Genomic DNA, 68,635 nt, shown 5'->3' on the forward strand with positions numbered 1-68,635 from the left:
ACCTTTTGCCCGATTTAGAGGTTCTTACCGTATATGCGTTTGTCATGCCAGCGCTTGGTGCGCTTTTTATAAATCTTCGCATTTTCATATGTGTTATTCTTTCATTCTTCTAACTCGACCAGTTGCATTTTTCGCTATTCTTCTGCTTTCTTCAAATCAAAGTTCAGCTTCTTTACCGTCCACAGTGCCTTATATTCTAGCTTCAAAGGCAAATGATATGCCTTGCCAAATACCAACACATATGGGGACATACCTATTGGTGTTTTAAATGTAGTTCGGTATGCCCACAACGCATCGTCAACCTTTGTTGCCCAATCTTTCCATGAAGGCTTTACTACCTTTTCAAGTATCAGCTAAATTTCTCGATTGGACACCTCGGCCTAACCATTCGTTTGTGGATGGTATGTGGTGGCCTCTTTGTGGAGGATGTTGTACTTGTGTAGCAACTCCTTGATATTGCGATTGATAAAGTGGGATCCTTCATCACTTATAATGGCACGGGGAGTGCCAAAACGAGTGAAAATATGCTTCTTTAGGAAGTGGAAGACTACCGCCGCATCACTTACAGTGCATGCTATTGCCTCTACCCACTTGGAGACATAATCGACGGCTAATACAATATAATGTTTACCATTCGAAGAAGAGAATGGTCCCATGAAATCAATGCCCCATACGTCGAATAATTCAAGCTCCAAAATAGTGTTCATGGGCATTGCGTTCTTCCATGAAATGTTACCTGTGCATTGGCACCGATCACATTTCATTGTGTAGTCAGTCGCACCCTTGAATAATATAGGCCAAAAGAATCCACTTTGCAAACTTTGGCTGCAGTACGTTGCCCTCCAAAGTGTCACCATATGGTGAGTCATGGCAGTGCGATAATATGCGTTGTTGAGCAGCATTTAGTAAGCATAAACAAAAAATCTGGTCTGCACCTCTTTTATACAGATTCGGCTTGTCCCAATAATAATTTTTACATTCATGCTTGAGCTTCTTCTGTTGGTGGTAGGTGTAATGTTCAAAAAATTGCTCGCAAACGAAATAATTGACTATGTCTGCATACCAGGGCAATTCTTCTATATGGAATAGCTGCTCATCCGGGAATATGACACTTACCTCAGACTCATTGCGGTAAACCTTAGGATTTTCTAGTCTAGACAAGTGCTCCGTAACTTGATTTTCTGTCTCCTTCCGGTCAATTATTTCTATATCAAATTCTTGAAGGAGGAGAACCCATCTGATCAACCTCGGCTTTGCGTCCTTCTTTTTCATTAAGTATTTTATCGCCGAGTGAACAGTGTGGATGAGTACCTTTGTTCCCAGCAGATATGCCCGAAATTTTTCCAACGCAAAAATTACTGCCAGGAGTTCTTTCTCTGTGGTGGTATAATTTGTTTGAGTAGGGTTTAATGTTTTACTCACATATGCGATGGGATGCAAAATTGTCTTTTTCTTTTGCGCTAAAGCTGCTCCCATCGTATACCCGCTTACGTCGCACATGATTTCAAAAGGAAGTGTCCAATTCGGCGCAATCAATATGGGTGCGGTAATTAGCGCATTCTTCAATACTCGAAATGTGTTGAGGCAATTGTTGTCAAACTCAAATTTTATGTCTGCCTCTAACAACGCACTCAGTGGTCGTATTATTTTAGAAAAGTCTTTGGCAAATCGTCTGTAGAATCCAGCGTGCCCCAAGAAGCTTCGCACAACCTTCACGCTGGTTGGGGGTGGAAGTTTTTCAATTGCTTCGATCTTTGCTTTGTTCACCTCCAACCCATCCCGGGAGACCTTATGTCCCAACACTATGCCCTCCTTCACCATGAAATGGTATTTTTCCCAATTAAGCACCAGATTCATCTCTTTAGTATCTTCTCCAAGTTGGCTAAGCAGACTTCATAAGTGTTCCCATAAATAGAGAAGTCATCCATACATATTTCCACAGAGTCTTCGAGATAATCTGAAAAGATAGCCATCATGCACCTTTAGAACGTGCTTGGCGCATTGCAGAGGCCAAACGGCATGCAGCGAAAAGCAAATATCCCATATGGGCAGGTGAATGTGGTCTTGTCTTGATCCTCTGGAGCTATCATAATCTGGTTGTATCCGGCATAACCATCCAGGAAGAAGTAAAAATCATTTATAGCTAGACGGTCTAGCATTTGGTCGATGAATGGCAGAGGGAAATGATCTTTCTTTGTAGCCGCATTCAGCTTGCAGTAGTCCATACATATGTGCCATCCAGTGATGGTCCTTTGCGGTATTAGTTCGTTATTCTCATTCGGGACTTCCGTCATACCGTTTTTCTTCGGCACACACTGCATGGGGCTGATCCACGTGCTATTTGCTATAGGATAGATAATGCCCGCATCTAGCCATTTGATAATCTCCTTCTTGACGACCTCCTTTATCGCAGGGTTGAGTCTGCGTTAATGTTCAATTGTTGCTTTGTGGTCGTCTTTAAGACGAATGTGGTGCATGCAGTACGCAGGGTTGATTCCTCTTATGTCGGCAAACATCCAGCCAATTGCTCGTATATGCTTCCTGAGAATGTACATCAACGCATTCTCCTGGTCTTCATTGAGCGCAGAGGAAATGATAACTAACAGCTGCTCATTCTGCCCAAAAAATGCGTACTTTAGATGGGTTGGTAGGGTCTTCAATTCAAGTGTTGGTGGCTCCACTAGGGAAGGTTGGGTTGTTTTTGTTTCTTCTGTTGGCTCTACTTCTTGCTTTGCGATCATCTCTTCTTTCTTGTTTGTTCTTGTTATGATCGCATTACAGGCAGCAACGAATGTGCTGGCATCCTCTTCTTCATTCTTCTCATCAAACTTTTCTTCTTCAATCGAATTCTGGTCATCATCAGAGTCATGTAGGTCTTCTTCATCTGGAAACTTCATAACACGAATTATATTAAACTTGAGCTTCTATCCGTTGATACTCAAAGTGACTTCCCCTTTATGCACATCAATTTGAGCACGACCCGTTGATAGAAAAGGTCGCCCCAGAATGATGGGCACATCTTTGTCGACCTCATAGTCCAATATGATGAAGTTAGCTGGCAGGATAAATTTTTCAATAGTTGTCAGTACATCCTTCACCTTTCCTTCTGGATGAACCAGAGATCTATCGGCCAGTTGAAGAGTCACTGTTGTGGGCATAAGTTGCCCCACATTTAGTTGTCTAAAGATTGACAGAGGCATCAGATTTATGCTGGCTTCCAAGTCACATAGGGCTTGCTCGATGTATAGTCCTCCTATGGAGCATGGAATGGTAAAGCTCCCAGGATCGCTCATCTTCGATGGAATTATTGATTTGGAACTTTGCATTAACGCCATCGTGGAAAATTTTCCAGCTCCCCTCTTCTTAGTTACCATATCCTTCAGAAACTTGGCGTAGACAGACATTTCCTCAATCGCTTCACTGAAAGGAATGTTAACATGTAATTACTTTAACATAGATAAGAAGCGTTGATACTGTACCTCTTCGTTCTTTTTCTTCCTTAGTCTCTGTGGGAAATGGGGTAACTAAACTTTCACAATTCCCGTTTCAATTGGCTTTGAGGTCGACGCAACCTATGGTTTTATTGCTTGTTTTTCTCTTTCTTCTTCTTGTGTCACCGCAATCTCAGGTTCAGCCACAATGGAAGTTGTTCTATACAACTCCTTCTTTTCTCCCTTCACAGTCTTTCCACTGCGCAATGTCACAACCTGACATTGCTCTTTACCTGATCCCCTCGGGTTACATGGATGTTTTTTTGAACTCGGCAAAGCCCCTTGCGGCCTACTTTTCAGCTCACTCACAATTTGGCCCATATTTAATTCGAGATTGCGGATGGACATAGCCTAACTTTGAAACACGATTTCGTTTTTCTCTATATATTGCTTTAATAGGCTCTCCAAAGAAGAGGATTGCGGTGGTTGTGAGCTACTTGCTTGGTTTCTCGGTTGACCATTGTTGCGTGAGAAGAATCCTGGTGGCCCTTCTTTCTGTGCCACAGGTTGGAAATTTTGTTGTTAATTCTTTCAAACAAAATTGGGGTGGTTTCTCCACCCGGGGTTGTAGGTGTTCGAAAAAGGGTTATTCTTTACAAAGTATACAGATTGTGGATTTTGCGGGCAATCTTCCATCGCATGCCCATCACCGTAAGTTGCACACCTTGCAGTTTTTTGATTGATTGCGTTGATTTTCCCGATTTGCGATGTTGGGCTGCTGATCGCAATTCCTTGGATTAAATTCATCATTGCGGTCATCTGGTTTTATAATGAAGCAATAGCACCGTTATTAGCGTTAGTGTCTTTGAGTCTCAATCTTTGGTCACTCTCTCTCCAATCTTCATGGTTTTTAGAGATGCGATCCAAGATATTCTTTGCCTCGTCATATGTTTTATCAAGCAAACCACCAGCGGCTGTTGCACTGGCAGCGATCTGCGAAACGGAATTCAAACCATGATAGAAAATATCTATTTGAAGGCTGTCTGGCAACCCATTATGTGGACAGTCCTGGACCAACCTCTTAAACCTCGCCCAAGCATCACTGAGCGATTCGTCCATATCTTATTCAAAATTTGTAATCAGTTTTCTTCGTCGGACGTTCTCAATAGGTTAGAAATACTTCATAATTTTCTCCACTATCTGTTCCCAAGAAGTGATCTCTCTCGGCTCGAGAGAATACGCCCATTTTCTAGCCTGGTCACAGAGAGAAAATGGGAACAACGTTAGTCGAACTTCTTCGGCAGAGATGTTCGGGAACACAAAAGTATTGCAGATTTCAATAAAACTTCGGAGGGGGGCGTGTGGGTCCTCGCCATGCCTTCCTCCGAATTGACCTGCAGTCTGGATCATCTGCAGCATCACTGGTTTCATTTCGAATCTGCTTCCGTTTAGGGCGGGCTTCAAGATTCCCGGAGAGAAATCATAGAGGTTTGGCGATGCATAGTCTCTAATGAGCCTATTACGATCATTTGCCAACAGAATTGAATTCTCTATGACATTATTATCGTTTGGTGCTCCATTTCCAGGTTGCTTCGCCATCTCTTCTTTATCTGATTGTGGTTGTTGTTGGCAGTATCTCAATCTTCTTCTAAACGTTCTCTCAATCCAGAGATTGAGAGTCTGCAAAGAAATCAGAAAAATTATCGTTAGCAAACTATTTTGCCGAAGTCCTTGGGAACGGCGCTAAAAACTTGATGCTTGATTTTATGAAGTGGAACTGTGGATGATATGCGTTAATGGAATTGCGTTGTGCACTCAAGTTTCCCCAGCGGAACGCAAGTGTAAATTCCTCTGAGTTTCCTGGTAAGTCCAGGGTCGAACACAGAGACTTGTGAAAACAGATTGCGTTGGTAATTTTTATGAAGAACTTTGCAGTAACCGGATAAATAAATAAATTGTTGGGTTTGTTGTTTGCGTTGATGAAAAATAAAAAAATGCGGCGGAGTTTGAAAAGAGTCGGTAAACCGGAGATGCGATGAATATACGGTGAACGGGTTGAGAAGGGTTTTGGCTGACACTTCCTAGAATGCGTTCATGCTTTGCGATCATGTAACATGCATACAATAGTAAACCACCACTTGATGCGAATGCTACGGCTTCTAATATTAGAACGCATGCGATATATGCGATAAGTCTATAGGACCTACACATAAGCCTCTATTCTTGTTTATGCGATGACATGATAGCACTCACACAAATAAGGTGACCACATAATATCATTCCTATCTCTAGGATGCATGTAATGCAAGTTGACAAACATAGCTTATCTCTTAGTCCCTATCTCTTGTTTATGCAGTTCTAATCTTGCTCTTTCGAGTCCAGATTCTAACCTAGCACTCTCGAGTCATTAGGTTATTTCTTTAGACTCCCTCTAGAGTAACTTCAAAGGGTATTTTTCACAGCATAAGACAAGAAAATTGCAAGCAATGAACTTCCTAGGTCATGTTAGCTTAGTTCTTCTCAACCCATTCGACTAGTTTAGCTACTCATGCATATTAAGAGAGTGAACAGATGTAGAAATATAACTTCCATTGTATAAATATGAAAATGAAGTATAAAATAACAATGCAAGTATAGAATAAAGAGCCTGGTAGCAATTTCTTGTTGCCGGGCATTTATACTATTTTTCTACTTGTGCTCAAAAAGTGATCTCACTCCTGCGAGAGTCGGCCTACTCTTTGCTTCTACGCCCCAAGGTTCTCTCTCAAGCTGCCCTGAGCGATCTCCAGCGCCAACACTCTTCTCTTGCTCCGCCTTAAAATGAAAAGGAAAACTATGGACAGAGGCATGAACTTGTGGAACAAAAGATCGTTAAAACGGTGAACTGATCAACTCGTCAACCATTCAACCCCTTTTTTGAAGAATGCCCTTGGTAGTTATAGGGCATCCATGATGAACAGAGGCTTCACTCTCATGGTTATAAAGATGGGACGACTTTAATTCCTGACTGATGCGCCGAATAATTGTCACCGAAAAGCTGAATGTACTTTGTGACTGTTATCGGCTGTCAACTTAATTCGGATTCGACTGTCATCAGCTTTATGTCCCATCACGCTTAATTAGCCTTTCACCCAGATGTGCCCACCATTTGCGCTGACCAAGTTGCGGCGATCCTCCTCTGGCGAATGTTTGCGAGCACGATCATCGCAAAGTCTTGCGTTGAAGTTGCGCTGGACCAATGATTTTTTGCGATCGCAATTCTTGCATTGTGTCAACGCATATTCTGCACAAAAAATCCAAAAATCAACTGTTCTAATGCGATGAGCGCATGCAACCGCAATATTATGAAATTGATGCTTAATGGACGTAAATTAACATATTTCATCAACGCAATCCAATATTGTTTAAGAACTTTGCATTATGATAATGTGCATTTCTGCCCGTTATCATACTGAGAAGCAGCTACACAAGAAGGAATCCACTAATTCTCTATAGTTAAAGTAAGTAGAGAGATTGCTCTCTTAAGTGTTGATCTAGGGCTTGAACAATGTGGCGCCATACCCTCTATTGGCTCGACAAGGGTTTGGTTATAGTTGAACTATGACTTATTGTTCATTAGAAGAATCGGTGTTACTTAAGAAATTGGATGTAACTACAGGGGAAAAACGGTAATTTTGGCCCACCATACTTATGAGCAATTTGTGAAGGGTCAACACACCATTGATTGGTTATATCTAATGGACACAGAAATATATTTGTAGTGCAAAGAGTGCAGCTTTTGGTCTTTAGTGAAGTGACCGACACTTAATCGAAGTTGGTTAATTTAATCAATTAATCAAATACCATTGGAGCTTCAATCTATAGGTCTATAAGGTCCCCTCTAAAGGAAATCATAAACAGAGATCTCCATAACCAGCGGAAGTGGATCGTTCTAAATTCCAATCCGAATGAACACAACCATTACAGTCTTAAATGGAAACATACAGATTATGCATAAACAGAAATTATAGCATGCTACAATAGGATTCAAGGGATAGAGTATATATACCTTTGAAGAACCATTCTTCAAGTATCCCTTGATCAGTGTCCAATGCGTCCAATGAAACCCTCGAACGCAATGAACAGAATGCCAATAGCACGAACAATTGGATGCTCCTCGTACCCAATCGAGTCCAACTCGATTCACGAACTAAGTTAGAACACCACCATAAGTGTTATCTTGGTATTCTTAGTGTGATAATCCAGGAGTTGTGGGGTCTGTATAATCTTGGCTTGAGGAAGATAGGAGGTAAGCGATCGAGTAAGTAGGAGATATGAACACAGTCTATCGCATAGACGATGTACTTGATTGTTTAGTAAATGGAAGCCTATTGCATAGACTTTGCTACTCGATCGTATAGTAACGATCAAAAGAGTAACTATCGTATAGTCAACTCTTAGCTGATTGTGTAGACTCTGTCAACGCTATCGCCTAGTAAAAACTATTTGTACTTGATAGCTTTTCCGTGAGAATTTTCCAAATCAATCACCTTCTAATTTTGGGGAAAAAAAATTCTTTTTTCTCACGATTACCATAAAATTTCCATAACCTCCCATTCAATCGGTTATTAGAGAAAAAGAATTAATTATCATATAATTAATATATTATAAATATATATGATAGCCAAGTTATCATATTATATTTATAACCTACAGTTTTAATATTTTATCATATGAAACATATAAACCATAGTTTTTTTCTATTTTATGGCACTTAATATAAATCATATTTATATTAAATCCTCCATTTAATTTATCTAATACATCACACTAATTATATCACATATAATTGAATTTCCTCTTGTTAATTTGAACATTTCAAACTAACCCAAAATCTGATTCTCAACTTGAACTCATTGAGCTACCGAAAGGACCACATGGATCTATAGCTTAAAACTCTTTAGTCATGAAATCTATATAACTAATCAATACAGCGATAACCCTTCACAAATCGCTCGTAAGTACAGTTGGGCCAATTTACCATTTTGCCCCTGTAGTTACATCTAACTCCTTAAGTACCACTGATTCCTCTAATGAACAATAAGTCATAGTCCTACTATGACTGAGTCCTCTTTTCAAAGAGAGGGTGTGGCCACTATGTTCAAGACCCGAAATCAGCCCTTAAGGGAGCAATTTATCCACTTATCCCTACTTCGGGGAAGGAGTGAATTCCATCTGGTGTAACTGAGTTTCTAGCTCCCCAATCAGACGAATCCCCAAAAAGCTAGGCTTGGTAAGTTGGCAATTTGGCCACTCTCACCCATACTAATCAAAGGACCACCCTCATAGGCAGGAGTTCCCAAAACATTCAGGATTAAAGTCATGTCACCTATGGTCATTTTAATGAAATGTAAGTCTCAACTATCAACGGCGTTATATAAAGAGACTAATCATCTCATGGTTCGATCTTATACAAACTCTTTGTATAGGACACCCCCACTCGCATGTCTCCACATGAATGGTCAGGATCAGACCATTGGTAGCACTTTACAAACACTTGTAAATATCTACAAAGCGGGTCGTATCCGCAGTGTCACCAGGATAAGATTTCCCTCTTTTATCCTTATACTACAGACCATTTAGGTTACTACTTAAGACATGATCCATTTGTATGTCTCACATACATGCTTAAGTTTACATAAAATAACCACGGATCTTAATCTATTGGATATGAGTAAATGCAAATAAAATAACACTTATTTTATTAATAATAATTGTATAAAATGTTTACAAATTACGAGACCACCGGGAGAATTAGGACACCAATCCCAATAATCTCCCACTTGTCCTAATGCCTCCGAAGACTAATGTACAATTCATAAAATAGTACAATATACAATAAACTAGGGCATACTCTATACCCAGTATCTTCTCCCACTTGCCCTAGACAAGGTGTCTCATGTCCCGTAGACCTAGACTCTTCAGATGACCCTTGAACACTTTAGTTGTGAGAGCCTTTGTAAACGGATCAGCAACATTGTGCTCCGATGTGATCTTCATGACAATCACATCACTGCGATGCACAATCTCCCTGATGAAATGATATTTCTGTTCAATATGCTTGCCTCTACAATGATTCTGAGGTTCCTTAGAATTTGCCACAACCCCGACGTTATCACAATAGAAAGTGATTGGAAAAGACATATTTGGAACAACTTCCAAATCTGTAAGGAACTTCCTAAGCCAAACTGAAGGAACACTTAACGTCACGAGTGCATTCAGATCTTTCTAATTTCATTATGACCGAAATACAACATATACATTCTAACATACCGTTATGCAAATACACACTAATCAAAGGCATGTTTTGAACACTAAAATACAAGGGAAAGAGTTCTCATACCCGTTGAAGACCCTCTTCAAGCTTTGGAACTTAGATGCAGCAGAAGAACCTCCACCCGTACTCTATCACCCAGCAGCAACAAAATAAATCATGAACAAGTGAACAACAACGGAGACGACACCACCAAAATAGAGCCCTTGGTATTCTCGAAGTGAGAATCCAAAGAGTGGTCTTTGGTGAATTTGGTAGAAGTTAGAGAAAGAATAAATCGTGTAGACAATAAGTAAGTGGGACAAACTACAGGACACGAGACTTTAAGGCATCAACCCCAACAAGCCAAACAACCTCTTTAGCAACTTCATAAGCGGCTACATATTCGGCTTCCATAATGGAGTCCGCGATGCATCCTTGCTTGATACTTCGCCAAACTACAGCCCCTCATTCAGAGTGAACACTAACCCTGATGTCGATTTTCAAGAATCTCTATCAGTCTGAAGGTCAGAGTCTGTGTATCCTGTAAAGATCAAATCCTTATCTCCATACACAAGCATATAGTCTCTCGTTCAACGAAGATACTTGAGAATCATTTTGACTGTTGTCTAGTGATCTAATTCTGGATTGGACTAATATCGACTGACAACCCCTACTACATAGCAAATGTCAAGTCTAGTACATAACATTGCATACATAAGGCTTCCAATAGCCGAAGCATAGAGAATCCATCTCATTTCCTTAACCTCTTGAGGTGTCTTAGAACATTGTTCCTTAGATAAAATAATTCCATGCCTAAAGCGTAATAAACCCCTCTTGGAATTCTGCATCAAGTACCTGATCAACACCTTCTTAATGTACAATGCCTGAGACAAGGCCAACCTCTTGTTCTTACAATCCCAAATGATCTGGATCCCTAGAACATACTATGCCTCTCCCAAATCTTTCATTTGAAATTGGGTGGCTAGCCACTTCTTAATGTCAGTAAAAAAACCTACATCATTCCCAATGAGTAGGATATCATCCACATATAGTACCAGGAAAGCTACTGAGTTGTTGATGATTTTCTTGTAAACACAAGGCTCATCAACATTTTGATCAAAGTCAAATGATTTGATCGCACTATGAAATCTAATGTTCCACGATCTAGATGCTTGTTTCAGCCCAAAATGGACCTATTAAACTTGCAAACTCTTTGCTCTTGATCTGGAGCAATGAACCCCTCTGGTTGAGCCATGTAGATGGTCTCCTCAAGATTACCATTTAGAAAGGCAGTCTTTACATTCATTTGCCATATCTCATAATCATAAAATATGGCTATGGACACGAGAATCCTGATAGACTTCAACATGACAACAGGTGAAAAAGTTTCGTCATAGTCCACTCCCTCGACCTGGGTATAACCCCTTGCCACGAGTCTAGCCTTAAAGGTATGCACCTTTCCATCTACACCTCGTTTTCTCTTTTAGATCCACTTACACCCTATAGGTTTTACCCCATTAGGCTGATCCACAAGTTCCCAGACAAAATTGAAGTACATAGACTTCATTTCTTAATTCATGGCTTTAATCCACTCATCTTTGTCAACATCCTCCATTGCTTGCTTATAAGATAATGAATCCTCAACTCCATCATCAGACATGATGTTTTGGGCTTTAATCAAACCCATGTAGCGTTTCGGTGGGTTCATAACCCTCCCACTACGTCGAGACAATCTCAACTCTTGAGATGGTTGACTAGATGAACCGACATCAACAACTCTTGTTGATCCATCAGTCTCTTCAGCAACTATTGTTGAACTCTCAGTGGTCTCACTAGAAATCTCATTTAAAACAAGCTTGCTTCATGGATTATGATCTCTGATGTGGTCTTCTTCCAAGAAGATAGCATTTGTCAACACAAACACCTTATTCTCACTTGGATCATTGAAGTATCCACCCTTCATTTCCTTGGGGTAGCCTACAAAGAGGCAAACTTTTGAACGCGGTTTCAACTTCTTAAGGTTAGCCACAAGCACGTGGGCTGGACATCCCAAATCCTAAAGTGGCGTAAACTACCTTTACGGCCTTTCCACAACTCAAAAGGCGTTTCAAAAACACTCTTCGAGGGAATGTTGTTCAAAATGTAACATGCAGTCTCCACTGCAAATCTCCAAACTAGTTTGGAACATGAGCATAACTCATCATAGACTGAACCATGTGCAACAGGATTCTGTTTCTCCTTTCTGATACACCGTTCTACTGAGGTGTACCTGGGGCCGAGAGTTAGGACGTGATTCCATGTTCTATCATATAGTTGTGGAATTATATGTCCATATACTCTCCACCACGATCAGATTGTAGTGTTTTTATCTTCTTACCTAACAAGTTTTTTAACTTCAGCCTTATACTTCTTAAACTTGTCAAGAGTGTTAGACTTATGTTCCATTAGGTATAGATACCCATATCTTGAATAATCATCTATGAAAGATATGAAATATTCATATCCACCTTGAGCTCTAACACTTATTGGACCACAGAGGTATGAATGTATAAGCTCTAAGGTTTCCTTGGCTCTATAACCTTTTCCAGTAAAAGGTTGTTTGGTCATCTTGCCTTCAAGGCATGATTCACATACCGACAAGGAGTTTTCTTCTAAACCTTTTAGAAGTCCACATTTCTCCAACTTCTCACTCCTATTGAGGTACCTTAGATGCCAAAGATGGTCGTTTTCCTTTCGAGAAACCTTTGGTCTTTTTTGCAGTTGTCGTGGTTTTGAACATTTCAATATTAAGCAAGGCTTTGATGACTAACAGCCTTAGTACATTTAAGTTATTTTCCATTGAACCAAAACCAATCTCCATACCATTCTTGAAAATAAACACTACACTCTCAGAAAAGGAGACGGTTCAATCAGACAAGAAACCGAGATTAAGTTCCTCTTGATATGAGGAACTACAAAAACATTATCGAGTAACAGATAACGTTTTTTGTCCAAAAATAACTTTAGCCTGCCTACAACAACAGCTGAAACAACCTCACCAGTACTGACTCAAATAGTCTACTCTCCACCTTCTAACATTTTCCAGGAACTAAATCATTAGTAGGAAGAACTTATATGATTAGTAGCACCTAAATCAAGTATTCAGGCAGAATCATCATTCTCTATCAAACACGTCTCCAAGACAAATAAATCATTCTTTATACTTCTTCCTCTTCTGAAGAGTAGTGGGATCAGTATCAGAACCTAAATAATCTCCAAGTTTCATTTCAGAGAAAACTTCTCGTCGATGAACTTCAATAGAGTCAGCAACAATTGTTTTCTCTTTTAGTCCTTTGACATTTAAGAAAGACTGGAGGTTATCTTGGGAACTGACACTACTGGTTTCTTTGTCATCCATCCTTGTTGCTTAAAAAGTGAGAACCGACGTTCAAATAATTCTTGCAACAAGTCCATGATTTTACGTGCAATGACCATGTTTTGAACCCTTTTGGCCAATGCATTAGGTATGCTAGCCAAAATATGAAGTCAGGCCAACGAGTTAGCCTTCATGCACACCTCATATGCATTACGAACATTTTGCGGTGCATCAAGGGTCGGAACTTGAGGACACTCCTCAACCATGACAAACTCGAGGTCGTTTACCACGAAATATATTTTAAGAGACTCTTTCCAATGTTTGTAATCGGTCAAATTAAAAGAGGCAATTAACGAAAAATCATACATGTTGCTGAAAAAATTAACATGATAATCTACAATAGATTTTAGAAAATACTCTTGAAAAACAACATCCAATCTGGTTTAGCAAAATCTAAATGAACCACGTGTGACATCTAGTTTTGTAATGATGCTTCAATGGTTTAGGACAAAAGCCACCGAAGGGTAGTCAATTTATCCCTCCTCTGAATTGAGACACTCTCAATCAGTCATTAATACTAGAACAACTCTTGTTCCTATAACGACTAACCATCATTGATTTGGTCAAGAAATCATTAACTTGCTTAACAATTTCCCGTAAGTTTGACCCTTCATTTTAGATCCTAAAGTTCTGCCCCAAACAGCCAATCTGAGGAAAAAAATCCGATTGGGGCAAAAACTAAAGCGATCCTATCCATTCCTGGAGTTCACCTTGATATTGACCAACTGCACAAACCATCCGAATGGGGACGCTCCCAGGGCACCAAGAGGTCGTGCAAGAAGATCTCATGGTGCAAAGAAATGAAGGAGACCGCAAGACATGTTGACACACATCCTTCACCCACTTACTATAAATACTCTCTCCATCCACCTTGATATTGACTCATGCAAACACCATCTGAAGGGGGACGCTCCCAGGGCACCACGAGGCCAAGCATGAATCCCACGACGTGAACACTCAGGGAGAAACGTGAGTTGAATTGACATATCATATATATCTTTTCCTCTCACCGAGTATTTTATAACCTAGGGTTTAGTTTACTTAGAAAAAACACGGCTAACAATTTTAACTAAGTGACTTTTTAGGTTTGCCCAAAAGTAACTCTTACTTTAAAAAGTTGAACAACTTTTGATCATCATTCATTAAACTCTTTAACAAAGTCTTTGACCAACTGTTGCATACTTATAGCAAATCTATCTAATTCACCTTTCTAGGTAGATTCCCAGATAGAAGTATTCCATTTCCGTCAGCTTAAATACCCTAGCCTAGCTAGAACTAGCCTTAGACAAAAGATCCCTTATCGTCAGATTTAATACAAATTTGATCTTTTATGGAAATCAATTTAATCCTATTAAACCGATTTAAATATTAAACTTAGGTATTTAATCTCATTAGACATGAACTTAGGTCTATCTCAATCCAATTTTAAAACCCTTTTAAAACATGAGTTCACCTAAGTTCTCATGCAACTCTTTCTTATTGATTTTTGTTCTAATTTCCAATATAACTCTTATACATGGAAACAACTAAAACCAACCACAATGCAAAGCAACACATACAAGGCATTCATAACTCTTATAAATAATCCTAAGTGTCATGCTCCATGCATTGTTCATTCATTATTACTTGTATATAACTCTTATATAACAAAGCAATGAACCAAACATACATGCTTCCATACACCCTTATACTATAACACTTATAATATAAAGATGATGCATGAATATGCTTAATGCATGCATAAATATAACTCTTATATTATATGATGCATGAGCATGCTTTCTTGTAATTTCATCATGCCAATAACTATATTATAACGCTTATAATATATGATGCATGAATAAAATGCATAGCCAAGGTAAGTTTTAAATCTATAGGTCATACACTATGGCATATAAGCAAACATACATCTCATGTACATTAAATAAAAGTTGATGAACCGGGATAATTAGCCTCAAATCCACAAGAAAAAACTTACTATTACAAAGAACAATGAGTCCACCGGTTCAAATAGGCGAATCGAGTCTTGAACCGTCCAGGCGAAGATCGCGTCACCTTAAGTATCACTAATTCCTCTAATGAAATGTAAGTCTCAATGATCAACGACGTTATATAAAGAGACTAATCATCTCGTGGTTCGATCTTATACAAACTCTTTGTATAGGACACCCCCGCTCGCATGTCTCCACATGAATGGACAGGATCAGACCATTTGTACCACTTTACAACACTTGTAAATATCTATAAAGTGAGTCATATCCATAGTGTCACAAGGATAAGGTATCCCTCCTTTATCCTTATACTACAGACCATTTAGGTTACTACTTAAGGCATGATCCACTTGTATGTCTCACATACATGCTTAAGTTTACATCAAATAATCATGGATCTTAGTTTGTTGGATATGAGTAAATGCAAATAAAATAACACTTATTTTATTAATAACAATGTGTACAAAATGTTTACAAACTACGAGACCACCAGGAGAATTAGGACACCAATCCTAACACTATCAGTAGCTCAACTGGGATTATTGAGAATAAAATTAATTTAGGAATAATTTGAATTGTTCAAATTAATTGAGGGAATAATTATATATGATATAATTAATATAATGTATTTGATACATTATAATATAAAGTTTTATTCGAGAGGAAATAAATATTTTAATATGATTCAAATATTAATTATATGAATGTTATTTCTATAAATACTATAGGTCAAATTTAATATGAATTTGATTTATATTAAATACTATAGGTTAAGTGAGAAAATATAAACTATATATTATATTATATGAGATATAATATAAACTATAGGTTATATGTTATATTAGATATAACATTTGGTTTAATACATACATACATACATACATACATACATACATATATATATACATATATATATATATATAATGAGGTAGTTATTGTGTATATGTTTATATATTAATTTTTTTAAAAAAATTGAAAATTAGTTTTAATTTTAAAAATGTTATAACTCCCTCCCCTTATTTCTTTCCAGTATGTGAAAGTGGAAGGTTGGTGATTGAGTTTCTCCCTTTCATTCAACGAAAAAGGTAACACACAATGCTATCTCCCAAGGGTTATATGCAAAAATTTCCTCTAAAAAAATCTTCCCTCTCCCTCTACTAAAATTATCACAAAACCTACAAACTCCTGTGGATTCTCATCTCAAAAGAGAATACAGAGGTTTTCGCTTGGTGGTGTCTATTTTGGGTGTTTGTTGTATTCGTTGTATTCATGGTATATGATACATGAAGATTTTTGTGACTTCAAGAGTAAGTTCTTTTTAAAACCCTAATATTCTATCTCTTTTTATTAAATCAGACTGTGCTTTCTAATGCATAGTTAGTTTTCGTCCTCTCGTTTTTTATGTTTATGTAAAATAATGAAAATGGGATCTGATCCACTTCCATTGCGGATGATTGCTCATCCCTTCAATTGGTATCAAAGTGGTCGTTTTGAGTCCCATTTTTCATTATTTCGAAATTAATTCAGACTTATGGTGGGATTTATGTTCTGCGTTGCATTTATGTTGGTGAATATGATATTTGCGCATTTTGGATGTTTTCATCGGGATTAGCTTTAGTTTACCTTTTTTTTTTAACAATTTTCTATGTAAGAGCCCTTTGTTTTTGGGCATAATTGCTATCGAGTTTGTAAAATTTTAGTTCGAGTCGTTTATGAAGTGTTTCGACAAAGATTTAGAGGTTTCGAGGCCAAAACTGGAGGAGATTAGAGCAAAATTCGATCTATACAGTAGGCTATCTGTACAGCAGCGTCGTGGCGTTGTGCCCTAACGCCGCGATGCTTCGATGCGATGCAACAGAGAGAATTTTTCGTAACGTCGCGGTGCTTCGAACCTATTGACGTGAAGCAGACCTATTTTTTAGTTGGCGGTTGCGGTCTAGCGGTTTGAATTGGCGGTTCGGCTCCTTCAGCGATCCAACAACTATTTTGTACCTATTTTTATTATTAATGTAATAATTGATTTTTTTAATTAATTAAATTAATATAATTGTTATATTAATTTGATTAATTGTTAGGAAGCCAATCCTAGTCCAAAATGTGTTTACTTTTAAATTATGTGTTGGATGTATGGTTTATTTATTATTATTATTTTTTTATATATGTCATATAGAGAACCATAGGATACATTTATCCATGCATTGTATTTATTATGAATATTATAATATAGTTGCATGAATTATTATGATCATGCCCATGCATCATATAATATATGCATGCATTAATAATATTACCATGCATCAATTATATTATAATTGTTATAATATATAGTTAGGATATATAGATGAATGTTATTTTTTTCATTACTTTAGTATATAATTGTTATGTATATTAAGTAATGAAAATGAGATTGCATGAAAAATGACAATATAATTGTTATAATCTTATAGAGTATGTCATTAGATGCAATCTTAGATTTTAATTTATTCTTTATAATAGTTAAAAATAAGTGGAATTATAAATTAAAATCTATAATAAAGAATTGTATGCTCACGTAGGTTAAAAATCATTTTTTTAAATAGTTTAAAATATGATTCACTTTAGATTTATGATCACATTATTTCTAATACGATTAGAAATATGTTTAATTTTTAATTAGTTTAATAGGATTAGATTAGTTAATATTAAAAGATTAAATTTGTAACAAATATATCTAAGGAACCTTTGTCTAAGGTCGGTTGTGTCTAGGCTGGTATATTTAAGCTGACGAAAACAGAACACCCCTACCTACGAACTGACCTAGAAGATGAATTAGATAGATTTGTTACAACCATACAATGATTGATTAAAGTTTATTAAAGTATTTAATGAATAATAATCAATATGGTTAACTATCCAAAGTAAATATTACATTAGGCAAAGTAAAAAATCACTTAGTAAAAATGATTAGTTGTATTTTTCTAAGTTAATTAACCCAAGGTAAAACACTCAATAGGAGAAAAATGGGGTATTTGATACTTCATTTTTCTTACCACATTTCTCCCTGAAAGTTCACACCGTGAGACCTTACTCGGCTTTGAGGCATCTTTACTTATGTTCCCCTGGGCGGTGTTTGTATAGGTCAATATCAAGATGAATGGAGAGAGTGTCTATAGTAAGTGGGAGGGGGACGTGTGTCAACACATCCCACGATCTCTCTCATTAGTTTGGTGTGAACTTTCATGTTTGACCTCGAGGCACCTTTGCTTGTGTCCCTCCTACGAATGACATTTGCATGACTTTTTACTTAAACTCCAGAAATGGATAGGATTGCTTTAGTTTTTTCCCAATCGGTTTCTCCTTACAGTTGGCCCATTGTGGTAGAACTCTAGAATCTAAAATGAGGGGTTACACTTACAAGAAAAATATTAAGCTAATTAACAATTTTTTGGATCATGGTGATTATAATTATAGAACAAGAGTTGTTCTGGTGTAATTATTGTTGAGATAGTCTCAATTCGGTAAAAGAGTAATGGTTCACCTTCCGATGGTTTTTACCCTGCTCTACTGAAGCATCATTGCAAAATAGATGTCACATAGGTTACATTAAATTATTTTACTAAATTGGTTGGTTGTTTAAAATGGGTAATGTTTGTGTAACTAATATAGATAAATTGTATGTTTTAGCAATATTTAAAATGACATCCGCTACTTTAAATATGCTTGTCGGCGATAAATTTAACGGCGATAACTACGCTACATGGAAAAACATTATCAATACAGTTTTAATCATCGATGACCTATGATTTGTCCTAGTTGAGGAGTTTCCTCAAGTCCCACTTGCCAATACCACTCGAAATGTTTGGGAGGCATATAAGCGATGGGTCCGGGCAAATGAAAAGGCTTGAGTGTACATCTTAGCAAGCCTATATGAGGTATTGGCTAAGAAGCATGAGCTCATGCTCACTGCCCATGAGATCAAGGAGTCCTTAAGGGGAATGTTTAGACAACCGTCCATTCAGCTCCGGCACGATATGCTCAAGTACATCTTTAATGCCCGTATGTCAGAGGGGGCCTCTATTCGAGAGCATGTTATGAACATGATGATCCATTTCAATGTGGCGGAGATGAATGAGTCTATCATTGATGAAACCAGTCAGATTAGCTTCATCCTGGAAATTTTACTTGAAAGTTTCCTATAATTCCGTAACATTGCTGTTATGAACAAGATTGACTACAACCTAGCTACCCTGCTTAACGAGCTACAAACTTATCAATCCTTAATGAAAGTCAAGGAATAGAAGGATGAGGCAAATGTTGCCTCATCTTCAAAGAAGTTCCACAGAGGTTCCACCTCTGGACCCAAGTTTGTACCCTCTTCTTCTGACACCAAAAAATGAAAGAAGAAGAAAAGAGGCCAGAGACCCACCAGCTACTACCCAAAGGGGTAAGAAAGCCAAGACTGCAAAGGGAATATGTTTCCATTGCAACCAATAAGGACATTAGAAGAAGAGTTGTCCCAAATACTCTGTGGAGAAGAAGAAAGCCAAGGAAGATAAATATGATTTACTTGTGTTAGAAACTTGTTTAATGGAGAATGAAAAATTGATATAGATAATAGATTCAGGCACCACTAACAACGTTTGTTTTTCATTTCAGGGAATTGATTTCTGGTGGCAGCTAGCAATTGGTGAGATGACAATGCGTGTTGGAACTAGAAATATCGTCCCAGCTTACTTTATAGAAATCGTATATTTTATTGGAAAATGTATATGTTGCTCTTGATTGAAAAGAAACTTAATTGTTGTAAAGTGTTTAACTGAACAATCTTACTCTATAAACTTTTCTGTAAATAAGTGATTATTTGCAAAAAAAAATGGTGTTGAGATTTGTTCTGCTAAATTGGAAGACAATTTTTGTATACTAAGACTATTAGCAACAAAGGCCCTCTTTAATACTAAACTATTTTAAAATGCGGTAATTCAAAATAAAAGACAGAAATTTTCTCTAAAGAAAATGCTCATCTTTGGCACTTAAGGTTAGGTCATATGAACCTCAATAAGATTGAGAGATTGGTTAAGATTGGATTTCTAAATGAGTTAGAAGAAAATTCCTTACCTATATGTGAGTTATGCCTTGAAGGCTAAATGTCTAAGAGATCTTTTACTAAAAAAGGTCACTGAGCTAAAGATTCTTTAGAACTTGTACATTCGGATGTCTATGGTCCTATGAATGTTAAGACGAAAGGAGGGATTGAGTATTTCATCATCTTTGTTGATGATTACTCAAGGTATGGGTATGTTTATTTAATGCAACATAAGTTTGAAGCTCTTGAAAAGTTCAAGGAGTACAAGGCTGAAATTGAAAATGCATTAAGTAAAATGATAAAAACATTTTAGTCTGTTCAAGGTGGAGAGTATATGAATTTGAAATTTCAAGACTATTTAATAAAACATGGAATTGTATTCTAACTTTCAGCATCTAGTACACCTCAGCAAAATGACGTATCAGAAAAGAGAAATCGAACCCTATTGGGCATGGTTTGGTCTACGATGAGTTACGCTTCCCTACCTGACTCGTTTTTAAGGAACCGTGAGGTCCATTACGGAAGTGGAGATCATTCCCAATTCCCAATATTATAGATTTATGGAAATACAAAACCCTAAATATGCATTTTAATAAAATTACAACATGCTTTTGAAAGGAATTATGGTTAGAAATTACATACCTTTAAAGAAAACAATGTCTTCACGAAACTCGTCTCCAAAAAGTCATTAACCTCCAATGAATCTCGATCTTCAAAAGCGTAGTAAACAAGGATACCACCAAACGGAGTCTTATGTATCATCTTTTGGGTAGAGAATTGGCAGGAGGTGTGGGCTCTGCTTCTTTTGGAAGAGAGAGAGAAATTTGATAGGGATATTTATCTTATCTGTGAAATGTGTTCTTTTTTAGAGAAAAAACTCAAAAAGCAAAACTTCTTCTGTGAATAAGATGAAAACCACCAGCAAATAAAATCACTACTCACTACGTTAAACTAAGAGAGAATTAAGGGGAATGAAGTTATTTCCCTCCCTTTAATTTCAAAATTAAATTAAATTAAAATTAATTTAATTTAAATAATAATTATATATATATATATTAACTAACTTATTACATGTACATATATGACTATATGTTATATCAAATATAACACATAACTTATAGTTTTTATATTGTATCAATACAATATAACCTATAGTTTTTATTTCTCTCAATGATACATGGTATTTAATATAAATCTAATTCATATTAAATTTAATTATATGAATCTCATTCACATAATTAGTATTTGAATCATATTCAAATATTTAATTCTTCTCAAAATGAACTTTATATTATAATATATCAAATACATTATATTAATTATATCACGTATAATTAATTTAAATAAATTATATCATATATAATTAATTTTCTCAATTAATTTGAACAATTCAAATTAATCTAAAATTAATTCTCAATAATCCCAGTTGAATTACAGAGGGGACTTTATGGATTGTAGATTGAAGCTCCATTAGTACTTGAATAATTAATTAAACTCCTTTAATTAAATTATTCAACATCCATTAACTGTCGGTCACTTCACTAAATACCGACAGCTACACTCTTTGCACTACAGATATATTTTTGTGTCCATTGAATATAACCAGTCAATAGTGTGATGACCCTTCACAAATTGCTCGTAAGTACAACTGGGCCAAAATTACTGTTTTGCCCATGTAGTTACATCTAACTTATTAAGTACCATTAATCCCTCTAATGAATAATAAGTCATATTCCAACTATGACCAAACCCCTCTTGGGCCAAGAGAAGGTGTGGCACCACATTGTTCAAGCCCCGGAATCAACCCTTAAGAGAGCAATTTATCTACTTACCCTACATTAGGGAATGAGTGAATTCTATCTCCAATTTGTGGTGGCCATTTTGGATTGTTCGTGAGAGATCCGGATTAGGGAATTCACATGAAGAAAGATTCTTCAAAGGTAAGGTTTTCTAGATACCCTAATTTTTCTTTACTCATATTTTGGCATGTTGTAAATTTTGTATTATTGCATAATAATCATATTCTGTAATTTTGCGTTCTATGAAAAACTAAAAAAAAATATTGGAACGATCCACGTTTCCACTCAGGGCCTTCATAGGTTCCGTCAATTAGTATCAAAATGTAATTTTGGTCCCAATTTTTTTTATTTTCCATAATCAAATTATAGTAGTGTTGGGTAGCATTCTGTATATGTTCATGAGATGAATATTTTTGTTGAAAGTGGTTTATAATTATTGGATGTTTCGGGATTGGACATTTAGATTTAGACCTTTAATTTACAAAATTTGTTTGTAAGGGTCCGTGTTTTAGGCATATAAATTACGATCGAGTCTGTATTTGTCTGTGTTGAGTCGCTTTGATGTTCCCCGTGAAATTCTGGAGAAAACGACGCCCAATTCGATGCATTTCTGATGAAGATTGCGATTGTAAAATGTCGACTGTACAACGACGTTGCAACGCTGTGATGCGGCGGACAGAGTTCTTTTCTGTAGCGTCGTGATGCTAGGGCGCAATGTCATGATGCTACGAGACAAAGAAGAAGCACAGTTCATCGTTCGATTCGAGCGCGATTCGTGGAGTGATATTTCAGTTCGGTTTGTGGGTTTTCCGGTCGGTTGGTTTAGGTTCTTCTGGACCGATTCGTGGTTGGTTTGAGTTGTTCCCAGTTCGATTCGAGCGGTTCAAGGATCGATTTACTTGTTTCGAACCGGCTTGACTATTAACTTGTAATAGTTAGATTTTTTTTAATTAATTAAAATTATATAAGTGTTATATTAATTTAATTAATTGTTTAAAGTGTCCAATCTCGGTCCAATAAATTTTTTTAATTATGCATATGATGTATGATTTATTTTTATTATTATATGTCATAATGTATGTCATATAGTACAAATCCCACCATAGGTTATGTATATTTTATGCATCATTTATATTATAAATGTTATAATATATAGTTGCATGATTTTAGATTTATAGCATGCTCATGCATCATATAATATAATTGTTATAATATATGCATGCATGCATTAATAACATATCCATACATAATTTATAATTATAATATATAGTATGTACGGATGGATGGTTGTATGTTATTAATTATTTCATCATTTTATTATATAAGTTTTGATGCATGACACTACTTTGGGTAATTTTATAATCATTATAATTTTACTAAGTATGTCATAACATGCAATAGATGATTTTAATTTGTTTCATTTCTTTTATAAAAGTTATAATTAAATGAAATTAGAAATTAAAATCAATAATTCAGAATTGTATGCAAACCTTAGGTTAAAATCATTTTTTAAAATAGTTTTAAAATATGATTCACACAGTCCTAAGATCACATTTCTAATAAGATTAGAAATTAAGTTTAATCGTTTAATTGGTTTAATAGGATTAAAATGGTTTTTAACTAAAAGATTAAATTTATAACAAATATATCTAAGGGACCTTTTGTCTAAGGCTAGTTTTGTCTAGGCTAGGGTATTTAAGCGGATGGAAACGTAATACCCCTACTTGGGAACTTACTTATAAAGGTGAATTAGATAGATTTGTTACAAGCATGCAATTATTAGTTAAAGTTTATTAAAGTGTTCAATGAAGATTAATCAAAATTATTTAACTATCTAAAGTAAGTGTTACTTTTAGGCAAATTTAAACAATCACTTAGTTAAATCATGTGGACATAAATTGAATATAATATATCATATTATTTAACTATCTAACTAATTAAACAATCACTTAGGAGAATTTATATATTTAAATATGTTTTAAATATATAAAGATTGATATGTGTTAAAATTAATTTAATATTTGATATTAAATTAATTAAGTTTTATTTAATAATTAATTAAAATTTTCATTTTTAAAGTCAAAATAGATTTTATAAAATCAAATTTTGATTTTTGAGATAAGATTGAAAAAGAGAAAATAAAACACACAAAATAGAAAAAGAGGTTTTTCCATTATCCATCTTTCAAGTAGCTCACACAAAATGCATTCAACCTTACCTTGTCTTCTCCAAGTAGCTCACACAAAATGTCTCTCCTTTGCATGTTTGTATGCAATATAATGAAGAAATTGGAGTGAAAAACGGGCATGCAATCTATAGAGAATTTTAGAGAAAATTTGGTTTGAAGAAAGGTTCTTTAATAAGGTTGCTGCAGTGATCATTTCTCCTTCATCCCTTGATTCAAACTTGTTTTGAGTACCACAACTCAATCTAGAGCACCAAGAGAATGGTGGGGAAGATCTTGAGGTGGTCTGCAACAAGATTCGGAGAAGATAGCAGCTGGAAAAGGAGCTTTGAAGAAGTTCTACAAGAGGTATGTCTTGAAACTCACTTGTTTTCTGCAAGAGCATGTTTTATATTTTGCCAAAATTAGTGAATTTGAATCTTAGATGATCTTTGTACTTCCGTTGTTGCTGATGCAATCCTATAGTTGTTACCCAGAGGGACAAGAAAGCTAAGGCTGCAAAGGGAATCTATTTCCATTGCAACCATGAGGGACACTAGAAGAGGAATTGTCCCAAGTACTTGTCAGAAAAGAAGAAGACTAAGCAAGGTAAATATAATGTACTTGTATTGGAGACTTGTTTGGTGGAGAATGATGATTCAGCCTAGATAATCCATAAGGCGCCACTAATCATGTTTGTTCTTCATTTCAGGGAATTAGTTCCTAGGAAAATTGGAAGTTGGGGAGATGACAATGCATGTTGGAACTGGGCACGTCGTCTCAGTTGTGCCAGTGGGAGGACTTCGACTTTATTTATAGAAATCGTATATTATATTAGATAATGTATACGTGATTCCAAACTTAAAAGTGAACCTTATTTTTGTAAAGTGCTTAGTAGAACAAAAATACTCTATTTCATTTGAAGTAAATAAAGCGTTTATTCAAAAAAATGGTGTATATATTTGTTCTACAAATCTCGAAGATAATCTTTATGTACTAAGACTGTAAACGACTAAAGCCCTTCTGAATACTAAAATGTTTAAAACTGCGATAACTCAAAATAAAACTTAAAATTTCTCCTAAGGAAAATGTTCGTCTTTGGCACATAAGGTTAGGACACATCAATCTCAATAGGATTGAGAGATTGGTTAAGAATGGACTTCAAACAAAGTTAGAAGAAAATTCTTTACATGTGTGTGAGTCATGCCTTGAAGGCAAAACTACTAAAAGATCTTTTACTGGAAAAGTTCATAGAGCCAATGAACCCTTAGAACTTGTACATTCAGACCTCTGTGATCCAATGAATATTAAGGCAAAATGAGGGATTGAATATTTCATCACTTTATTGATGAAATTACATCTACATCGTTCCTCTCCTTTCAGTCGAGCTGCTTCGCCCCTCTCCCTATCGGTCGAGCTTATTCAAGATATGGGTATGTTTATTTAATGCAATGGAAGCCTTAAGCTTTTGAAAAGTTCAAAGAGTGTAAAGCTGAAGTTGAAAATGCATTAAATAAAACAATTAAGACATTTCGATCTGGTTAAGGTGGAGAGTTTTTGGATCTTACATTTCAAAATTATTTGATAGAACATGTAACAGTATCCTAACTCTCAGGACCTGGTATACCACAGTAGAATGGTGTATCAGAAAGAAGAAATCAAACCCTGTTGGACATGGTTCGGTCTATAATGAGTTATGCTTCATTACCTAACTCATTTTAGGGTTATGTAATACAAACTGCAACTTATATTTTGAACTTTTTTTTCCATCCAAGTGTGTTGTGAGAACACTTTTGGAATTATGGAATGGTCATAAAACTAGTTTACATCATTTCAAAATATGGGGTGGTCTAGCATATGTGTTTGAGGCAAATCCTAAGAGGTGGTTACTTTTATAATCCTAAAGAAAATAAAGTGTTTTGTGTCAACGAATGCTACATTTTTAGAAGAGGATCACATAAGGGAGCATAAACCCTACAGTAAGATTGTGTTGAGTGAACTTTCCAACAAAACTATTAAACCATCAATAAGAGTTGTTGAAGAATCCAATACCCCAACAATATTTGGGGAATTTGGATCATCTAGTAGGTCAAATTCACCTCAAGTGTTGAGGGAGCCTCAATGTAGTGGGAAGGTTTCGAACCCACCTGTTCATTATATGGGTTTAACAGAAATCCTAGATATGGTAGCTGACAGAGATGTTGAGGATTCATTGTCTTAAAAGGAGGCCATGGAGGATGTTGACAAAGATGAGTGGATCAAAGCTATAGATTTCGAAATGGAGTCTATGTACTTCAATTTTGTTTTGGATCTTGTAGATCAACTTGATGGGATAAAACCTATAGGTTGCAAATGGATCTACAAGAGAAAACGGGGTGCTGATGGGAAGTTGCAAACCTTCAAGGCTAGACTTGTGGCAAAGGGTTATACCTGAAGGAACTCGTTTTACAAAGATCCTTGAGTGGAAGCGGATCATCCAAATTCCATTTTGATTGAAAAAATAAATTTACAGTAAACATACAAGATATGCATTCTAAACAAATTACAACATGCTTTTTGTAAAGAAAAAGGGCTCAAGAGATAATACCTTTGAAGAACGTTTCTTCATGTAAATCCCTTGAACTATCACAAACCTCGACTTAGCAAACCTTGAAGACTTTCTTCAAGAACTTAACGAACCAAAACAGACACTACCATAGGGAGCCTTCGGTATACTCAGGGTGAAAGTCCAGATTGGTGGGCTCTGACTATTTTGGTTTGGAGGATTTTTGAGTTTGGAGGAGGAAGGAGATTGAAAAAGACACAGAACAATTCTATGATACTTTCTATCATATAGCAAAGCTCTCAATCGTGTAACCACTGAAAGGAAGAAGAGAAATAAATTCTTTTATTCCTTTTTCCATAAAACCAAATAATCACCCACTAAGGTGGTTGGAGAGAAACTAGGAATTATTATCCAAAATAATATAAATAAATATGTTAACTAACTTATCATATCTTATTTATATTAAACTATATGTTATATTAAATATAACACATAACCTATAGTTTTAATATTGTATCGTATACAATATAAACCATAGCTGATTTTCTATATTTTATGGAATTTAATATAAATCAGATTTATATTAAATTTGACAACTATGAATCACATTCATAGAAAATATATTTGAATCTCATTCAAATATTTATTTCCTCCAATTAAACAATAATGTATCAAATACATTATGACAATTATATCATATATAATTGAATCAATTTAATTATATCATATATAATTAAATTTCCTCTTATTAATTTGAACAATTCAAATTAACCCAAAAATTGATTCTTTACTAAATCCTTTTGAGCTACCAAAGGGACCTTATAGACTTGTAGCTTGAAGCTCCAACGGTATGTGAATAATTAATTAAACTCTTTAATTACATTATCCACCATCCGTTAACTGTATGGTATTCCACTAAAGATCGACAGCTGCACTCTTCGTACCACATATATATTTCTGTGTCCACTGGTATAACCAATCAACAGTACAATAACCCTTCATAAATTGCTCGTACGTACAGTTGGGCAGCCCCTCTCGGGCTAGGAGAGGGTGTGGCGCCACATTCTTCAAGACCCGGAATCAACCCTTAAGGGAGTAATTTATCTACTTATCTCTGCTTGGGGAAAGGAGTGAATTTCATCTTGTGTAGTTGTGTTCTCAGCTGCCCAATCAGACGAATCCCCAAAATGGTAGGCTTGTTGAGTCAGCAATCTGGCCACTCTCACCCATACAAATCAAAGGACCGCCCGCATAGGCAGGAGTTAACAACTCTCTCAGGATCAAGGTCATGATACCTATGGTCATCTTGGTGAAATGAAAGTCTCTATTATGAACGATATTATTTAATGAGACTAAACATTTTGTGGTCCGGTCTTATTCAACCTCCTTTGTATAGAATACCCCCCCTCACATGTCTAATACATGAATGATTAAGATCAGATCATTTGTAGCACTTTATAACACTTGTAACACCTATAAAGCGAGACATACTCTTAGTGTCACAAGGATAAGGTACTCAGCCTTATCCATATACTACAGACCATTTAGGTTATCACTTAAACATGATCCACATGTATGTCTCCATATACATGTTTAAGTTACAATAATAATCTTGGATGTTAGTTTATTGGTTTGTGGTTAATACAACTAAAATATCATATATTTTATAGACAAAGTGAATAAAATATCATATATTATTATTCATACAAGGTTTACAAACTATAGAACCCTATAAGATTTAGGGCATCAACCCCAATAATACCCAAGTTGAGGGAGTCAACTATGAGAAGACTTTCTCACTTGTTGCCATGTTGAAGTCTATCCGGATACTCCTTCCATTGTCTCATATTATGACTATGAGATTTGGTAAATGGACGTAAAGACTACCTTTCTGACTGACAATCTTGATGAGACTATCTATATGCAGCAACCTTAAGGATTCATAACTCAAGAGCAAAAGGTTTGCAAGATTAATCGAATCATTTTTGGATTGAATCAGGCTTCTTGATTTTGGAATATAAGATTTGATACTGCAATCAAATCTTATGGTTTTGATCAAAATGTTGATGAGACTTGTGTATACAAAAGAATCATCAACAGTTTAGTAGCTTTTCTAGTGTTGTATGTAGATGATATCCTACTAATTGGGAATGATGTAGGTCTACTGTCTGAAATTAAGAATTGGCTAGTGACCCAATTCTAAATGAAAGATTTAGGAGAGGTACAGTTTGTTCTAGGCATTCAGATCTTTAGATATCGAAAGAAAAGAACGCTAGCCCTGTCTCAAGCATCGTACATTGACAAGATGCTTGTCAAATTTTCAATGCAGAACTCCAAGAGAGGTTTACTCTCTTTCAGGCATGGAGTTATATTTTCTAAGGAACAGTGTCCTAAGACACTTTAAGAAGTTGAAGAAATGAGATAGATCCTCTATGCATCAGTTGTTAGCAGTCTGATATATGCAATGTTATGTACTAAACCTGGCATTTGCTATGCGGTGGGGATAGTCAGTAAATATCAGTCTAATCCAGGATTTGATCACTGTATCGTCATTAAGAATATTCTTAAGTATCTACAGAGAACAAGGAACTACATGCTTGTGTATGTTTTTAAGGATTTGATCCTTACAAGATACACGAACTTTGATTTTCAGATTGATAAGGATTATAAGAAATCCACATAAGGATCCGTGCTCACTCTAAACGAAGGAGCACTAGTTTGAAGGAGCACCAAGCAGGGGTGCATTGGTGACTCCATTATGTAGGATGAGTACATAGCAACTTGTGAAGCTGCTAAGAAAGCTGTGTGGCTCAGAAAATTCTCAACAGATCTAGAAGTAGTTCCAGAAATGTCAAAGCCCATCACCCTCTATTGTGATAATAGTTGTGTTGTGGCCAATTTCCGAGAGCCTATGAGTCACAAGCGCGGGAAGCATATAAAGTGAAAATATCATCTCATCCGAGAGATTGTGTATCGAAGGAATGTGATCATCACGCAGATAACTTCAGAGCACAATGTTACTGATCCATTTACAAAGGCCTCACGGCTAAGGTGTTTGAAAGTCACTTGCATAATATGGGTCTACAGGACATACCACATTTAGTCTAGGGCAAGTGGGAGATTTTTTATTGGGCGTGTTTTATGCCCTAGTTTATTGCTTTGTTATTTGTATATTAATATGACTTGTATATTGTACACTCCACTAACTTTAGGACAAGTGGGAGATTGTTGGAGTTAATGCCCTAAATGTCGTAGGATTCTATAGTTTGTAATTGTATTGTATAAATATTTTATTTTTTTAATAAAATATGAGATGTTTTATTTGACATTTAGCAGCATTAAACCCCAAACCAATAAACTAACATCCAAGGTTATCATATGTAGCTTAAACGTGTATGTAGAGACATATAGGTGGATCACGTTTAAGTGATAACCTAAATGGTCTGTAGTAGATGGATAAGGTCAGATACTTTATCCTTGTGGTACTATGAATACGACCCGCTTTGTAGATATTATAATTGTTGTAAAGTGATACAAATGATCTGAGCTTGATCATTCATGTGGAGACATGTGAGCGGGAGTATTCTATACAAAGGAGTTTATATAAGACCAGACCACGAAATGACTAGTCTCATTTTATAACGTCGTTCTTAATATAGACTTATATTTCACCAGGATGACCATAGGTGACATGACCTGAATCCTGAATGAGTTGTGAACTCCTGCCTATGAAGGCAGTCCTTTGATTTGTATGGGTGAGAGTGGCCAGATCGCGGACTCAATAAGCCTACCATTTTGGGGATTCGTCTGATTGGGGAGTTGGGAACATAGCTACACAAGACAGAATTCATTCCTTTCCCAATGTCAGGGTAAGTAAGATTGATTTCGAGGCTTGAACAATGTGGCGCCATACCTTCTCCTAGCCCGAGAGAGGTTTGGTCATAGTGGTACTTAAGGAGTTAGATGTAACTATAGGGGCAAAACGATAATTTTGGCCCAGCTGTACTTACGAGCAATTTGTGAAGAGTCATTGCATTGTTGGTTGGTTATATCCAATGGACACAAAAATACATCTGCAATGCGAAGAGTGTAGCTGTCGGTCTTTAGTGGAGTGTTTGACAGTTAATGAATGTTGAATAATTTAATTAAAGGGATTTAATTAATTATTCAAGTACCATTGGAGATTCAATCTACAAGTTCATAAGATCCTTTTTGTAGCTCAACAGGGATTAAATGATAATCAATTTTAGATTAATTTGAATTGTTCAAATTAATTGAATGAATGAATGAATTATATATGATTTAATTAATTTTACTTAATTATATATTATATAATTACTATAATGTATTTGATACATTATTTGAGAGGAAATAAATATTTGAATATGTTTCAAATATTAATTATGTGAATTGGATTCATGTAATTAAGTTTAATATAAATGAGATTTATATTAAATATCATTGATGAGAGAATTAAAACTATAGGTTATATTGAACATGATACAATATTAAACCATAGGTTATATGTGAAGGAACTCTTAACGAAGATCATCCACGAGCATGTTCAGATCTTTTCGATTTTATTGTGATCGAAATACAACACATACATTCTAATAGACAGTTATGCAATACACACTAATTAAAAGCATGCTTCAAATAATAAAAATACAAAGGACAGAGTTCTCATACCAGTTGAAAACCTACTTCAAATGTTGAACTCAGATGCAGCGGAAGAACCTTTACACGAACTCTATCGCCCAACAAATAACTCGGCTGCAACAGCACGATAGTCTACATGAACAGTAGCAACACGAACAGTTAGAACAAGAAAGCAGCGGGGACGACACCATCAATTGGAGCCCTTGCTATTCTCGAAGTGAGAATCCAAAGTGTGGTCTTTGATGAATTTGGTAGAGGTCGGAGAAAAGATAAATCGTGTAAACGATAAGCAAGTGGGAGAGAAAGAGCTATCATATAGCAGTGTGCTTATCGTTTAGAAGAAGCTACACGATCGTGTAGGTTTTATTAAGCGATCGTTTAATAAAAGGTAGACGATCGTTTAGAAAACGTGGCATGCTATGCAATCGTTTAGGAAATCTAAACGATTGTTTAGAGACGGGTGTGTGATCGTTTATGCACTGGTGTGCAATCGTTTAGACGATGAGCAATTATCGTATAAGCTCTCAAGCTAGGCGATCGTTACGTTTTAACACTAATTGGGAATTTTCGAATCTTTTGCAAAATGAAACAAATTGTCATTTTATTCTTCAGTTACAATAACTGATTTCAGATTCTCCCACTAACGCACGCCTGAGGAGAGGTTTTTGGCCAATTTTCATATAATTAACCAATTTAATAATTAATGAATATAATCATATTATATTTTTACCCTATAGTTTGATATCACATATCTACTATAGTAATTTCTCCTTCACTTGATATAAATCATATTTATATCTAATTTCCTCCATTTAATGTATCTCATACATTTAGTCAATTATATCATATATAATCACACTCCCTCTTGTCAATTTCAACATTTCAAACTGACCCAAACACTAATTCTCGACTTTATCCAAACTACCAAGGGGGCCTAATGGATCTTGGTTCGAAGCTCCAACAGTACGTGAATAGCTGACTAAACTCTTTAGCCACGAGATCCACCATCCGTTAACTGCCACGCATTCCACTAAAGATCAACAACTAAACTCTTCTTACCATAGATATATTTATGTGTCCATCGGATATAACCAATCATGAGTACGATGACCCTTCACAGACGCTCGTAAGTACAGCTGGACCAATTTACCGTTTTGCCCCTGTAGTTACATCTCACTTTTTAAGTACCACCGATTCCTCTAATGAACAATACAACATAGTCCAACTATATGTGAACACCTCTTTGGGCCAAGATAAGGTGTGTGGCACCACATCATTCAAGCCCTGGAATCAGGCTCTAAGGGAGTTATCTAATCTACTTACCTCTGCATCGGGGAAGGAGTGAATTCCATCTTGTGTAGCTGAGTTCCCGGCTCTCAAATCAGACGAATCCCCAAAATGGTAGGTTTGAATCGGTGACCTGGCCACTCGCACCCATACAAATCAAAGGACCACCCTCAATGGCAGGAGTTCCCAACTCACTCAGGATTGAGGTCATGTTACCTATGGCTATCCTAGTGAAGTGAAGTCTTTTTTTATGAATGGTGTTATATAACGAGACGTTAACACTTCATGGTCAAGTCTTATACAAACTCTTTGTATAGGACGCCCCCACTCGCATGTCCCCTACACGAATGATCAGGATTAGACCATCTGTGACAAGTCACAACACCTGTGACCATTTCACAAAACGGGTCGCATCCATAGCATTACCAGGATAAGGTTTCCCTCCATATCCATATACTACAGACCATTTTGGTTATCACTCAAGACATGATCCACTTGTATGTCACCACATATATGCTTAAGTTACATACAGATAACCAGGGATTTTATGTTTATTGGTTTGTGGTAAAGTAAATAAAACATACAACTGAGCAAAAAACAAGATGTGAAGTAAATATCATATATTATTACAACACAAGTGTTCGTACAAACTGTTTACAAACTACAGGACACGAGACTTTAGGGCATCAACCCCAACAATATGTTATATATGATATAACATATATGTATATATATATATATATATATATATATATATATATATATATATATATATATATATATATAATATTTATATATATATATATATATATATATATATATATATATATATATATTAAATTTTAAAGGGAGGGAAAACTTAAGATCATTCGGGGAGTTGTGGTTTTGGGGTGTGGATTATGTCTTCTTGTCGTAGCTCTTGATCTCTCTGTGGGTGTGTGACACACAAAAATCCCAAAAACTCTCCCTCTCCTCTCAATCTTTCCTTCTACCAAAATTCACAGAGCCCACCACTCCTATGATTCTCATCCCAAGAGAATACAGAAGACTCCAATTGGTGGTGGCCATTTTGGATTGTTCGTGTTTTATTCGTGACAGATCTGGAGAAGACAATTCATGTGAAAGGTTCTTCAAAGGTAAGGTTTTTTAGAAACCCTAATTTTTATTTTCTCATTTTTTGGCATGCTGTCAATTTTGTGTTATTGCATAATAATCATTTTCTGTAATTTTGCGTTGTGTGAAAAACCAAAAAAAAAAAAAAAAGAGACAATCCACATTTTTGCTTAAGGCCTTCACAAGTTCATTCAATTTGTATTAGAGTATGGTTTTGGTCCCAATTTTTCTTATTCTCTAGAATTGAATTACAGTAATGGCGGATAGCATTCTGTATATATTCATATGATGAATATTTTGTTGAATGTGGTTTATAATTATTGGATGTTTTGGGATTGGCCATTTAAATTTACAACTTTAATTTACAAAATTTGTTTGTAAGGTTCCATGTTTTGGGCATATAAATTACAATCGAGTCTATATTTGTTTGTGTTGAGTTACTCGTGGCGTTCTTGATGAAATTCTAGAGAAAATGAGGCCCAACTCGACGAAATTCCTATGAAGATCACGACTGTACAACAGCGTTGCAATGTTGTAATGTGGCAGATGGAGTTCTTTTTCGTAGCATCGCGACGCTAAGGCGCAATATCGTGACGCTCTGAAACAAGAAGAAGTGTGGTTCAGTGTTCGATTTGGCGTGGTTCATGGAGTGATGTTCCGATTCGATTCGTGGGTTCTTCGGTTTGGTTGATTTGGGTTCTGCTGGATTGATTTGTGGCTAGTTCGAGTTGTTCCTAATTCGATTCGAGCGGTTCAAGGGTCGGTTCACTTGTTTAGAATCGGTTTGACTATTAATTTGTAATAGTTAGATTTTTAAAAAATTAATTAAATTAGTGTAAGTCTTATATTAATTTAAGCAATTGTTTCCACTTGGTGGTGTCCATTTTGGGTGTTCGTTGTGTTTGTGCAATTCGTAGTAAAGGATACGTGAAGATTTTGTTGACTTCAAGGGTGAACTTTTTTAAAAAAAAACCCTATTTTTCTCTCTCTTTTTATTAAAGCATGTTGTGTTTTTTAATGCATAATTAGTTTTCGTCCTCTAGTTTTTTTATGTTTCTGTAAAATAATGAAAATGGAGATCCGATCCACTACCCCTGCAGATGATCGCTCATCCCTTTAGAAGATTCCTTGTGAGTCTCCACAAGAGAAGCCTCAATTCACTTAGAACAATATATAAAAATCTTAGTTTGAACATCCTGACTAATCACCTGAGGCGAGCACAAGGTGGTACCATGGACATGTATGTTATACACGCACCAAATATGATAAATGATAAGACACCAAGCAACTCTTCAACTTTTCTTCCTCTAAAACTTGTATTTCTTTTCATTCACATATTTTGCTCTTTCAAACGATTTTGTCTACCTTTTAACATTTTAAAAATATATAACAGAAAATAGCTATCAAACATATTTGGCTTTCTTTTAAAACTAACACACACAAGAAAGAAATGTTTATCAAATACGGGTGGGACTTTCCTATCTTAGAAATCCTTTTTCTTCCTCTAATTTTTCACCAATTCACTAAAAACTATATTGTACAAATTTGTCATCATTCAATTTTAACATCCATTAGTGGTTAAGGACCGATAGCCATTCCACGAATTTTATATGTTGGAAATACAAATAAAAATTTAGTAGAACAATCTATAACAAAATTTTCATACTCCATAAATAAATAAATTTTAGTATATTACAATTGTCATCCACGAAAATATTTTAAAATTGATCGACAATAATTTAATTATCTAACTTATCAAATAAAAATTTTCCAACATATGCTTTGAGGGATCCATATTAACTCATAATAACTCATAATAGTGGTTCATAAGACAATCTACTATTTTGTTCCTTAGCAACAACTAAAAAGATAATTCCAAATAAAATTAATACAATCTATCATTTTGTTTCATTCCGTCCAAAACAACATAAATCACTCCTAACTCAAATCTTATATTCAATTGATTCTAAATATAACAAAATTCTCTTAACCAAATAGTCATTTTCGCCAAATCAAACATAACCAAACTGACACACAAGTGTGTTAGTAATCGTGGATCTGTGGTTCAAATCTCCTTACTTTTAATTGTACTAAAAAAAGATCATTCTCTACTCAACTATGTAATGATGTTAAGAAATTGATAATAAAAAATGGACAGACATGATAAAGCAATAAAAAATCGAGACATAAATTTACATGGTTAAAAAGAACCCTTATAAAAATGGAAAATTTCTCAAAAAGTATAAAAATAAAAAGGAAAGTTCGACACGTCGTTTCAGATCCGTAGCCTGTGTAGGCTGAAACGACAAGTCGGCTCCGTTTCATCATCGTCTCTTTACCCTTAAGCCTCTGTGATGCAAATCCCCCGGTAGACTCCGCGATGAATCCATATCGCCCTCCTTGGGCTCTCCCGCGGCTTCTATGCTTCATCAGAACTGCAACGTACTCCTCCGCCGCCGTTACTGCTCCGACCACCGCCTCAAACTCTAGCTTTCCCCTCAAGAATGTGACCAAGTTGAACTTCGAAGCTGCGCTATCTGAACTTCGGGACCATGTCCGAGCTGCGGACTTCGTTGCCATCGACCTCGAAATGACCGGAATCACCAGCGCCCCTTGGCGCGAATCCTTCGAGTTCGATCGCTTCGATATTCGCTACCTCAAGGTCAAGGACTCTGCCGAGAAGTTCGCTGTTGTTCAATTCGGCGTCTGCCCATTCCGCTGGGACTCTGCCAAAAACTCATTCGTCGCTCACCCGTAATTGTTTTTCTTCTTCGTTTGATTGGATTTCGTTTAAATACTGCGACATTTCGTGTGAACCATGCAGTATTGCCAGCTTACAGTGATGGCGAAATGGTTTATTTTCCAGGAATTTGACTTTATCTCGCTGTTTGAGTTGCAGGCATAACTTTTTTGTTTTCCCACGCCATGAAATTCAAGTTGATGGTCATTCTTCCGAGTTCCTCTGCCAGACAGCCTCCATGGAATTCTTGGCTAAATACCAGTTTGATTTCAACACTTGCATACATGAAGGTAGTTTTGTTTTCATGTTTCTCCTTGACTTGATGGACATACAATTTTTCTTCAGGGTACAGAGACTGCATAGAATTCATTTTACACGATTATTCAGTCTGATTGCCAACCATAATCGTTTACTTTTAGTCATTTCATTGTTCTACTCTTTTGGTCCTCTCAGATTTTGAGAACTTGAATTGTAATTAATCTCAGGAATATCTTATTTGTCCAGAGCACAAGAAGATGCAGCACGTAAACGCCTGAATTTTGCATACAGGGATGAAATGTCAGATGCATCTTCTAAGGTGACTAATATTAAGGATAAGAAGAGAATTGGCATTGCTGATGTTTTATTCAAGGAAAGAATGAAAAACAGATTACGTGAATGGCGGGACAGATTACTATCTGAAAGAAACATGGAGTTTCAAGCCCAGGAAGGCTCAAATGATTACAAACGACAATTTCAAACAATTTTCTTCAAGATGCGTCCTGCTCTTACTTTGAGTGATTTCACCTCTCATCAGACAAGATTGATTCGGCTGGTAAGATAGAAATGTTTTCCCTCGATAAAGGGAAGAAACTTTCCATATATCTTTCGCGTGATGATAAATCTGCATTACATATTTTACATCAATTTTAAACTTTGATGCACAAATATGTGTGCTTACTTAAAATGGAGAATGAAATATAATGGAAACAAGAGTAGAGGGAAATGTGATTTTATTATTCTAAGAAGATGGTCATATTTTGCAGTTGCTAGATGTTTTGTACTTGTTTCTTTTGTTTGTCATGTTAAGAAACTGCCTTTGACATAAATATTTTTCTGATCCAATATTTTGCTACTTATTCATCAAATCTTATTTATGGTTGGCAGCGTGTTAGTTAATTTGAACTGTTTGAATATTAATGATTCAATGTCCTTTGTTCTAGATAACTTGATGTTATTTCTTGAAGTGACGATCATGTGGAGGTGAACACATGCAGGTAATTAAGAAGCATTTTGAGGATCTCTGTTTTGTTGTCGTGGATGATGGTGATGCTAATCTACAACACTTAGTCGTGTACGTGGATTCTAGAGACGATAAAGAGCTGCTCATGGTAAGACACTTCCCCTTCATGGCATCACAGAACTTGGACTAGAAACTAGCAAGTGAGGGAGTTGAAATGAAGACAAATATCTTGACTTGGTTACTTTTCTTTCTAACTTTTAAATTTACATCCGTGCTTATTAGATGTTTTAGAGCATAAACTAAGTTCTGGAAGTTAGCTTTCTGAAATTTTGTTGTGAAAATCTATAATGTTATGTATTTTGTCAGCAGTAGTGGAAAACAATATGTGAGGTCTACAGCCTTGTTGTTACGCTTTGTGCTTTTGGGAGAGAGATATAGAAGTAAAAAGCATTTAAAAAGTTACAGCACCTAATGGCCTATAATGAATTGTAATAATTAATGCAGCAAGAGGTAAACAGCGATCAGAAGGAAGCAGCTGAAATGAAGATCCAATCTGCAATTGGGTTTCGTCATGTTATTGATCTCCTTTCATCGGAAAAGAAGTTGATCATTGGTCATAATTGCTTCCTTGGTAAGGTATTCAGCATTAGTTTCATAGGCAATAACTAATGAACATTAAATTTCCAACTGACACATCTATTTTTGGACCAGATATTGCTCACATACACACAAAATTTATAGGCTCTCTTCCTTCAACTGCTGAGGAATTTGTCTCTTCTATTGGAGAACATTTTCCATACATCATGGATACCAAAATTCTTTTAAATGGTGATAACATTCTTCAACTACGGATGAAGAAGTCCAGCACATCTCTATCCTCTGCATTTGGCTTATTATGCCCGCATCTTGCCTCTAGCTTTCAGAGGTATCCTACCTTCAAATCTGGTGTGCAAGTCGAGGTTCAAGTAGATGATTTGAGGTATAGGTTTTTCCTGGCATATGTGAATGACTAGTATTTTCTATATTGAACATGGCCGAAACTCAGGGTCAAATTCTAACTTGCCAACATGAATATTGAATTTCTGATCATTTTTGTGTAATGGTATACGTCTGTGCTGATATGTACATTGTTGTTTTCTTGGAGAACACAAGTATCCATTTTGTGACATCCTGGCATGATTTAGAAACTGAAGGTAAACACTGAATTAAATTTATTGAAATCTCATTGCATCTGTGTTTTATTTCTACGTTTTCAAATAATTAATTTATGTACATATTAAAAAGATGATCTAAGTTAGGTTTTTCCTGGCATATGTGGTTCGCTAGTATTTTCTATATACCATTGTTGTTTTCTTGAAAAACAAAGGGATCTATTGTGACATCCTGGCATTATTTAGAAACTGAAGGTAAAGACTGATAACTGATTTAAATTTATTAAAATCTCATTGCATCTTTGTGTTTTATTACAATCTCTATACAGATCCTCCAACTGGAACTCTGGAGATAAACATGAAGCTGGGTACGATGCTTTTATGACAGGATGTGTATTTGCTCAAGCATGTAATCTTATAGGAATTGATTTTGCACTTCGTTCACCTTCTGAAAATTTGGTTGACAACGAGAAATTGCAGCAGCACGTCAACCATCTGTATTTGAGTTGGGCCAGTGGAGATATTATTGATCTGAGCACCGGTAAACGAGTGACTGGGTCTTTGAGGTCTAATACATCGAAAAAGCATCAAGCAAATATATTGTTCGAGAACATTGTTCTGATCTGGGGATTTCCCACCAAATTTAATGCAAGGAAGATCGAAGACTGCATGTATAAAGCCTTTGGCGTGATGAACGTCGTTAGTGTCTACCATTTAGATGAAAGTGCTATGTTTGTGCAGTTTGCAAAGCCAGAAATGGTTTCCGAATTTCTCAACCTAAAGGAGAACTTGGAGAGGCACGATGATCCAATATCAGTTTTGCATCCTCTCACCGAACTTTTTGAAGCTAGGACTACTCATGCTGCAGGCTATGAAGCATACAAGAAAATTTGCAGCTCTCCCATTTCTAAACTCTTGTTTGCCGATCAGGCAGAGGCAGTTGGGATTAACTGTAAGACGGCGTCGATAAAATCTGAGGCAGAAAAGAGCCAAATGCATGAAGCCACAACATGTTGAATGAAACTACTGAAATACAGGGGAAGGGGATGGGAGCAAATGATCTAAGCAACAGCACTGACTACCATAGTTTACTGAAAATGTATGGATTTTTTGTTTTTCAATGTAAACTCACTCGAAACACTAAAATTGTATCGATTTTTTTTTATTTTGCAAATTGGCATTGTATATTGTATGTTTTTGGAAATGAAAGCCTAATTTATAGCAGTGGGATAATTGAGCAGAAACCACAAATAGAGTTCAAATAGATTGTATTGAACTCCCCTCAGTTTCTAGATACTTGAAGAGTACAAAATGGCAATACAAGTGTGATAAACCAATAAAAGAATTTAACAATCAGGCGCAAGAAAAACTAACAAAAGTTACTTTCAGTCTATTTGGACAATGGTTGTCTTTGAAGATTCCCACTTTCCTCCACCTTCTTCCTCTATTATAATGTCATCCACAGTCAGTGAAAAGCCACAAGAAAATGTAAGACTAGGCTTCATTTTCGGCACGAACACTGGCTCTGCCTCATTGTTCAGAATCTGCAGGACCTTCCTCATCGAAGGTCTCACCGAGCTATCTGGGTTTGCACAGCTCAATCCGACAAGTAAGAGCTTCCTCATTTCTTCTTCCCTGAACTCCCCATTCAACCTTTTATCAGCTGCTTCAATGATCTTGCCTTGAGAATGCAATCCCCAAACCCAATCTACCAGATTTACCATCTTTTGAGTACCCGCTTCTCTTTCGATCGGCCTCCTCCCACATGCCACTTCAAGGATAACCACACCGTAGCTGAAGACATCAGTTTTCTCAGTCGCTTTCCCATATTGAAGATACTCAGGTGCAAGGTATCCCATTGTTCCTGCAGTTAGAGTCGAAACGGGGCTCTTGTCGTGATCCATGAGCTTTGCCAATCCAAAATCGCCCAGTCTCGCATTGAAGTTCCCATCCAGCAGTACGTTACCCGTCTTTATATCTCTGTGGATGACTTGCTGCTCACATTCCTGATGTAGATATGTCATCACAGATGCCAATCCAACAGCAATGTTGTATCTATGAGGCCAGTTTAACAAGCTAGCTTCTCCAGTTTCCTGGTAAAGCAGCCTATCAAGGCTCCCATTTGGCATAAAGTCGTAAACAAGAAGCAATTCACCTTTCTCAACACACCAACCTTGGAGCTGAACCAAATTTTTGTGCCTCAACCGAGCTATGATCGACAACTCGGCTAGGAACTCGGTCTTCCCTTCGTGGGAATGCTTCGATCTTTTAACCGCCGAAATGGTTCCTGATGAGATGCAAAAAGCTTTATAGACAGTCCCAAAAGCCCCATTGCCAATGATCCTACTGGAATGAAATCCTTTTGTGGCTGTCTTTAGTTCTCTGTAACTAAACTCTCTAGGACCTGTCAAAAGCTCTGCCTTGATGTTTTTCTGAGTCTTAATCTTCCTCCATTTCCTAAGTGAAAAGAAACCAAACACAGCAATCACAGCACAAAAGAAAGCCGGTCCGGCAATTCCGAGACCCAACCCGAGCCTACTGTGATGACCATTACCAGAATCAGATATAGAAATATTAGGAGAAACAATCACAGTGCTATCAGAAACATTATGAGGGTTAAATCTAGGCCTAACAGGAACAAACCCAGAAGTATTAAAACTCCAATTCTCAATCAAATGAAGCTCAGTACTCCCTTCCGTCGAACCCGAAAACCCGACAAACATAACCTCCTTAAGATAGCTCGAAAGATCGACACCGACGTCGAGAAGCGCCTTGGAAGGCTTCACACTAGAATTACTCAAGAAAACCCTCAACCTATATTCCTCATTCTTGTACTCAATCCAAGCCGTAATCGACTTCCCACTCTTGAGATTAATACCTTGAGAAGCAGGATTAGCCGTCTTGATCGAAATCAAGCTCTCAATGTCGAATCCAACATGATGGGCATTAGGATCATTGAAGACAGAATCAAGCCGTGTATCAAATTCAACCGCGAGAAACTTGTTCTTGGTCAATTGGGAGGAATTGACGAGACCCAGATACCCCCCTGGACTACCGAGAGTCTGATTATCGGGGGAGAGGAAAAAGGAAAGGCCGTCGCCGGAGGAAGTGGGGTTAATGTTGGTGATGGAGAAAGAGAATCTTGTAGAGAAAGAGGCAGTGATGTTAGCATCGGCGTCGTAAAATCCGATTGGTTTGTTGTAAATTACGGTACCGGCGCTTGAGGAAGGGACTCCGAGCTCCTTGGTGAGGCCGATAACACCGTCGCGGAGGTGGGAATCGCCGAGGAGAGTGAGGTTCCTGATGTTGAAAGAACTGAAATCGAAACCGATACACTCTGTTCTTGGGGGAGTGAAGAGGAGGAAAAGGGCAAAAAGAAGGAGATTATTTGGGATCATTGGGGAGGAATTAAGGAATTGGAAATGGGTTTTCAAGAACCGAGAGGATTGAATTGAATTTGATGATGTGTGAATGTTCTTGAGTGAAAGAAAATGGAGTTTAAACGGTTAGAAAATGGGGTTTGAAAAATAATGGAGAAGAACAGAGAATGGCAACGGTAATGATGGAAAAGACTACAGCAAACGCCGTCGTTTTGGTCAAAGTATGACCAATGTGATAATAATGTTATAATATATTAAAGATTTTATGTAAGTTTTTGTGTCAGTAATAATTATTCCGATTTTATGAATAATAAGAGAGAGATTATATGGTATTTATATCAAAAAGAAAGAAAGGAAGGAAAAGACACTTTTGATTACAATCATTTTCAATTTTATAAATGTGAAAATATGTTCTAAACTTTTAGGTAATCAACCATTGGTCCCTACAATTAGGCCTTTCCAAAAATCAATGTCAACATATTTGGACATAAAATGTAAGTTTCGTTGGGTTTTGTTTGTTTTTTCCATTTTTTTTTAGTATAACGGAACGAGGAAAGGATCGAACTTTCAATTTTTAGAGAAAAAAATCATATCAATTATCGTTGAACTAAATTCTTTGTAAGTTTTGTTAGGTTATTATTATTTTACAACATGTGAAGTGGGATAATTAAACCTTTAACTTCAAAATTGAAAGCATAAACTTTAATGTCAGTAGAATTAGACAGGTTGAGTTTTAATGATTGACGAATTGAACTTTTTATGCTTCCAAGTGACATGAACTCAAATCTAAATGTTTTAGTGAAAAAAAAAAAATTAATGACCCTTTAACATTTAGTTAATAAAATTTTAGTCTATCTAATTTTTTGAAGTTGTTTTTAAATATAGAAAAATGAACCAACTTATTTCTAAATAGAGCAGAATTTCATGTCTATAATGAAATTTTGCTATATTTGAAAATATTTCAAGTAATTTTGTTATTTTAAATAATTATATTTTTGAAAAATATAATTTAATTAATGGATATTTTTAGATGAGTTTTTTCTTTAAAATAAAATAAAATTGTTGATTGAACTATAAATTTAGTTTTTTTTAGTGTACAACGATTGCGTGTGAAAAATTAAATAAGCTATTTAATGATAATTGGTGTCTTATCCATTAGACTATGTTTGAAGTATCTTATTAATTTAATCTTTAAACTTTTATGATTATGTCTATCTAGATTCCAAACTTTATAAACTTTTAATTACCTACCATCATGGTTTTGGGTAATCTTTATCAACAAAAACAATAGATTGAGTAAATTGTGGTAAGTCTATTTAACAAAGTTGATTAATATGACACAATATGAGAAACATTCTTTTTTAACAACAAATAAACTATTTTTATAGAATACATTCTATTTTTTGTCCATTGTTCTTTTCTTTTTTCTATTTATCTTTTAAGGTCTGTCAAGTGTTTTTATAGAATCATGATTTTAACTTCCAAGTACTTGAAATTTTTGTAAAATTATGAATTGAAAATAGACCTATCACATTGTAGTTGATAAGTTTGCTTGAAATTTATCTATTTGAAATAAAATAGAAAGCTCTTCATTTTTTCCCTGTTTGGAGGAAAAAATAAGTTATATTTTTTATTCTGTGAATATGGAAGAAAGTGATTCGAGAATAGATAAAAATATCATTTTAATCTATATATTTTGAAATTTATACTTTAAAAAAATCTTAAATTTAAGAGTTGTTTTCAAATAAAAGAAAATGAATAAACTTATTTACATATATAGCAAAATGTCACTATTTACCAGTGATAGACCATGATAGACTATGATAAACACATATCGTGATCTATCGATCTTTATGATAGATGTCGATCGCGGTTTATCACTGATAAATAATGACATTTTGCTATATTTGTAAATATTTTCAGCAGTTTTACCATTTAAAACAATGACCTTAAATTTAATCATTAAAAATTATTTATCTTTTTATCAAAATTGGTTAAATAATAATAGTAATTTTCATGCATAAAGATACATTGGAAACATATTTCCAAAATTTATAGTAGAAATTAAAGGTTTGTAGATAATCAAAAGTTTTAGAAAAACTAACAATAAATTAACAGCAAAAACTAAATTTTAAGATTTGTTAAAAGTATAGGCATTATAATTAAATATTTGAAAATATAGGACTAAAGTTGAATAAATTTTAAAGTCGAAGAATGTATTTTAAGCAATGATTTTTTTTGTGTAAAAAAGGATAATGGATAAGAAAAATATTTGAGTGCACTCAGAACATCATCACTTACATCATATTAAAATATATATAAAAAAAGATTTTTCATATGACAAATTATGATTGAATAATTTGATTAGATGAGGGTGAAGATACATAAATATTTTTCAATCCAACAATACTTTCCAAATGAAAATCACAATACCAAAAGATTGTGAGTGGGAAATCTTTCAAGAGAAATTATGAGTGCTTTCTGCATTGGCACTTTTATAAAATTACAAAGGCATCCCCCATATAGGGACCAAAGTGCAAATCTAATTGTACGATTCATATAGCCGTTGTAAATCAACAATCATGGGAAATGGACCCAACCTGCAATTTTTCCACTTTCCAATGTCTTTTATTATTCTCTTCGCTAAATCTAATTATTTATCTTCAGTTTAGTAATCAATTTTTATTTTTTTTTAAATCTTATTTATTCCCATTGTTATCTATTTAATTTTTATTGAAGTTTAAAAAACTAAAAAAAACTTATTTTTTTTTTAAAAAAAAATAGTTAAGAATTCAACTCTTTTACTCAAGAAAGATAAAACTATTATAAGAAATTAAGAGAAAATCGACTTAATTTTTAAAAATCAAAAAACACAATCGAAATAATTACTAAACGGGATGTTCAATTTAAGTTAAGATAGACTTATACATGAAATTTAAAGTTGATGTTTATTTGATTGGATTAAAAAAACAACACTAATTCATGAAATTTGAATAAATTCGAATAGTCTCTACGATAAATTGATGGTAAATAAGGACTAATAGAAAGTGATATTGATACAAATGAAGGAATCACAATAAAAAATGTTGGGATTGAAATTGAACCCTATATTTTGTCTAAATTAAAAAAAAAGTTAATTAAGTATAGAGAGTAATTAAAGAACATTTAAGGAACAAAGACTTTAACTCTTGCATAGTTGGAAATTTTTGGATGATTGAAAACAAATATTTTCAAATTTATGGTGTCTTTTGAATGTATTTTCAGTTTTAAGTCTATATTTATTTTCTTTTCAGGTTACACTAGTTTGAGATATATAAAAATCTTGAGAACATAAAATTTTAAATTAATATACTTTTAATTAAATTTAAATAGTAAATATCTAACATGAAATTTAAAAATTACAAAATAGATAATGGATAAAATTATATTATATGTGTGTGTTTTATAGGAGTGATAGTTGATTCAGTTTTGTCGGTTTTGAGATCAAACAAGAATCAATCCAAACCAATCAGTTATAAAGAAGATTTTCATATCGATGTCCAATAAAGAAAAAACTAATAGATCGATTTTTATTTAGTTTGGTTTAATATCGATTTGGTTATCGGTTTTCGACATTATCTTTTTTCTTATAAATTTTAATTCTTATTTCCAACTTTATTTTGAATGGCCTCCTTTTTGCTAATTCAAAATTAAAATTGAGCTGATTTTTTTTTTCAAGATTGAAATTAGACATTTTCTTTTAGTTTTTCTTGGCACTTGCACAATAGAAAACATAATAACTCCATAATAAATGGTCTCTTTTTTTAAATAATAAATATATATGCAAAACACTAAAAAAAACCTAATATCAGAATTTATTTTCAAGGGTATACAATCAAACAATAAATATATATTTTTAAGAAACCTAATGCACGCATAGAATTTGAGGAGCCAAAAGGGTCTATGGAGGCCTTACCTTTGAAAGATTGGGCGGCCATGGTGAAAGAACAATCAAAATAGATGGAGAGGAGAGAGGGGAAAGAGAGAAGGAAAAACAATAAAAATATATAAAGAGTAAAATCCACCTAATCTAAGAAAGTAATATATATAATTAGTAAAAATTGTCACCTCATTTAAAATTTGCCCGTTCAACATGCTACGTCATTTTTTCGTCAGTCAATCAATGGTCAAATTAAATCGGAGAAAACATTTCTCAAACCTTAAGGACTAAAGTGTCTCTTTTAAAACTTTAGAAACTAAATAGATATTAACCTCAAACTTTAAGGACCAAAAGAGCATTTTAATATGAAGAGATATAAGAAAAAAAAGATAACAAATGTAACTATTTTTTGAAACGTTTGAGCTTCATTTTTTACACCGAGGTAAGTTTCTTTGCTTCTATGTAGTGTAGGTTGCGTGCTTAGAATCATTCAAGCTTGACTCTATCAATGTACTATTACTGGTGTGACTCAACCCTCAAACAAGAGATGATCCTCCTTGTCTTGAGATATTCTTTTTTTTTTTTTTTTTTTCTGCAAAGGTATTATAATTAAAGTGTGGGATGGGGGAATCGAATCTCATACCTCGAGGTTGATAGTATGAACATTATGTCAGTTGAGCTATGCTCTTGTTGACAATATTTTGTTGTTAACTTAATTGGATTTTCACTTTCTTTGGTTTGATTTCAAACTAGTTTTAGAGTTTTTAAAGTTTTGTTCAATATGAAGGGTTTCATAATAAAAATGATGTTATTTAGGCTCCGTTTGGTAACTATTTTGTTTTCTGTTTTTGTTTTTCAAAATTAAGTCTATTTCCTCTCCATTTCTTACCATGATTTGCATCTTTCCTAAGTATAATGGTTGAATTCTTAGCCAAATTTTAAAAATAAAAACAAATTTTTAAAAGCTACTTTTTTTAGTTTTCAATTTTTTATTTATTTTTTAAACCATTGATAAAAGATAGATAACAAATGAAGAAATTTAAAGGTTGAAAGTAGTGTCTATAGGCTTAATTTTTTAAAACAAAAACAAAAAACAAAATGGTTACCCAACAATGCATTAATTGTCAATTTCTAAATAATTTGAGAACACTATCCATTTTATATTGTTTTATGTATCACTTCACCCACTTGTTTATTTCTCTCAAGAAAGGGTCTACTTGAACCAAAACTCCAACTCAAAAGCATCGTCCCTACAAAATTAGTGGAGAAATTTTGTGGTGGGTAAATTTCATGCAAAAGTTAATGGTTAGTGAGAATTCAACCTTTTGTAATATAAATTGACATATGAGTTACAAATTTATTATCATAGATTTTAATTTTTGGTAAAATAAATGTGAGATCTATATTTAAACATTTAATTTTTAAAAAAATGTTTAATAATAATGAATTTTCCTTTAAACATTTTTAGAAAATTGTTTATAATTGAATATTCATATGTTTGGTCACATTTTCTCAAAAATATTTTTATACAAAAATTTGTTTGGTTTACTCTAGAGCGTCTATTTCTACTGATGATTGATCGACCAAACGCATACGAGTGATAAGAATGAGAATGGATATGGTCTAAGTGCAAGCATAAATTGTCCATGAAGTAATAAATATTAAAGTATTCCAAGAATCGAATCCCACAAGATTGTTTATACAATTCAATTTTTCTAAGAAAGAGTTTTTTGATGCAAACCCAGGGATGACCATTAAATAAATGATTTTAAGGTTGAATGTTGACAAAAGCAGTAAATAAGGAATGTTGAACAGAGACACAGTTATGTTTCAACCAAAAGGGCAGTGGGCAATGCGGCCGCATCATACCAAAAATAGTGACTTAACACGGATAAAAAATCTCTCAATTCGGTCTTGTATCAAGTTCCTTTAGAAGCCCTAAGCAACTAATGCCAATATTTCTATGGTTAATTGTATCTTAGATTAATTCACATGCAATTTCTTTATCCTATGATGTCCCGTATTTCTAAGTCAATGTGGTAGTCCTATTTCTAGACTCTTAGTCTCATACTCTTTTGTGACATCAGTTTATATCCTAACCTTCTCAACATTAGGAGTTCACTAGATTGCTAAATTAAGTGATCAGTTTAACTTAACAATACTTTTCGATGAACTCAACAAAGGAAATGCAAAAGTTAAAGAGTTATGAAACATAAGCATTTCTCAAGTCATAAAACCCTAGGGTATTAACATAATTTAACCTCTAGAGAATTTTGCTCATGATTAAGAACAAATGAATGTATTTCATTAGATCATAAATCATGATTATAAGATAAATGTTCAATGGATGAAAAAATAAAGATAGAAAAATGAAAAGAGAAATTAGAAGAAATGTTGGAAATATGATTAAAAACGACTTTGTGGCAATCTTTCACTCCCCCAATCTTTCCTTTCCTCAGGTGATTAACCTAGAGTGCTCATCAGGACTTTTGTTTTTGAAACTTGCTAACCAGAAAGAAAGATGGATTTTGGCCAAGGGTTGACTGAATTTCTGAATTTGTGGAGGGTGGATGGAGTTCGATGGAGAGTTTATCCTTGAAAAGATAAGCTTCCTCTCCTTTTATAGGCCAAGGTAGTTGAGGAATAACCTAAAATCATGCTCTGGATGTTCACCCATCATTTTAGGCGTTGAATAACAACTTTGATTAAGGAAATGGTAACTTGAATGATGGGCACAAATTTGGAAAATTAAGGCTTTCTGATGCAGTCGCAGTGAAGTCAAGATTTGCAAAATAGTACAAAAATCAGTATAAAAGCTCATAAAGGTAACCTAAATCACTAAAAAAAAACACGTTTTAGACAATCTAAAGAAATGTGATTGCTCATTTTATCTAATTTAGGACATCCTTGAGGTCAAAATATCACATAAAGTATCTTTTTATTATAAAAATTTACTAAAATATATGGTAAAAACATGCACTTTTTGACATTAATCAATGATAAATTACTATAAAGGACTATTAAACACTATGAACTAATAACTTAAAATGTTAATGGTTGCTAATGTTGATTGTTGGTTGTAATGCAAATTTTTGTATAACAATAGATGCAAATAAGGTTCAAGTCCATGTCCCCATTACCAGTTTCCCGGCAACGGTGCCATAAACTTGTAATGCAATTTTTTGTATAACAATAAATGCAAGCAAGGTTCAGTCCATGTTCCCGCGTTACCAGTTCCCCGACAACGGTGCCATAAACTTGTTGACATAAAATGCGATGCAAGAATAGAATGCGAGATACAAGTACAGCCTATGTCCCCGTTACCAATTCCCGACAACGGCGCCATAAACTTGATGTGGTTAAAATGTATTCTTAATCTTATGCACTACAACGCATGAATGAATGATGACTTTATTATCTGTATGCGATAACTACTTCTAGATATGCCTTATTTATGAGAATCTTGTAGTATACTATGCGTTGTCACAAGTTTCCTCGTCGTGGAACCAAGTATAATTCCACCACAAGTTTTCCGGTGTAATCGAGGTCGAACACCAGGGACTGTTTGAGGTTATTGCTTTACAAGTTTATGGCGTCGTTGCCGGGGAATTGGTAACGGGGATATGGACTTGAACCTTGCTTGATCTATTGTTATACAAAAATTTGCATTACAAGTTTTATGGCGCCGTTGCCGGGAACTGGATATGGGGACATAGGCTGACCTTGTATCCGTATTCTATTCTTGCATCTATTTTATGTCAAAGTTTATGGCGCCGTTGCCGTGGGAACTGGTAATGGGGAAATGGACTTGAACCTTGCTTGCATCTATTGTTATACAAAAATTTGCGTTACAAGTTTATTGGCGCCATTCCGGGGAACTTAGTACGGGGACATAGCTTGACCTTGAATCTCTATTCTATTTCTTATGCATCGCATTTATGTCAACAAGTTTATGGCGCCGTTGTCGGGGAACTGGTAATGGGGACAATAGACTTGAACCTTTGCTTTGCATCTATTATTATACAAAATTTGCATTACAAGTTTTATGCGCCATTGCCGGGGAACTGGTTAATGGGGACATGGACTTGAACCTTGCTTGCATCTATTGTTATACAAATTTTGCGTTACAAGTTTATGGCGTCGTTTCGGGGAACTGGTAAGTGGGGACATGGACTTGAACCTTGCTTGCATCTATTGTTATACAAAAAATTGCGTTACAAGTTTCTGGTGCTGTTGCCGGGGAACTGGTACACGGGGACATAGGTTGTACTCTGTATCTCGCATTCTATTCTTGCATTGCATTTTTATGTCAACAAGTTTATGGCATCGTTACCAGGGAACTAGTAATGGGGACATGGACTTGAACCTTGCTTGCATCTATTGTTATACAAAAATTTGCGTTACAAGTTTATGGCGCCGTTGTCGGGGAACTGGTAACGGGGATATGGACTTGAACCTTACTTGCATCTATTATTATACAAAAATTTGCGTTACAAGTTTATGGCGCCGTTGTCGGGGAATTGGTAACGGGGATATGGACTTGAACCTTGCTTGCATCTATTGTTATACAAAAATTTGCATTACAAGTTTATGGCGTCGTTGCTGGCGAACTGGTAATGGGGACATGGACTTGAATCTTACTTGCATCTATTGTTATACAAAAATTTGCGTTACAAGTTTATGGCACTGTTGCCGAGGAACTGGTAACGGGGACATGAACTTGAACCTTGCTTGCATCTATTGTTATACAAAAATTTGCGTTACAAGTTTATGGCGCCGTTGCCGAGGAAATGGTAACGGGGACATGGACTTGAATCTTGCTTGCATCTATTATTATACAAAAATTTGCATTATAAGTTTATGGCGTCATTGCTGGGGAACTGGTAATGGGGACATAGGCTTGTACCTTATATCTCGCATTCTATTCTTGCATCACATTTTATGTCAACAAGTTTATGACGCCGTTGCCGGGGAACTGGTAACAGGTACATGGACTTGAACCTTGCTTGCATCTATTGTTATACAAAAATTTGTGTTACAAGTTTATGGCGCTGTTGCCGGGGAACTGGTAATGGGGACATGGACTTGAACCTTGCTTGCATCTATTGTTATACAAAAATTTGTGTTACATTGGTCTCAGTCCCAAACTGGCAGTTGTTGGTCTTAGTCTCTGATTACGATCTTCGATCTCTAGTCTCACTCGTCGATGATTGATGTCCAACCATTGAGACTGAGGACTAGTTGGCCAACCAATTGGGATCGGTGACCAACGACCCCTATGGTGATTGAGATTGAGGATCGATAAGCAATGACTAAGGGCAAAGGATCGAGACAGGGACCAATGACCATTGGCCATCACTGGAGTGGTCACAAGTCATTGATTTTTTTTTTTTTTTTTTTTTTTGTCTCAATTGGTATCCATTAATCACTGGTTCCAATCTTAGTCACTGACTACTTATCGACGCAGTGGTTACAGGTCACCAATTGTCAGTTCCAATCCTAGTCACTGATCACTAGTTGTCAGGCCCAGTTCCCAATCCCTCGTTTCAATTCAGATCATTGGTGAATTAACCACTGGTCCTGATTGATAGTCTTTGAGCCATGTGGTGATTGATAGTGGTGGTGGTAGTGTTGGATTGGTCATCACCAATGGCGAGTGATGGGTGGTACTCATTCGCAGCAATTATCGTGGAAATGAAGGTGGAAAGATTTGGGACATGTCATGAAAACCTGAGGGGACTCCCAATTAAATAGCAAATTTTTTTCTTTTCTAAAGTTGACTTGAAGTGTTTCACTCAATAACTTTTTTCTCAAACTCATCATTTTAAAAAGTCATTTTGAGTGGTGTCAAAATGTTTGTTAAATGACTTAGTTTCATAATTAAACACCTGAAAAGTCATTCCAAAATACGCTTTAAGAAAGCTACCAAATATAAGCCTCAAGAGTAAAATTGTTGAGTTTTAAAACTCAATAACCCAAGTACAACCTAAACCAAACTTTAGGGACAAAAAAGGTAGCTTTTCCTAGTATAAATAAATATAGTTATCTATTTATATAGATAGAAAGATTGTTTTAAAAAATATAAATATAAACTTTACTTGAAATTTCAAGATTTATACCAATAATTCGTGTAAATATTAAAAAGAAAAAAAATGGTTTTATATTTTGAGTAAATTCCATTTAATTCTATGTTTCCAAATGTTACACTTAAAGACCTTTGAGTTTTTGAATTTCTATTTGATTTTTAAGTTTCAAAATGTTACATTTTTACTTTTGAATTTTATTTTCATTTGGTCTACCGGCTTCAAAATTTATACCTTTAATCTTGATTTTCACTTAATACTCACTATTAGTTATTGGTGTTAATGTTTATTAATTAATTAGAAATTATATCATAATTTTTTTAAATTCATTAACCAAAAATTAACGCCAAAGACTGAAGTGAGCATTAATAAAAACTTGAGGGTAAAAGTATAAAATATTAAAATTTAGGAACCAAATGAAAACTAAACTCAAAATTCAAGAGTAAAAATATAACATTCTAAAGCTTAAAAACCAAAATAAAATTTAACTCAAAACTAAGGAGTAAAAATGAAATAATTTAAAATCTAAGGACTAAACGAAAACAATCAAAACCTAGGATCAAAGAATATTTTTCCTATTTAAAATAAATTTAACTACACTTTGAAGTTAGTTATTGATAACTATATGTTAATTTAATTTTGTAAATTTACATTGTTTACTTTTTTTAATTGATTTTTAGTCACTGACATTTTTATAGTCTTCAAGATGTTTGAAAAATTGCATTTCATTCCAAATTTGACTATTTATAACCGAATGAAGTGATTTTTACTTTAATTATAATTTGAAACGAACTATTAATAACTAATAATTAAAGTTCAAGATTCTCCCTTTATAACATATTTTATATAATATAAATATAAATATAGATAAGTCAAAATGAGTTTAGTGAATTAATAGATTCTTTACTATAAACATACCCTCCTTTTTTAAAGTTGGAGTTTTAATCCAACATTGTTAGGACCAAGAAAAAGAGAAGAGACATAAATATAAATATAGGTATTGATTAAATTTTTATAAATATGGTATAGAAATTAGAATATNTATATATATATATATATTTTTTAATTTTTGGTAAATGCTGGATTTTCTCTTTTCTTTGAAGTCAGTCAGCAAACAAACATACCATCAGTCGCTCTCTCCCCCTGTTTCTCGAGTCTCGCATTTCTCACCTTTGCCGTCGGGCATCGCTCAGCTACCGTTATCGTCGACTTCTTCGCCACCGTCTCCGTCGTCCCTTTTCCGATGGAAGAATCTAGCATCTGATTTATTTGCCGGACAAAGACGATGAACCAAGCATCTTCTGGGCTGATATTTCAGGTAATCTCACTTATAAGGGGCTTCAAATTGATTTATTCAATTGACCCAGTAATGAATTTTCTGTTCTTGTGATGGGAAATTGTTGGCTGGCTTTGAATTGAGTTTCCTGATGTTAAAGTCACTGTTTGTTGTTTTTTTTATGGGTTTCTTGTTGTTAAGTTCATTGATTGCTGTTCGTTATTGTTCTTGTGATTTGAAAACTTATTTTTGGTGTGTTGTATTGAATTGATGGTTATTACAGTCACTCCAATCTTCATCCTAGTTCTGAAAACCAATGATTCTTCTCGATTTTACATTCTTCAATACAATCAACCGATTTCCAGAGACATTTATCCTCGATTTCCATTGTTCTGTATCTGATCTTACTATTGTTTGGTAGTTTAGTTTCTGAGGTTAATTTGTTCTACTGTATCTTCAGATTGATTACCTCATGCGTTGGACCCAGAAATTATTATTTGCATTACTGTAAAGTAAAATAGACTAATCTTTGGATCAATTTAGGCCTCGAATTTTCAAGGATAAATGTCAGAATAATTCATGAATATGGTTGCCTCAAAAAATTAGGACAAACTTGAACCTTTATTATTCAAATAGAATCAAAAGACCTTGGAGAATGATTCACTTTCTAAGTTTGAATAATTCCTAAAACCTCCAGATGATCTCAGATTTAGAGCAAATGAAAACATAAAGCAACCATTGTTCACTAGTTCCTAGTGATGCAATGTCTTTACACTTTTTTCTTGAAGTAGGACTATACCAAGCTCCCAAACTTATTAAAAGAATCGAGGTTAGGTTCCTTTCACCTCTAATTATTATGGAGTATTCATTGTGATTATTCTTTTTCCTCTATTTAGGTGCCATGGATTTCCAAAGAAATTGGTCGATATCAGCTTTTGCTTGAGAACAATCAAATTTTCGAATCTGTTGAAGCACCAAATTGAGTGCTGAGGAACTTAACCTAATAGACTGAGTTGCTGAGGACATTTGCTGCAAAGTCAGTTCTCGGGGAATTGATTCACTCGTATTTGCACGTGTATCCATTGGTACTTTGTACCTTCGTCTTTGTCTGAAAATTACCTAGCACAGAAAACGTCTTAATGCCCCTGTGATTCTATCTTCCTGTTCCCTTTAGCTTCATCTGAAAATTTCCCATGGCGGAAAATATCTCTTCACATGATCAAATATCAGAAACAATAAGTTCCATGGAGATCCCTCTGCCGGTTGATAAGTTAGCATTGGAATTGGTTGGCCATGGCTCCTCCTCTGGCCTTTCGATCAAGTTAGTTTTGCATTACAGTTTCTTTGACATTTTTCCTTTGTTGTTAGCTAAATGGGAGGTTTTTCAAATGGCCACTTGTGTACAAGTTTCATACATTTCTTCATTTGAAGCATTACTTTGCTCTAGTTTTTAAGTGAATTCACCGTTTTAACTCTTCTTGGGATTCTGTTTTAAATGTAGGCCTAAAATGCTTGTGGTTCTTGTAGCTACTGGAAGCTTCAATCCTCCCACTTATATGCATTTACGCATGTTTGGTGAGTTGTTAAAAATTTTCTTCATATGTTTCCGGATGAGAATTTGGAGGAAGTTAATAAATTATGATGCAATTAATTTCAATGTGGAAATATCAGATATGTCTCAGTGAGACAACTGGGCTTGTTTTGACTTGCATTCTTCATCTTAGGAAGAGTCCCTATGAAGTTATGATAGACCTTACAATATGACATTTGAAGTTTATGTTTGTTCAAACTTATATGATGGACGTAAATGTCTAAGTTCATGTGATCTTCAGACGAGTGCTCTACAATTGGAGAAATTATTGAGTAGGGTTCTTTAGTCGTTATTCCTTGAAAATCATGTTTGTCGTGGCACATCTATATATGACCTATGATGGTTGATAAATGCACCAACTTTTTAATATATATATATATATTTAATTTTTTGATTTAAAAAATAACAATAAGAAATAATGTTTTCATTAACATAGGTGAAAGAATATACAAGGGCATCAAGCAAACAAGGCCAAGAACAAAACAACCCCTATGTCCAATTCTAGAAAGGAGCCTCAATCCAAAAGAATAAGGTTAACCTGATAATTACACTATATTAATAGATGTCCACAAAGAGGAATTAAATCTAATTGTATCCCAAAAATCCTATCCAAACCGCTCCACACCACAAAAAAAAACTGTACTATTCCTCTCAAGCAGATGTCCAACAACAAAGCAAACAAACAAGAATGCCAAAAAAACCTTTCTTTTCTCGTGAAAAGAAGAATTCAAGAGCACCTCCTCCAGACATTGAACAACCAATTGAAATATGTCGCTCAATATTTATAATAATAATAATAATTATTATTTTTTTTTGATAGAATCAACAACTTTCATTGAGAATAAATGAAAGCATATAAGGGCATAAAAAAAACAAGCCCACCAAAACACCCCTAATAAAGGAAGATGTTCCAACTAAGTAAAATATTACCAAGTGAATAATTACAAAAAAGCTTCGAAAGTGAAGCCCAAAGGGACACATGAAACCTCGCTAAGGACCAAACCTCACAAGGGTCCCTATCCCTGTCACTACTTCAGAGCACTCTATTGTTTCTCTTCCCTCCAAATATCCCATAGCACCGCGCACACCCTAGCAAACCACAAAAAACGACCTTTTTCTTTAAAAGGCAGATGGAGAATGAAGTTTTCGATCATTGCACGAACGTCCCTTTGGCCAACAATCCAAACATCAAACTCTTGCAGGAAGCAACTCCACATAACCTGTGCATATTGACAGTCCCAAAGGAGATGAAGGCCCCACCAGTGAGGTCATCTTCCTAGCAAGCCTATCTAAGGTGTTCTCCCGACCAAGCAGAATTTACCAAGTAAAGAACCTGATTTTTCTAGGTATCTTAATCCTCCAAACCACATAAAAAACTGACTCTCTACAGGGGGAGGGATCCAACACTCTGAAGAAGGATTTACAAGAAAATCCTTCACTAGGATTTGGACTCTAAACTCAAACATCTCTCCTCCTAGTCCTAAAATTGCACTCATCCAGTAAAGAAAGAAGAGAGGCAACCTCCGTCATTTCCCTATTGGACAAATAAGGACAGAACCCGAACAAAAAAGACAGTTTCTGGACCAAACCAAGAAATCTGAGACTGGACGATTTTTGAAGGAAGACAAATGGTTGAGATGCGGAAAAATAGAGGAAAGAGGACTATCTCCCCACCCATTGATCTTCCCAAAAATACATATCCTTACTATTCCCCAGAATACAATGGACCAGATGAGGAAAAGTGGGAAGCTCAAACAAAATGTCTTTCCACGGATTTCGGTGTATGCCTTAAACCCCTTTAGCCACCCAATCAAAAGGGTGGTTGCCATGCTTGCTCAGTATTTATTATTTAGTTAGCTCCTCAGTTGATGGTGTAGAAATCTTCTTTTCTCTAGAATGTATTGAGATGAGATTTCTTTTTTTCTTTTCAAAATTCTTTTGCTACTTGCTTAAAATGGATACAGTTGACATGATAATTTTATATTAGTTATTTTTTCATACAATTTCCTATTGAATGGTAGTTGCCTAGAGAAAGTTAGAGAAAGTTAGTAACAAAAAAGTTATGTAGAAGTACTGTAATTTTTTGGCTACTTATTTGTTCAAAATTATGAGTTTCACTTGTTATTCAATTCTTTCGTGCAAACTTAGATTTTCATTTTGTGCATAGAGCTGGCAAGGGATGCACTGAAATTAGAGGGCCTTTGTGTTATTGGAGGTTATATGTCTCCAGTTAATGATGCATACAAGAAAAAGGTATGCAGCTTTATTGAAAATTTAAAAAAACTTTTGTTGGTAAAACGATACATAAAATTCATGATGCAACATGCAGTTGTCACATTATTTATTTTTTTTTATCTTTTTATCAAAGGAAACAAATTATTTCCTATAAAAAGTTTCACAAGAATGAGGGATAAGGAATTAACCCAAGTTCAATATCAATTGAGATCAGAAAAAAGTTAATCGTTTGGCATAAATAAAAAAGGGAGAGGGAGTTTAGAAATGTTTGGACAAGGATCTCCAACTAGAGGAAAAGGTGTTTAGAACGGTTTATGTTTATCTCGACTATTTTCACCAAACAACCACCCAATCTCTTTCGACATTGAAAAACTTGTAGAAAAAAGTGGCCATTGCAGTTTGAACCTATTACTTGGACTTGGATTTGTTGCCTTTTGGGTTGATCACTGTGCCAATCCATAATGACAATTTTAGTTCTGCTCATGACGGTTTAAATATACATCAAATTGATACCTCTTGTTGGTCCACAAATCACACAAAACTGTTTTGTAATTATAGCATTTCCTTGATTATTAACAATTGAAAGGCTCTCTTATAGCATTTCATTAGGGAGGTGTTCTCTCTCCCCTTTGCATTTAGGATGCTTTTTTTTATTTTTTTGTGTGTGTGAATATAACGTCTCTTTGTTTCTTATAAAAAAGAAATAAAAATAACCAAACTGATGATGGATTCACTGAAGCTTCTAGGATAACAAGAGAAGAAAAATATCTGGAAGAAAAATACCATCATATACAGCTAGACAATGGACTGTAATTTTCTTAGATACTTGTGCTTCCAACAATTTCCTTGAGGATGACCTCTTGATCAGAAACAAGAGTTTGAAGTGGGACTCTCTGACAAGAATTTCTAGAAGACTTAACTTGCAATCACATTTGGAGATGAACTTCCATTGCCATCGAGAGAGTAGAGCATCTGTCTTAAGTGGTGCTATTGTTTCCTTGTGGGCATAGAACAAATCGATTTTCTTCTCTACTTTCGATTTGCAAATTTGATTTTTCAATTTGCAGTTTCGATGAGGAAGGACTTTTTTACCTTCGTTTTCTTCTTTCCCTTTTTTTTTTTTTTTTGGAGATGAACTTCCAAAGCCATTGCAACAACTTATGTACTTTTCTGCCAAAAGCCACCTAAAGGAGTCTGTAATAAGTATTAGCAATAGTGTTTGGTTTAAAACAAAATCTCCAACACTACTTGAGACAAAGACACTTCCACTTAACAAAAAACAGAAAACAACATATCGAATTTGTTTCTTGATCGTAGTGTTCTAAAAGTGCACCCTTTAAGGCACTTTGCTTCAAAAGCATTCACCCATTGAGGTGCATTCCTGCACAAGAAGCATGCACAGCAGTATTTATATGAGGAAAATACTTGTGTTTCATAATAGTTGCTTCATAGAAAAAACTTCCTCCTTTTTATCAGTATTGGAATGAGATAGAGAGTAGAAAAGGATGTTAGAAAGGGCTGAAAGAAGTCCACTCCTTTAAAAAGGACTATCTTTCATCTCTTAACCTTGCAAAAATTTTGAAATGATTGAGTGGTTTTGATCACATATGAAGTAATAGCTACAAAGGATGACTGTATTATTGTTACTATTTCTATTAAGTTCTGTTGCATGGCCTAACAGAGCAGAGATTCTGATTATTATTTAGGGCCTCATTTCTTCTGAACATCGAATAAAGCTCTGCAATCTAGCATGCCAAAGTTCAGAATACATCATGGTCGATCCATGGGAGGTAAAAAAGAATGTTATTTGTAACATACATAATGTGTTAATTTTGTCGAAACTCCATTATTTCATTGTTTTTATGTTTTGGATATTTTGGAATTTGACTTCTGATTTAGGCCAGTCAAAACGCCTACCAACGCACATTAACTGTTCTGTCTAGAGTCAAGACTTCGCTATTCGACAGTGGATTACTTCCCAAAGGTATGGTTTCTAGAGGATGAAAACATCTACATCATTAGACCATTTCATGGGATGATCTTTTCCTATTCATCCTTGCATAGCAAAATTTACATTATATGTTTATACCCAAAGGTGCGAATAAGAAAAAGTTGATAGAATGCGTGCGGCGTGGTGGTTTGGTCTTTTGCTGTTCAAGTGTTCATCCTTGAATAGTAAAAAGAGCATTCTTCATACCGAACCTACCTATTATAATTGTATTACATTTTTCCAAAGGTTACTAGAATAATCTTCTTGTCTCTCTTTGCTTTTGTTAGAATCCCTGAAGGTGATGCTTGTTTGTGGTTCTGATTTGCTTCAGTCTTTCGTAACACCTGGAGTTTGGATACGCGATCAAGTATGGATATCGTTTCTATTTCATGTAGTAATCGCTATAATTTGATTCAAGCTTGATACTGCTCTCATTTCCCTTAGGTTGAAATCATATGTCGAGATTTCGGTCTCGTTTGCATTTGCAGAGAAGGACAAGATGTTGAGAAAATCATATTGGATGATGAAATTCTATATGAGAACAGGGTAATAAGCAATGTTGTTGTCACAAGACACTGACCATTTGTGGGTTCTTTTGCAAGTTCTAATATTGGGAAAAATCTTCTTTGCAGAGCAATATCAAAATTGTAGATGAAATTGTACCCAACCAAATAAGCTCCACCAGAGTAAGGTAATCAGAAACAGAATGTAAGGGTAAATTTGGAAATGCGAAATTTTTTGGTATTAATTATATAATCATATATATTGATTTACAGGGATTGCATTTCAAGAGGACTGTCAATCAAATATCTCACTGCAGATGAAGTTATTGAGTATATAAGAGAGCAACATTTGTACCTGAGTCCTTGATGTTTTGTTTTGTTTCTCACATTTTACCTTTTACCCCTATACTTGGATCAATAAGTCAATTGTAACCCCAATAAATCCAAAATTATTATTCCTATACTTCTAAAATTACAGACTTTATTGATATCATAGTTATAATAATTCCTGTATCAATTGTAACTACTTAGCATTTTTTGTTTTATACTTTTGCATTTGTTTCAAGATTAAAGAAACAATATAATCAATCTAAGTATTTGTTAAGTTTGAATTCCATTTTGCCAAACTTTTAGGATTATTTTATTTTGATCTTAGGATTTTTCAAGTTTATTTCATTTTAGTTTTAAATTGTTCTTAACATATCTATCTTTTCTTAGTTATTGAAATTTTTAAAGTCATTTGACCTTGAATCATTTGATTAGTTATGGAGCACAAATACTTCATGTGAGGCAAAGAATCTATATCAGACACGTATCGGATACTGATACTTCTAGATACTTTCCAGATATGTATCTAACACGCGATTTGACATATCTATTTCTATGCGTATTTTTTTTTTAAAAAAGACAAGCAATTCATATAATCTTTTCCAATCTAAAACTAGACAACTTATTTAACAAGTTTACTACTCGAGTCTAAAATTAAAAGGAAAAAATAAATAAATAATGGACCAAACCTTAGATTAGAATCGTCTAATCTCCATCTTCACATTTGAGTCCCCACAAAGTCCATAAGGATATCTTCAACAATTCAATGAAGAAGTTCTTTGTGTATCTTCATACTTTTCCCTCTAATCTTCTTCTTCTCTGCAATATGAGTTACTTTTTTATTGCATTTTATTAACTATTGTACTTCAATATCTTAGATGTTGTTTTTTTTTTTTTGTATTGTGTTTCAGTGTTTGTATTCTATTTTGTGTTATTGTTATTAACTTGTATGCTAAATTTATCCTATATTTTTTTAAAAGAAAAAAAAGTATCTTCAATGTATAGTATCCTCGTTTTTTAGAAATATATATATTAAAAAAAAATATAAGAAATGACATATCTTTAGACGTATCCGTATCTTAGTTTTTTTAGAAATTGATGAATTGCCGTATCCAATCGTATCCGTATTGTATAGTTGTATCTGTGTTTGTGTTTCATAGGAGATAAGTGTAAAATTGCGTTACCTCTGACTTGAATTTAAATCACAATAGTTGACAAATTAAAATAGGTATAAAAAGGGCAATTATTTTAAATAACAAAATCAATATAATAAAATGTCATTGTTTATCAGTGATAGATAATGATAGACATCTATTGATGTTAGAGACATGAGTCTACTACTGAAAAATAGACAGTAATATTTTGCTATAATTATAAATAAGTTGGTTCATTTTTTTATATTTAAGAACAACCTACCAAAACCTACCAAAACATAGTTATCTTTTATACAGACTTCAATAAACATTTTGAATGTAAAAAGGGGATTAAAAAATTAAAATGGAACAAGTGTACTTTTTTATTACTAATTTAGGTATTATCCAATAATTTTCAAGCCCCTAGCTAGTCAAATAGCAAATTACTTTTCAAATAAAGAAGTATTAGTGCTAAAGATTTAAGTTGATTTTCCATATGATAATTGTGTGAATCATAAGAAGGGATTTTCCATGACATTTGTTCCACTTGAGTTGAAGTTTATGGATCTTAGATATATATTAGTGTAACAGAATCATAAACTTTCAATATTATGCCTAAAAAGCTCCTAAATTTTAAAACAATTTAACAATTCAAAATCTAAAAAACTTAAATTTGTAATTTTGAGAGGTAAGAGATCAAACTATATTTATAAATTTAAGGTAATTACAATGAATAACATTTCGAGGACTACTAATTAAGTGCATAGTAACATTTTTACATAATTGCAAATATAGTAAAATCTATAAGTGATAAACTCTATCATTGTTAGACTCTATTGCTAATAGATTTTCATCAATAACATGGTCTATCATTAATAATTTGAATCTAAATTTTGCTATATTTACAATTTTTTTACATTGTACTATATCTATTAATACTTTAAACCTGATTGTTATTTTCACGATTGTTCCTATAATTTAACCAAACATCTATGAATGTAGCTTTGAAAATATTGAAAGGTTGAGCCTTGTATTTATACTTGTACAAATTACAACGTAATGAAGAAACGGATTACAAGTCCTTTAATTAATTTTTAGCCCTATTTTCAAGGTAAAAATAAGAGCTCTTGACTTCAATATTTAACTAACTAAAACTTGGGACTTGTACATTTCTAGTATTCAGCCTTGGGCTTTAATGAGAAACACGATTTAATTCATTCAAATTAGACGAAAAACTAAAATTTTAGACTTCCTCTCCCAATGTTTAATTTTATATTTAATAAGTCTTCTAATTTTAAATATAGCTAATATATAATTTTTTTTTTATAATAAGTTTACGAATTTTCGGTTATGTGTCTCATAAATTCTTAACTTATTTAACATTTTTCAATATTTTAAATCAAATAGATGAATAGAATTTGTAAAAAATGTATCACTATATTAGGGATTTATTAGAAATAGAATTGAAAACTTTTAAAGACCTATTAAATAATTGTGAATTTTATGGATCTATTAAACACAACATTGAAACATTTAGAATTGTCTTAGATATTTTTTAAAGTTCATGACTTATTAAATTGAAAGTTCAAGTATTAAATTTAAGTTGAATTACGAATTTGATCTCGGATAACTTTTAGACTTTCACTTATGTGTGTCTATACGATTATAGAAATTTCAAAACTGTTTAATAGCTTCTTGAACTTTACGTTGTGTCAAATAGGTCGTTAAACTTTACAAAGTGCAATTAATATTTTTAAAGTATTATTTCTACTTCCCCTAATTAAAGAAATATAATTAAAAATGAAAATGGTGCTACAAACTACAATAGAGAAATTTTACACTCTCATTAATTATAGTTATAGATTAACAATATATATATATATATATATATTTTGCAATGTAGTAAATTAAGATATGTAAAAAAAATGTAGTGGAAGTGGAAATAAATAAAAATGATGATAAATATTAAAAAAGAAATGGTATGGATGGAAGCTGTGAAAAGGGCTAAAATTGGGAGGTTGGCTAAGCTAAGACCATAATTATATGTTATAAAGTGGTTAAAATCTTTGTAAATAAGTTCTTTACTCTCTTTCCATTTATGAAATATCAAGCAAAGATGGGGACTTCAATTTGTCACTATAACAGCCCCTTTTCAAAATATATTCATGGTTTTTATTGGTCAATTAATAACATTCAAAACCAAATTGGCTTTAATTTGGTAATATTATTATTATTATAGTAATTTTCCTTCAAATAGTAAAAGATGCCTTTTTCTGGTTAAAAAGAATTGTATCGACTTTTTGTCAAAATTAAAACAAAACAGGCAATTAGTTCGAGGAGTACTTATGGTTTTTGGACACATTGTTTTTCTTAGTGGCATACGAGTCTAGTTTAAGAAGGGGCCTACTTCTTTTTCATTTGTAACGTACACTATTTGGTAATTAAAATTTCAATTTCTTTCGTAAAAAAGAAAAAAAGAAAAAATTAAAAATACTGACATATGTCATGCTTTTAACCGCATGAGTTTAACATATCTGAAATCAACATTGACACTCACATATTATATTTCGACCACCTCTAAATATCCATTTTACCTAGTAAAATATATGTGTGCCTTTAATTTTTATGTCAAAATTCGTGACGATGACTAAAATAATTATGTTTCAAAAATTATTTTGATCGTTTTTCGAAAGCTCAACAAACTAAAATAATAATTTCAAAAATTTCGTCACTTACATAAAATAAACCTCAAGGAGCCAACAAGTATATGTAAACAAACATAAAAAATAGTTATTTGTTTTCTAAAACGAAGGAAGAAAATAATAATAATTAAAAACTAAAGAATAAAAAAGGAAATAATATGATTGGTTGGAAATAAAGAGTAAGCATAGAAGAGGAACAGCGAATCGAGGCTCTGCCACTGTGCATGCAAAGCAAAAAAGGGAAATGCAAAAACATAATAATAATAATAATAATAACAACAATTTTATTAAAATAGCATTTTGGCCCCCCAACAGGTTGAATTTTAGTTTTAGTATTTCTAATATATCTTAAATTTAGTCCCTATTGATAGGGTTAATTAGTTTATTTTTATATATATTTTTTAATTTTTTTTAAAAAAATTATCTATTAACATTTTCACTCTAAAATCTTAGAAATATATTCACGTAATATATTTTCTTGCATGTAAATTACTATTGTTATTTAACCGATTTCAATAAAAATTTACTTCAAAGAACTAAATTTAAGATTTATTAAAAATACAAGCACTAAAATTGAACATTTGAAAATATAGAGACTATATGTGTAGAGAGTGGAAAAATGAACATTTATACTAGTCGAATTATTGAAAATTTTCTATACTATGATAATAGGGACAATTTTCCATACTACTTATATTTATTATGTGTCACATCAACGTATTTTTAAAAATAAGGTGAGAGCTATTCACTTTAATGTAGAGTCTACAAATATTTATGAAGAAAAATTTATAATGTAAATAAGGAGAGTATATTATTAAAAAAACTCCCGTGAAATTATGTTCGTACTTGTAAGTATATAGATTAAAACTACACAAACTCGAAAGCACAAGAACTACACTAATATTTTAATTTAATTAATAATAAGAAGAAGAAATGAAAAGAAAAAAAGATTTAATTAAAATGAGAAGAAAGAGAGAGAGAGAGACCAATTGAATTGGTGTCGTGATTACCAATGCCCTTCTCATCTGTGGTAAAGGCAAAGGTTTTGACCGGACACCGGCTATTACAGGTCAATACAACCGGCAAAAAAAAAAAAAAAAAAAAAAAGGAAAAAGAACTACCCGGTGATAAGTTTATTTTATAGGATATGTCTTCGTCAATTTCTGATGATACATGTTTCTTTTTTTATGTGTCTCAGAAGAATGTGTTCCATTGAAAGCTCTTTAACGTCTTCAGAGACATCAGAAGAGGCCCCAATCACGAGGAAGAGAAAAAAAAAAGAAAAGGAAAAAGAACTCTATTTTTCTCTATAAATCTCTATATTGCTCCAACTGCTTCTCAACTTAGAGACACACCTCTTATTTTCATTGTCACTCTCATCTTTTAGAGAGAGAATATAAAGAAGAAGAAGGGCAATTATGGAATGTGGAGGAACTGCACAAGGAGGAGGAGATGGCTTCCATAGCTATAAAAGGCAACATCCGAAACAAACTTCTGGTATTTTCCACTCTATATTCCCCATTTTACCCCTCTTCTCTTTTTCTTTGCATGCAAATATATATGTAAATGCCTCTTTATTTATTTTATTTTTTTGTTGCATGTATCAAAACATATATAGATCTCTTCACTTGGATCATCATTAGTGTAAATCTTGAGGAATTTTAAAGGGTTTTTTTTATCCATTAAAATGCTTTTTTCTTTTTAATCTTTGTGTATTTTGTTTAATTTGTTATGTTTTTTTTTTAAAAAAAATTATTTTTGTGTGTTTTAGATGTGTATGTGTGCATGTATAAGTAAAAGCTTGAGTCTTTGGTTTAGAGAGAGAGAGAAGGAGGAGGAAAATAGGATTCTTTTGTTCTTCTCTCTCATATGTCATACCCATAGTTTTAGTTCTAAGGGTTTTTTTTTGTTGATTCTAGAGAGGGAGAGGAGAATGGGGTTGGTGGGTCTTGTGGAAGAGAGAGGAATATGAAGGTTTTTACTTGTGTTTTTTTTTTTTTACATTAGGGGTGTGGTGGTGGGACCCACTCACACCATCGTTGCATTGAGAAATTATTAGAGGAGACCGTCACAATGGATGTGATTGTATAGAGAAATTATTCAAAGAGGCTGTCACAATAGATTTGAATGATAGTTTTTCATTGTTAGATATATGAGAAAAATTGTTTCGATTTATATCTAAATTGTGTAATGCATGTATGGAGTGTGGAGTTGGGAATTATCGTAGATTTATAGAGATCTTGTCTCTAGAAAAGTTCAAAAGGTCTTGTTTGGTCACGATTTTGTTTTTGAAAGTTGTGTTTTGCTTCTTTACTGTTTATTGATTATAATTTTCACATCTCTTAAAATAACCTAAAAACAAAGATGAGATTTAGAAACTATTTTTTCAATATTTCGAAATTTGAAAATCAAATTATTGAATGAAAATAAACATGACTATAAGTTTTTAAAAACTAAAAGTCCCATTTGATTACAACTATGTTTGTTTTCTTGCAAATTCCTTTACAATAATTTTGATATAAACATTTGTGTTCTTAGCTAAATTTAAATTTGGTTATGATTTTCGCACTCGCACGAGGGATATATAAATATATGTATTACAATTTTTTTTCTGTAAGATGAGTGAGTTGGCAGTGTTGGTGACGTGGCCAATCCAATAGTAAAAAGAAAAAATTAATATGTTGTCTTTGTGCCAATACAAACAGTCCAAAACCTCTTGCCCTAATTCAGCCTTTTTGATTCTCCAGAACTGAAGTAACTACCTGTTTCTCTTCCCTTTCCTCACTCGCCTTCTTCGGCGCGTGTGCGCGTCCACTCACTTTATCATCGTCATCTTCTCTAAATCCCAGCCACCTTTCCTATTCGCTGTCTGTTTTTCATTTTTTTTTTTTATTATTATTCTTTTATTTTTTAATGTTAAATTTAATTACTTTTTCATCCCAAGATTTTGGGTTGAGTTCTCAACTTCTTCTCAAATTTCAAAATTTTATCTTTTTTATTCTTAAATTTTGAATTTTACTTTTAAGAAAAAAAAACTTATTGGTCCCTATATTTTGAGTTTAGTTTCTATTTAGTCTTTATGTTTCAAAATACTACAATTTTATCTTTGACATTTGAGTTTTGCTTCAATTTGGCTCTTATGTTTTAAGATTTATATTTTTAATCTTGATTTTCACTAAATACTCACTTTTCATTTTTAGAGTTAATTGTTTATAAATTAAGAATCGTTAAAAGAATTATAATTAATTAATTTTTTTTACTATTTTTATCATTTTTAAAATTAAATTTAAAATTCACTTCATAATTATTTTTAATTAATTAATGGAAATTGATGTCAATGATTGAAAGTAAGTACGTAATGGAAAATTGAGGTTGAAAATGTACAATCTTGAAAATTAAGGGACCAAATTGAAATAATACTCAAACATCAAGGGCGTGAAGTAATAATATTCTGAAACTTAGGGAGTAAATTGAAACTAAAACCTAGAGACCAAATAAAAATTAGAGTAAAAACCTAGGGACCAAATAAAAACCAGAGCCAAAATTTAGGGACCAAAAAGATATTATTCCCTTATTTTTATTTAGTTTCTAAAGTCTCAAGATTTTGAGTTCAAAAGTAAAAATGTAACATTTTAAAACTTAGAAATAAAGTGAGAATTAAATTGATATTTTGAAATATTAAAACATTTTGAATTCTAGAAATCAAATAGAAACAAAACTCAAAACTTGACAAATAAAAAGTATTTTCTCTCTATTTTTATGTAAAGCCTTAACTTTTAGAGTCTTTTTTTTTTTGTTTTTTGTTTTTTTTTTCAATTATAGCCCCGTAATTTAAAAAGTTTTAACTTAATGATTCCTTACATTTAAGCATTTTTTATTTCCAATAACAAAAAATCATTTTTTTTAATTCCACCCTTAAAAATGCTAAACAATTCAGAAGAAAAATCATGGTATTGAAGAAAAGGAAAATTAAGATGTAGACTAAGTGTTCGTTTGATTGACTTGAGAAAAAAGTGTTTTTCAAAAAACTTATTTTTATTTAAACAATTTTGATAAAAATTGATTAAAATATACTTACAAAACTATTTTGAGTGGTTGCCAAATATTATAATTTTTTTTTTTAAAATAACTTATTTTTTAAATTAAGCACAAATATATTCTAAACACACCTTAACATTCTAAAAATTTAGAAACTCTCTTCTATCCCCTCACTAAGTATCATGCTATGTAAATAAATTATTCATCGGTCAATTTTAATATTCACCAATGAAAAAGGAATAAATATAAAATATTAAACATTAAGGGATTAAATTAAAATATTTTAAACTATTGAGACTAAATTGAAAAACCCCCAAAAGACTAAATATTAAAACATATATTTAGTCCTATTTAAATCCTATTTCTGTAGTTGTCATTTTTTAATCTTCATTTAATCTTTAAATATTGTATAAAATAAAAATAATTAGTGGAGTTAGCTTTTGACAAAATATTGATCATACGAAAAATAAAATAAAATACTTGCCAAGTCTAAAAAAAATATAAAGAGATATTAATGTTAGGGATAAAATAAAAAAAAAATTGCCTAAATTCGTAAATCTATAGCCTTAGTTTTTTTTTTTTTT

General features: G+C 33.9%; 4 protein-coding genes across 7 annotated transcripts in view; 3 read left to right on the plus strand and 1 right to left on the minus strand.

The window, feature by feature from the left end:
* The first annotated feature begins 36,105 nt into the window (after positions 1-36,105).
* On the plus strand, positions 36,106-40,066 carry LOC120090924 (poly(A)-specific ribonuclease PARN). Of its 3 annotated transcripts, none has more exons than XM_039048616.1 (7): positions 36,106-36,515; positions 36,661-36,791; positions 36,987-37,315; positions 37,758-37,871; positions 38,228-38,354; positions 38,435-38,702; positions 39,204-40,066. In XM_039048616.1, exons 1-7 carry the CDS (start codon positions 36,142-36,144, stop codon positions 39,889-39,891), a joined length of 2,031 nt encoding a protein of 676 aa, XP_038904544.1. In that variant the 5' UTR covers positions 36,106-36,141; the 3' UTR covers positions 39,892-40,066. The 3 variants fall into 3 exon arrangements, with proteins under 3 accessions (XP_038904544.1, XP_038904545.1, XP_038904546.1); XM_039048617.1 differs by having other exon boundaries at positions 38,435-38,648; XM_039048618.1 differs by having other exon boundaries at positions 36,505-36,515; positions 37,006-37,315.
* Positions 40,067-40,227: 161 nt separating this feature from the next.
* On the minus strand, positions 40,228-42,404 carry LOC120090926 (probable L-type lectin-domain containing receptor kinase S.7). The gene has a single exon (XM_039048619.1). The coding sequence runs from the start codon at positions 42,270-42,272 to the stop codon at positions 40,260-40,262; it is 2,013 nt and encodes a 670-aa protein (XP_038904547.1). The 5' UTR covers positions 42,273-42,404; the 3' UTR covers positions 40,228-40,259.
* Positions 42,405-53,333: 10,929 nt separating this feature from the next.
* On the plus strand, positions 53,334-60,368 carry LOC120089720 (nicotinamide/nicotinic acid mononucleotide adenylyltransferase). Of its 2 annotated transcripts, XM_039047087.1 has the most exons (10): positions 53,334-53,574; positions 54,429-54,853; positions 55,034-55,107; positions 57,291-57,376; positions 59,065-59,148; positions 59,258-59,342; positions 59,636-59,715; positions 59,793-59,894; positions 59,981-60,039; positions 60,125-60,368. In XM_039047087.1, exons 2-10 carry the CDS (start codon positions 54,726-54,728, stop codon positions 60,216-60,218), a joined length of 792 nt encoding a protein of 263 aa, XP_038903015.1. In that variant the 5' UTR covers positions 53,334-53,574; positions 54,429-54,725; the 3' UTR covers positions 60,219-60,368. The 2 variants fall into 2 exon arrangements, with proteins under 2 accessions (XP_038903015.1, XP_038903016.1); XM_039047088.1 differs by lacking the exon at positions 54,429-54,853.
* Positions 60,369-65,369: 5,001 nt separating this feature from the next.
* The window catches only part of LOC120091769 (nuclear transcription factor Y subunit B-9-like), a 4,317-nt gene continuing 1,051 nt past the window's right edge, over positions 65,370-68,635 (plus strand). Inside the window, exon 1 of the mRNA XM_039049891.1 lies at positions 65,370-65,510. Within this exon, the coding sequence (XP_038905819.1) occupies positions 65,432-65,510 (79 nt within the window). The 5' untranslated portion in view covers positions 65,370-65,431. The remainder of the gene's footprint in view (positions 65,511-68,635) is intronic.

The sequence above is a fragment of the Benincasa hispida genome, chromosome 11 (assembly GCF_009727055.1).
Source record: "Benincasa hispida cultivar B227 chromosome 11, ASM972705v1, whole genome shotgun sequence".
Classification (NCBI taxonomy): Eukaryota; Viridiplantae; Streptophyta; class Magnoliopsida; order Cucurbitales; family Cucurbitaceae; genus Benincasa; species Benincasa hispida.

Excerpts from the sequence above, each read along its gene's own strand:
- LOC120090924 (XM_039048616.1), top strand. The coding sequence starts at position 36,142 with ATGAATCCATATCGCCCTCCTTGGGCTCTCCCGCGGCTTCTATGCTTC. Across the intron at positions 36,516-36,660 it reads AACTCATTCGTCGCTCACCC|GCATAACTTTTTTGTTTTCC; the intron begins GTAATTGTTTTT and ends TTTGAGTTGCAG. Across the intron at positions 38,703-39,203 it reads GTTCAAGTAGATGATTTGAG|ATCCTCCAACTGGAACTCTG; the intron begins GTATAGGTTTTT and ends ATCTCTATACAG.
- LOC120090926 (XM_039048619.1), bottom strand. The coding sequence starts at position 42,272 with ATGATCCCAAATAATCTCCTTCTTTTTGCCCTTTTCCTCCTCTTCACT.
- LOC120089720 (XM_039047087.1), top strand. The coding sequence starts at position 54,726 with ATGGCGGAAAATATCTCTTCACATGATCAAATATCAGAAACAATAAGT. Across the intron at positions 54,854-55,033 it reads TCCTCTGGCCTTTCGATCAA|GCCTAAAATGCTTGTGGTTC; the intron begins GTTAGTTTTGCA and ends TTTTAAATGTAG. Across the intron at positions 60,040-60,124 it reads ATAAGCTCCACCAGAGTAAG|GGATTGCATTTCAAGAGGAC; the intron begins GTAATCAGAAAC and ends ATTGATTTACAG.